The 68,093-nt window shown below is 56.7% G+C and overlaps 4 protein-coding genes and 1 long non-coding RNA gene across 9 annotated transcripts in view; 2 read left to right on the top strand and 3 right to left on the bottom strand.

Annotated features, from left to right (window-relative positions):
• The window catches only part of UTS2R (urotensin 2 receptor), a 4,064-nt gene extending 1,461 nt beyond the window's left edge, over positions 1-2,603 (bottom strand). Inside the window, exons 1-3 of the mRNA XM_033181693.1 lie at positions 2,519-2,603; positions 1,799-1,980; positions 1-3 (exon numbers count right to left, since the gene is read on the bottom strand). The exon at positions 1-3 is cut by the window's left edge and continues 1,461 nt beyond it. The gene's annotated coding sequence lies outside the window, so the exon portion shown is untranslated. The remainder of the gene's footprint in view (positions 4-1,798; positions 1,981-2,518) is intronic.
• An 8,786-nt stretch (positions 2,604-11,389) lies between these two features.
• TEX19 (testis expressed 19) lies at positions 11,390-13,301 on the bottom strand. The gene has a single exon (XM_033181692.1). The coding sequence runs from the start codon at positions 13,038-13,040 to the stop codon at positions 12,546-12,548; it is 495 nt and encodes a 164-aa protein (XP_033037583.1). The 5' UTR covers positions 13,041-13,301; the 3' UTR covers positions 11,390-12,545.
• A 26,609-nt stretch (positions 13,302-39,910) lies between these two features.
• LOC117066381 lies at positions 39,911-48,566 on the bottom strand. Of its 2 annotated transcripts, none has more exons than XR_004430310.1 (2): positions 48,469-48,566; positions 39,911-41,190 (listed from the first exon to the last, which is right to left on the bottom strand). It is a non-coding gene; the product is annotated as an uncharacterized LOC117066381 (long non-coding RNA). The 2 variants fall into 2 exon arrangements; XR_004430311.1 differs by having other exon boundaries at positions 48,439-48,545.
• Positions 48,518-61,848, top strand: SECTM1 (secreted and transmembrane 1). 3 transcript variants are annotated; one of them, XM_033181688.1, is made up of 5 exons: positions 48,518-48,810; positions 55,704-55,861; positions 58,246-58,554; positions 60,050-60,183; positions 60,724-61,848. In XM_033181688.1, the coding sequence occupies exons 2-5, from the start codon at positions 55,768-55,770 to the stop codon at positions 60,775-60,777; spliced, it is 591 nt and encodes a 196-aa protein (XP_033037579.1). In that variant the 5' UTR covers positions 48,518-48,810; positions 55,704-55,767; the 3' UTR covers positions 60,778-61,848. The 3 variants fall into 3 exon arrangements, with proteins under 3 accessions (XP_033037579.1, XP_033037581.1, XP_033037580.1); XM_033181690.1 differs by having other exon boundaries at positions 60,050-60,203; positions 60,740-61,848; XM_033181689.1 differs by lacking the exon at positions 48,518-48,810 and adding an exon at positions 55,321-55,473.
• A 2,602-nt stretch (positions 61,849-64,450) lies between these two features.
• On the top strand, positions 64,451-67,277 carry CD7 (CD7 molecule). 2 transcript variants are annotated; one of them, XR_004430309.1, is made up of 5 exons: positions 64,451-64,702; positions 65,112-65,426; positions 65,684-65,889; positions 66,667-66,848; positions 66,882-67,277. XR_004430309.1 is itself a non-coding variant. In XM_033181687.1 (4 exons), the coding sequence occupies exons 1-4, from the start codon at positions 64,621-64,623 to the stop codon at positions 66,775-66,777; spliced, it is 714 nt and encodes a 237-aa protein (XP_033037578.1). In that variant the 5' UTR covers positions 64,456-64,620; the 3' UTR covers positions 66,778-67,277. The 2 variants fall into 2 exon arrangements, 1 of the variants encoding a protein (XP_033037578.1); XM_033181687.1 differs by having other exon boundaries at positions 64,456-64,702; positions 66,667-67,277.
• Positions 67,278-68,093: the final 816 nt, after the last annotated feature.

Raw genomic sequence — 68,093 nt, 5'->3', positions numbered from 1 at the left:
AGCCTGTGGGGAAAGAAGCCTGTTAAAGATGCAAGTCAGGCAACCCCATCTGCTCCCACGAGGCCATTGTGACAGCCGTTCCCACAGAGTCACGTGGGCCCCCCACTGCCCTCCGACTCCTGAGGACTCTCTGGAAGTCACCAGCTCTGCAGGAGGACTCCAGTGCCACCAGACGAGCCGCCCCAACCCCCTCCCCCACCCCCACATGCCCCAGCAGGACCCCTGCCCCCGCCTCACTGTAGGTCCTGTGGCCTCTGGGATGGACTGGGCTTTTCTGAAAGCTGGAACACAGGAGGGCAGCCCCTGGGGCAGAGGTCGGCAGTGGACAGAGCTGGGAGTCCTGGGCTCTGCCTGCCCGCCCAGTGCACCCCCCAGGCCTCACTTTCTTATCTGTGCACAGGTGGGGCCCACTTACCCCTGAGTCCTTTCTCGTTTTTTATTTCACTTGTACATTTTAAAAAAGTTTTCTTCAGATTGCAAAACTAGTAGCTACTGACTTTAAAAGTGCAAATAGAAAAACATGTAAGGTAAGGAGAGGGAGGGCTCTGCAATCTCCATTTCTCATACAGGGAAATGAATTCGAGATGGATTGCAGGCCTAAGTGTGAAAGGTTAAATCAATCAGTCAAGGTTGTGGAAGAAAACGGGAATACTGGTATGACCTTGGATGGGAAAAGATTTCTTAAAAATGAACAAAAAATACCTGCAATAAAAGATTGAGCAAATGGGTTTCATTAAAATTAAGAACTTTACCAAGAAAGTGAAATCATAAGTCACAGGCTAGGAGATCTTCTGAAAACATATATCAGGCAGGTTGCAGTGGCTCACGCCTGTAATTCCAGCACTTTGGGAGGCCAAAGCAAGTGGATCACCTGAGGTCAGAAGTTCAAAGCCAGCCTGGTCAACATCTCGAAACCCCGTCTCTACTGAAAATACAATAATTAGTCGGGCATGGTGGCACATGCCTGTAATCCCAGCTACTTGGGAGGCTGAGGCAGAAGAATTGTTTGAACTCGAGAGGTGAAGGTTGCAGTGAGCCAAGATTGAGATTGCGCCACTGCACTCCAGCCTGGGCAACAAAGCGAGACTTTGTCTCAGAAAAAAAAAAAAAAAATAGACAAAAAGCTGGTAAGAAAAATATAGAGGGCCGGGCGCGGTGGCTCAAGCCTGTAATCCCAGCACTTTGGGAGGCCGAGACCGGCGGATCACGAGGTCAGGAGATCGAGACCATCCTGGCTAACCCGGTGAAACCCCGTCTCTACTCAAAAATAAAAAAATAAAAAACTAGCCGGGCGAGGTGGCAGGCGCCTGTAGTCCCAGCTACTCGGGAGGCTGAGGCAGGAGAATGGCATAAACCCGGGAGGCAGAGCTTGCAGTGAGCTGAGATCCCGCCACTGCACTCCAGCCTGGGCGACAGAGCGACACTCCGTCTCAAAAAAAAAAAAAAGAAAGAAAGAAAAATATAGGGAAGAACTGCAAATTAGTAAGGAAAAGACAACCCATCTGAAAAAAAGAGACCAAAACCGTGACTGAGGACTCCCTGAAAAGGACACCCACGCGGCCAACAAGCAGGGAAATGCCAGTCATGGCCACAGAAGCCCCTGCGTGCTGACAAGGATGAAGATGTGAAAAGGCAGACATCATTGTCAACAGGCATGTGGGCTGCGGGGGAGCTGGCCCCACCGTTTGCTGTTGCTGGGAACCTGGACTGCGCTGTCGCTTTGGAAAACCATCTGCAAGACTTGCAGAGTTGACCGCCTATACCTTCTCACCCAGCAATTCCACTCTTAGCTTTGTACCTTAGATAAAGGACTGCCAATGTCCAGAAAATGACAAGTGTGCGAAAGTTCACTGCAGCTTGACTCCTGAGAAGCTGGAAACAGCTGGAATGTCCCCAGTGGAGGGGGCAGGCAAACTGTGACATGAAGCCAGTGAAGAAGGAGTCACGCTGAGGTCAGCAGCCTGGAGGAAGCTCACAGAACTGTGGTGGGCAGAAGAAACACAGGAGGCTGCCTGATTCCACGAGCCACGCTGAATTTAGGCCGCACAGGGAGCAGTCTTGGCTGGAATGGGGCGGCATCAACAGGTGGGAGCGCTGGGGGCCTTCCAGGGCCTGGAAATGTGCCCTGCCCCCGCTTTCCCACTAGGCTGGGTAGCTCCCCTCCCAGCTCCATCTGTCCAGAGGACCCTCAACCCGTTGCTGCCCCCACCCGGGGCGTTTCCAGAGCCCTCACCCAGGGGATGGCGCAGAAGCCGAGGGGGCACCGGGCTCCCCAGTTATGCGCGAGCCCGAGTCACGGGCAGGGGGACAGTGGAGGCCAGGCCGCGCTCCAGGGTCGCCAGGAGGGAAGGGGAGGGGCCCAAAGTTCCCTGGCTCGGGAGAAGCCGCCTCGCTGGACCCCGCTCCCAGTGCCCAGGGTGGGTCCCACCGAGAAGCCCCGGCCCAGCCCCGCGGAGGGCCCCGGAGGGCACGGGCCCCGCAGTCCCCGCGCGCTTCCGGGCACCCACGGAGGACCCACCTGCCTCCGGTCACGGAGCCGCCAGACCTGCCCGCGGAGCCTGGGGTCGCGCGTCGGGGCGGCCGCTCCCGCAGCGGGGCCGCGGGGAGCTTTGAGAGGCGCGCTCCCCTGTCCCGGAGCAGAGGGGCCGCGAGGGGCTCCGCGGTGGCCTCGGCTCCCGGAGCGCACGGCAGGGGCGCCCGCCAGTCCCGCCACCAAAGCCGCTCCCCGAGCCCCGCGCCGGGTCCCTGCGCCGCCGCCACCTGCCCGCCGCCAGCTGGGAATGCGCCGCGGCCTCGCGCCAGCGCCCGGTATTAAAGTAACCCCGGCGGGCAGCAGGCGCGCGGGGAGGACGGCGCTGGGGCCCTGGGGGGCGGCGCTGCCCGCGCGGGGCGGGGAAGACGTGGGGGGCGCGGGGCGCAGCCGGGTCGGCGAAGGGTCCCAGGAGGGTCTCACGTCCGCGGCGCGAAGCTGCCTCCAGCCCCGCTGCCCCGAGGCCGACCCCGCAGCCCCTCTTGGGTTCTCCGCCTCCAGCCTTCGCCCCTGCGCCCCTCACGCCCGTGTTTTCAGGGCACGGAGCCCGGAATTCTCCGTGTCCGCCAAGCCCTGCACCCGCCCGCGCGCAGTGGGGGGCGGGAACACCCCTAAACCCCGAGAGGGTCATAGAAAGGAGGTAGGGGAGGGATGGAGTCACCCACGCAGGGGGGGACGGGCTCTTTGGGGGCCCCGACGACCCCCGCCCCCCTTGCGGGTCTCCCACAGATGCTCTTAAAAGCCCACGCAGGCCGGGCGCGGTGGCTCAAGCCTGTAATCCCAGCACTTTGGGAGGCCGAGACGGGCGGATCACGAGGTCAGGAGTTCGAGACCATCCTGGCTAACACGGTGAAACCCCGTCTCTACTAAAAAATACAAAAAACTAGCCGGGCGAGGTGGCGGGCGCCTGTAGTCCCAGCTACTCGGGAGGCTGAGGCAGGAGAATGGTGTAAACCCGGGAGGCGGAGCTTGCAGTGAGCTGAGATCCGGCCACTGCACTCCAGCCTGGGCAACAAGCGAGACTCCGTCTCAAAAAAAAAAAAAAAAAAAAAAAAAGCCCACGCAGCCTCTCCAGGCCCCGGCAGGGACTCGTGGCGGCCACATCCACGGAAGTGACACTGGGAGCTGCAGGGCCCCGCAGGGTAGGAGGAAGGACCCCACGGCCTCACCCTTGAGCCCCTGAGCTGGGTGCTGGCCCCAACTCGGTTTCACTCGCTGCTAGGAGGTAGGATGTGGGCCGCCACTCATGCCGGACCACTGAAAGAAAGACGCAGAACACTGATCAAATTAGACTAGAGGAGACGCTGGAGAGCTGTGAACACGGGTCTAAGGGACCCCCAGCCAGGAGCTGGCCTCGCCCACTCCACTCCGCCCGGGGCTCATCTGCTGCCTGAGGACGGGGACCGGCCCCTGCAGCTGAAGGGGTTCTGCTGGGGGAGAGGAGGTGGCCAAGTGTGAATGGCAGAGAGGCTCCTGCAATGAGCTGGATCCGGGGGAGCCCCAGATGCCCACCAGTCCCCTGCGTGGGATGTTTGCCACGTGCTGGGGAGGCGAGGCAGGGCTGGATAGGGGGGCAAAAGTCCCTCTGGTCTCCCAGCGTCCGCTGGGCAGAGCCAGGGTCAAGCAGTAAGAGTTGATTCTCTGTGGGCTGAAAACAGCTGAACCGAAACCAAGGACAGCTGCAGCTTCTGACCCGACGGGGGAGCAGCTCATCCTGCCTGTGCGCGGAGGAAAGGAGATGGAAGGCTGCCTCCGACGTGATGGTTCTGTGAGAGCTGATTACTAAGCTGGGGTCTAGGGGCTGGGGCTGGGGCTGGGGAAAAGCACTCAGGACCCACAATGCCTGCTCCAAGAATTAAATTTCCCACAAGCCAGCTGCCGAAATGATCTGCTGTCACCTCAACCAGTTCACCGAGTAGCTGCTGAAATGACCTGCCCTGACTCTAACGCCGGTTTTTTGTTTTATGTTTGTTTTTGTTTTTGTTTTTCTTAGATGGAGTCTCGCTCTTTCACCCAGGCTGGAGTCGCAGTGGTGTGATATTGGCTCACTGCAACCTCCACCTCCCAGGTTCAAGCGATTCTCCTGCTTCAGCCTCCCAAGCAGCTGGGATTACAGGCACCTGCCACCACACCCAGCTAATTTTTGTATTTTTAGTAGAGATGGAGTTTCATCATGTTGGCCAGGCTGGTCTCAAACTCCTGAGCTCAGGTGGTCTGCCCACCTCAGCCTCCCAAAGTGCTGGGATCACAGGCGTGAGCCACCGCGCCTGGCCTCCAGTGCTAGTTTTACCACCGAGGCCACTCGCCAGAGTTTGCGGGTTCCCCAGAACTACCAGGGCCAATGGGCTTTCTTTCAAAGCAATAGAAAACATTTCTCTTTCCAATAGAATTCCAATTTTCTTTTGTTCTTGAACATACCGAATTGAAGTTCTTCCTAAAATTAAACCTTAAAGATTTGTCTATATATTTTATTTTGACTTTGACAGTTGCTATGTATAAAATGCTTCAGCAAGGAAATAATAATCTAATTATTATTTATGTCACATCTCATGTCAGTAGAAGCAGGTCCATATGTGACACAAGTACTGGAATTAGCAGACCAGGAGTTTCTATTTTACAAAAACTATTATAAATATAGTAAAGCAAGCAGAAGAACCTGGGCGACATGGATGAAAAGATGGAAATTTTCACCAGAAAATGGGAGCCTATTTATTTATTTGAGACAGGGTCTTGCCCTAAAGTCTAGCCTAGGCTTGCCCAGGCTGGAGTGCGGTGGCATGATCATGGCTCACCACAGCTTTCTTTGACTTACTGTCCTCAAGCAATTCGCCTACCTCAGCCTCCCGAGTAGCTGGGACTACAGAGGTGCACTGCTACAGTACACTCAGCTAATTTTTGTATTTTTTGTAGAGACGAGTTTCACCATGTTGCCCAGCCACTATGCCCAACCCCATTTGACTGTTTTATTAGAAATTCCCAGGCTGGGCACTGTGGCTCACCCTGTAATCTCAGCATTTTTTTTTTTTTTTTTTTTTTTTGAGATGGAGTCTCACTCTGTCACCCAGGCTGGAGTGCAGTGGCATGATCTTGGCTCACTGCAACCTCCGCCTCCCGGGTTCAAGCAATTCTCTGCCTCAGCCTCCCGCGTAGCTGGGATTACAGGTGCGCGCCACCACACCTGACTAATTCTTTAATTTTTAGTAGAGATAGGCTTTCACTATCTTGGCCAGGCTGGTCTTGAACTACTGACCTTGTGATCTGCCCACCTCGGCCTCCCAAAGTGCTGGACTACAGGCATGAGCCACCAGGCCTGGCCAATCCTAGTACTTTTGAAAACTGAGGCAGGAGGATCGCTCGAGTCTAGAGGTTTGAGACCAGCCTGGGCAACAAAGTGAGACTCCCCATTTCTATTTATAAAGAAAAATTTTAAATGGTGAAGGAACTAATGTATACAGTGGTCCATTTCCAAGACAAAGTGCCTTGAATCGGCTTAGGTCAGCAAACTACAGAAGAACAGGATATACTAGGCCCCAGCTTGGATAGTGGATGCCTGCTTGTCGGCCTCACCCACTCCCCTCTTAAGCCCCTCTTAGTTGCCCTCACCCAAATCAAAGAAGTTTAAGGTGAAAGTTTACTAGCCTGCAAAATAGCTTGTTTGGTATGTTCTTATCAGCCTGCCCAGCTACTTGGGTCATAAGTCAGATACTTAAAGAGCCCCTGAGCTGACTAGGATTGCAATGCATTGTGGGCTGCAACAAAATGCAGCAGGACAACCCTAAAGAAAACACCTACAGCACCTGCCCAACAACCAGTAGGCACATCTGGGTGGATTGTGACCCCCCCCCCCAGAGTACCCAGCCTATGAGGAACCTGGGGAGGGACCTGCCCCTCCAGCCCCTGCCCAACAGCCAATAGGCGACAGGTGAGAAGACTGTGACCTCATAGTACTCAGCCTATGAGGAACCCGGGAGGGACCTGCCCCTACAGCCCCTACCCAACAACCAATCAGCGATGTCAGGGAAGACTGACCCCTGCAGTACTCAGCCTATGAGGAAACAGGGGAGGGATCTGCACACTAGGGGATAAATTGCTTGTTGAAACTTCTGGGTGTGCCTGCCCACCAGACACCCGATCTTGCAAGACCGTCATTAAAAGTCTCGCTTTCGCTGTTCTCCAGGTCCCTGAGTCCATTCTTTGGATTTGAATGGATGAGTTTGTTTCTCACACGGGTCAAATGGACATTTTATAACTTTAAAAGTATAGTATCTAAAATTCAGAAATCGCAGCAGAAGAAAGAATCAGTTAACTTAAAGGTAGGTCAATAGAAATTATCCAGATGAAGAAAGAGAAAAGAATGAAAAACAGAAAAGCATGTGGAACCACACCATCAAATGATCTGATCTACATGTCACTGGAGTCCCCAGAACAATGACAGAGGAAAACGGAGCAGGAGCAATATCTGAAAAGGCAGTGGCTGAAATTTTCAAAATTGATAAGCAGTGTCAACTTATAGACATTAGAATTTTAGTAAATCACAAGCAAGACAAAACTAAAAGCAAACCACTCCAGCACAGTACCGTAAAAAATTCTGAAAACCAAAGGAAAAAATTCTGAAACCAGAAACTGCAAAAATTATTGAGATTTTAAAAAAAAAGACAATACATTCAGGGAATGACAATAGGAGAGATGGCTAGATCTCCTCAGAAAACCATGGAAACCAGAAGAGAATGACCTCTTTAAAGTACCAAAATAAAGGATTTTAACCAACAATTTATGTACAATAAAATAAAGATATTTTCAGACAAAGCGAAGAGCGTTTGTGGCAGCACAAAAAATACTAAAGGAGCTCTCCAGGCTTTCCTTCTGCTGACAGAAAATGACTCCAGATAGAAACTCGGAGTGCGTGGAAAAATGAAGTGCACCAGGAAAGTAAATACGTTTGTAAATTAAAAATATGAGGACTGTCACTTTGGGAGGCTGAGGTGGGCGGATCACGCGGTCAGGAGATCGAGACCATCCTGGCTAACACGGTGAAAGCCCGTCTCTACTAAAAATACAAAAATATTAGCCAAGCGAGGTGGCGGGCGCCTGTAGTCCCAGCTACTCAGGAGGCTGAGGCAGGAGAATGGCATGAACCCGGGAAGCGGAGCTTGTAGTGAGCTGAGATTGTGCCACTGCACTCCAGCCTGGGTGACAGAACGAGACTCCGTCTCAAAAACAAACAAACAAAAAAATATGAGGACTGTGCAGCAACAGCTCTGGTGGCACACGATGATGATGACACGTGGAGATTAATATCCACGACAACAATAGCACCAGGTCTCTGGAGAAGGGTGAGTGAAATTACACAGTTGGAAAGTTCTTTGTTATTGTGTAAGGCCAGGTGTGGTGGCTCACACCTGTAATGCCAGCGCTTTAGTGTAAACTGGCTCTGCCTGCCTATGATTCACTTTATGGACCATTAAATCATAAATCATAATCATAAAGCTCCCATTTTCCGCAAATGTGACTTCTGAAGCTTTACTCTGCACTTAATGGGTTCATTATGTTTTGCAATGATAATTTTTCTGAAATAACTACTTTCCAACTGGATTACTAAATTCTGTAGAAAATGAGGTTCCGCAGACAGAGGTGGTTTCATGGCGCTCTTTTCAGGTGCCCATCCAGCCTGATGTTTGTGTTTTTCAGACTTGAAGAGGGTGCTTTGTTCAGAACCCACTCCACCTCCCAGGTGCTCAGAGACCAGAGGCCCATTCTGCCACAGACACTGGGGTGGAGATGCTTGATGAAAATGAGGGAACATGGCGGGGCGCAGTGGCTCATACCTGTAATCCTAACACTTTGGGAGGCTGAGGTGGGAGGATCACTTGAGCCCAGGAGTTTAAGGCCAGCCGAGCAACATAGTGAGACCCTGTCTCTATAAAAAGAAAATAAAAATAAAAATAAATAAGGGAATAAAAGTGAGGGTTGGGGGCAGCTAGGCTGAGTGCAGCCCAGATGGAGTTAGGGAACCTCATGAGGGGCAAAGACTGGGCCGTGCAGAAATGGCCAGGCCCTTAAAGCCCCAACTAGAGCTCAGCCATCGGCCATCAGCAACCTGGGATCCTGCCCAGGGGGCGTGGGCCCACTTCATTACCCAGAGCTGAGTACTCTTTCTTTTGGAAGGAGGTCCCAGGGGGACACCCCTGCAGGGCCTCCCACCTCTCCCAGAGCACCTCTGCAGTTGGTGGTTTCACTTTACTCTTCCAGGAGACACTTCCCTTGATGCTGCTGTTGGTATTTTCCCTTAATTTCGACCTCAGACACCACAATTTCCCCAATCTTGGTCTCAGACACCGCCAGATATAAGACACAGCTGGAGAGATGCTAACATAAATCAAACCAATTAGAACCTGCACGGGTCTCCAGCTGGTGGCGGCCCTATTAATTAGTGGAGAGCCTCAGACATCTGAGCAATCACAGGTGATGGAAGGGCTGAAGCTGGCAGGAGAAAATGTGGAACTCAGAGCCCTTCCCCTGACTTAAAATGTCCAAGCTCGGGAAAGCTCAAACGTAGGGAGAGTGAGAACCGTCCAGTGCACATAATAGTCTTTTCTCAGAATCAACTTTTGGGGGCCCCCTGGGGGTGCCAACCCTACAGCCTCCCTGGCCCCATGAGGCCACTTGAAAGCTGGCTGACCTTTGGGAAAAGGCTCCAGTTTAGGATTCAAGAAACCTCACGTCCTGAGTGAAGAGGCTGGATGCAGAGCTCTAGAAAGCCCTTCCAGGGATTCTAAAGGTTGGAGTCAAGGCTGGGGTGAGGGCAGAAACCCCAGGGGCCCCAGATTTTTCTTGCAAGCATACAACCAAAGGCACATTTGTGTACCACGCCATGGGGCCAAACTCCTAACCCCGTGTCATGTAACAGAGTGTGGGGGTTCCTCCCCTCTCAGCATGGTCATTCCCCTTCTTCCTGCCTTCCTGGCAGACAAGGAGGTCAGGAGTCCCACCTCCTTCTTGAAGGACTATCATCCCCATCCATGTCTGATAGCAGCAGAGGCCCCCAATGCTGAAACTATGGAGGGGCCTCAGCAGCAGCCGAATCCAAGAAGGCAGAGCCGTTTATCCTTCAGGTCTCTTCCTGTGGGCCTTTACCACCTTCACTATCTCCATCACCATCATCATCACCGCCACTAGAACCATCACCACCATCATAGCCATCATCATCGTTGGCATCATCTGTCTCCTGAACATTAGGAGACTTTTTTTTTTTTTTTTGAGATGGCGTCTCACTCTCTCACCTAGGCTGGAGTTCAATGGCACGATCTTGGCTCACTGCAACCTCTGCCTCCGGATTCAAGCGATTCTCCTGCCTCAGCCTCCCAAGTGGCTGGGATTACAGGTACGCACCACCACGCCTGGCTAATTTTTGTATTTTTAGTAGAGACGGGATTTCACCATGTTGACCAGGATGGTCTCAATTTCTGGACCTCATGATCCGCCCACCTCAGCCTCCCAAAGTGCTGGGATTACAGGTGTGAGCCACCACACCCGGCCAACATTAGCAACCTTTACACGTGGTTTGGTCTATAGACTTAAAAAAAATTTGGGGGCACATATCTATATTAAATTACATGTTTGACAACACACTCTTATTGTTCAAAACATGGTCCTTCTTTATTTTAAGTATATATTTTTATTTATTTTTATTTTATTTTATTTTATTTTTTATTTTATTTTTTTTTTTTTGAGACGGAGTCTCGCTCTGTCGCCCAGGCTGGAGTGCAGTGGCCGGATCTCAGCTCACTGCAAGCTCCGCCTCCCAGGTTCCCGCCATTCTCCTGCCTCAGCCTCCCAAGTAGCTGGGACGACAGGCGCCCGCCAACGCGCCTGGCTAGTTTTTTGTATTTTTTTAGTAGAGACGGGGTTTCACCGTATTAGCCAGGATGGTCTCGATCTCCTGACCTCGTGATCCGCCCGTCTCGGCCTCCCAAAGTGCTGGGATTACAGGCTTGAGCCACCGCGCCTGGCCTATTTTTTATTTTATTATTATTATTATTATTATTTTTGAGATGGAGCCTCGCTCTGTTGCCCAGGCTGGAGTGCAGTGGCACAATCTCAGCTCACTGCAAGCTCCGCCTCCCGGGTTCACTTCATTCTCCTGCCTCAGCCTCCTGAATAACTGGGACTACAGGCACCTGCCCCCACACCCGGCTAATTTTTTGTATTTTTGGTAGAGATGGGGTTTCACCGTGTTAGCCAGGATGGTCTCGATCTCCTGACCTTGTGATCTGCCTGCCTCGGCCTCCCAAAGTGCTGGAGTTACAGGCATGAGCCACTGTGCCTGGCCCTGTATTTATAAATAATGTGAGGCTGGGTGCGGTGGCTCACGCCTGTAATCCCAACACTTTGGGAGGCTGAGGCAGACGGATCAGGAAGTCAGGAGATCGAGACCATTCTGGCTAACACGGTGAAACTCCGTCTCTACTAAAGATACAAAAAATTAGCTGGGCGTGGTGGCAGGTGCCTGTAGTCCCAGCTACTCGGGCAGCTGAAGCAAGAGAATGGCATGAATCTGGGAGGCGGAGCTTGCAGTGAGCCGAGTGCACACCACTGCACTCCAGCCTGGGCAACAGAGCGAGACTCCATCTCAAAATAATAAATAAATAAATAAATAAATAAATAAAGTGAAACAAACTCCCATGATGAGCCTGAAAACCGACCAGAACCCTCATCTCTCCCGTGCTCCTCTTCCCTTCTGTCCTCTGTTCCCACTACCTAGTGGGATTTTAAGCCAGCAAAGGTGGCTTAGCCCAGATCCTGAGAGGACAAGGATAAGACCAATCAACAAAACGTGCTGAGGAATGACTTACACAGGAACTTGATTGAAAGCTTTTATGACTTTTTAAAATTAAAAACAACATATAGAGCAACAGGAATTAAATGGTTAAATTGCATCAATGGCCAATGTTTGAAACCAGCTCTCCCTCCACTGTAGACCGGAGACCCTAGTGCTGCTGATGGGGTCTTGTGGCACCCCGAGATTGTCCTGGCAAAGTCGAGAACACGTCCAGGTCACATAGATTCTGGCGTGTTCTGCAGAGCGTGTGTTTTACAAGAAATGTCCCTCCCCATGGCCAAGGTGAAATAGGCACAAGTTCTGTGCCCTGCGCCCCATGTCACAAGCAGCACAACAGCCATTCAGGCCAACACGTCCAGAACTATATGACAATCAACTGATAAGAACTTGTTTCCAGGTTATGAATATTTGTAATGCTTCCCTCTGAGGCCACAGCAGGCCCTATGTCCCAGCCCCTAAAGTTGCTCCCCTTGTTTCCACGGGCAAAGGGCCTATCCTTTGCCAACTGCTCCCCTGGCTGTAGTGGAAGAGCAATTGCTGGTCCTTCCCAGTCTCTGATGTCCTGGTGTACCCAGGACAATGGCAGCTACATGAGTCTTAGTCTCTCAGTTCTGGAGCGCTGGACTGAGGCTGGAAACAGGGCAGCTCCCCATGGCCGAGGCTCCTGCAACAGCCAGGCTTTCTTCAGGACCCCTGCTCTGTGTCTCAGGGGTGCTGAGGGTCTCAGGGTCCTATTCTTGGCTGGAGGACTGTGGCTTACAGGCCGAGTCCCCCTTCTTTCTCTCCCTGTTGGTCCAGGGTGAATAACAGACTATGATGAATCCTCTTCTGCAGGGCTGAGGCTGCAGGGGCCAGCTCTGCTCTGTGTCCTGTTGAGGATGTTTCTAGAAAGCTCAGTGTCCACCGGTACAGGTCCTGCTCTTGGGGAGCATCTTGGAGTCTCACCACCCACACTTCACCAGGCTCCAGCAGCAATTTCCAGTGCTGCCCTGGGGTCCTCAGGGCCCTGTCTGGGGTCATCTTCTGCAGGTAGGTGGCATCATAGCAGCCCACCATGGAGACAAGCTGCAGGGCCAGTAACCAGGCCTCATCCTCGGCAGGGTCCACTGCCCAGGTAATGCCCAGCCCCAATGCCATGGGCTCCCCTTGGGGCAGGTCCACTTTGAGAAATCCCTGCTATGAAGGAAAGAAGCTTGGCCAGTGTGAGCAGGTAAGAAGCCCCTCAAATCTCCAGGGCAGACCCTGGGTCCAGTCAGCATCCTCAAGGCCCAGGCCCAGGGGTACAGCCTCCTGAGGCCCTAGTTCAGTGGGCACAACGTGGGGGTCCAGACCTGCATCTTCCGACCCTTCTGGGGCTGATGCCAGGGTCCCTAGCCCCCATGCCTCAGAACCCTCCTGTGCAGGCTGTCCTGGACTCTGTCCCCAGCTCAGCTCCATCCCTGAGGACCCCTCCTGCTCCGACTCTGCGTCAGTGTGCTCCATCAGCTCAGGGTCCCAGTTGTCTTCTTCCCAGTCCTCTGACTCCAGCAAGTCTTTAAGGTCTAGAAAGGCAGCCTTGAAGCAAGTGAAGCAAATACTTAGCTGATCTCCATGTTGAAGCTGATACATCCAGGAGGCGTAGAGGTAGGACATGCCCTCTTCCTCATACCGCACGCTGACCGGAGGGCACATGGCTAGGCTGTCGGCCTCCTACTGGGGTGGACAGCAAGAGTCTGGCCTGCAGAGGATCTCAGACAGTCTGGCCTCAGGTGCTGGGGCCAGTAGGATGCTGGGGGGCAGGGATGAAGGGGACAAAGAGCAGGAGGAGAAAGGGGTTTCCTATCCAGGGATTTGGGGTGGGGTGGATGACCTGGGTCCCAGCTCAGTGGGGACCTGCAGAGGGTGGAAGCTTGAACTTCTGGAAATGTCTTCAGCTTCTGCAGTTGCTGTGGTCTCGGGGAGCTGGAAAGGCAAAGGAAGGGAGGTTAGGCACCCCCAGCAGGCAGAGCAGAGTGAACTGTGGGGACCAGCAGGGGCAGGGATGTCAGGGTTCAGACTGGCCCTTTAGTGGGGACCCTACTCAGTTTGAACAGCACCGGGGCTGGGAAGCCTTCAGTTCCTCCATCCGACCTCCTCGGGCTCATCATCCACCCCCTACACCTCAGGGACCCCAACACCCCGTCAGCCTTGCCTGACAGAACCTGGGGGAACCTGAGGGAAACTGGCAGAGCCTGAGGGGACCCCATGGAAATTGAGGGAACCTGAAGGAAACTGAGGGAACTTGAGGGAACCTGAGAGAACCTGTGGGAAACTAAGGGAAACTGAGGGAAACTGGGGGAACCTGAGGGAAACTGGCAGAGCTTGAGGCACCTGAAAGAAACTGAGGGAGGCCAGGTGCGGTGGCTCAAGCCTGTAATCCCAGCACTTTGGGAGGCTGAGACGGGCGGATCACGAGGTCAGGAGATCGAGACCATCCTGGCTAACACGGTGAAACCCCGTCTCTACTAAAAAAATACAAAAAACTAGCCGGGCGAGGTGGCGGGCGCCTGTAGTCCCAGCTACTCGGAGGCTGAGGCAGGAGAATGGCATAAACCCAGGAGGCGGAGCTTGCAGTGAGCTGAGAACCGGCCACGGCACTCCAGCCTGGGCGACAGAGCGAGACTGCATCTCAAAAAAAAAAAAAAAAAAGAAACTGAGGGAACCTGAGAGAAACTGAGGGAATCTGGGGGAACCTGAAGAAACCTGACACAAACTGGGGGAACCTGAGAGAACTGGGGGAAACTGAGGGAACTTGAGGGAACCTGAGGGAAACTGAGGGAAACTGGGGGAACCTAAGGGAAAGTGGCAGAGCTTGAGGGTACTTGAGGGAAACTGGGGGAACCTGAGAGAACCTGAAGGAAACTGGGGGAACCTGAAGAAACCTGACACAAACTGGGGGAACCCAGGGGAACCTGAGAGAAACTGGGGGAAGCTGGGGGAAACTGAGGGAAACTGGAGGAACCTGAGGGAAACTGAGGGAACCTGAGGGGAACCTGAGGGAAACTGGGGGAACATGAGGGAAACTGGGGGAAACTGAGGGAACTTGAGGGAAACTGGGGGAACCTGAAGGAAACTGAGAGAATCTGAGGAAAACTGAGGGAATCTGAGGGGAACTTGAAGGAAACTGAGGGAAACTGGGGGAACTGAGGGGAACTGAGGGAATCTGAGGGGAACTTGAAGGAAACTGAGGGAAACTGAAGGAAACTGGGGGAACCTGAGGGAACCTGAGGGAAACTGAGGGAAACTGAGGAAACCTGAGGGGAACTTGAGGGAAACTGGGGGAACCTGAGGGAAACTGAGGGAACCTGAGGGGAACTGGAGGAACCTGAGGGAACCTGAGGGAAACTGGGGGAACCTGAGGGGAACTGGGGGAACCTGAGGGGAATCTGAGGGAAACTGGGGGAACCTGAGGGGAACTAGGGGAACCTGAGGGGAACTTGAGGGAAACTGGGGGAACCTGAGGGAAACTGAGGGAACCTGAGGGGAACTTGAGGGAAACTGGGGGAAACTGAGGGGAACTGGAGGAACCTGAGGGGAACTGAGGGAACCAGAGGGGAACTGGGGGAACCTGAAGGAACTGAGGGAATCTGAGGGGAACTTGAAGGAAACTGAGGGAAACTGAGGGAAACTAGGGGAACCTGAGGGAAACTGGGGGAACCTGAGGGAAACTGAGGGAACCTGAGGGGAACTGGGGCAACTTGAGGGAAACTGAGGGAGCCTGAGGGGAACTTGAAGGAAACTGGGGGAACCTGAGGGAAACTGAGGGAACCTGAGGGGAACTTGAAGGAAACTAAGGGAAACTGAGGGAAACTGGGGGAACCTGAGGGAAACTGAGGAACCTGAGGGGAACTTGAGGGAAACTGGGGGAACCTAAGGAAAACTGAAGGAACCTGAGGGGAACTGGGGGAACCTGAAGGAAATTGAGGGAATCTGAGGGGAACTTGAAGGAAACTGAGGGGAACTGAGGAAACTGGGGGAACCTGAGGGAAACTGAGGGAACCTGAGGGGAACTGGAGGAACCTGAGGGAAACAGGGAACCTGAGGGGAACTGGGGGAACCTGAGGGAAACTGGGGGAACCTGAGGGAAACTGTGGGAACCTGAGGGAAACTGGGGAAACCTGAGGGAAACAGGGGAAACCTGAGGGAAACTGAGGGAATCTGAGGGAAACTGAGGGAATCTGAGGGGAACTTGAAGGAAACTGAGGGGAACTGAGGGAAACTGGGGGAACCTGAGGGAACCTGAGGGGAACTGGGGGAACTTGAGGGAACCTGAGGGGAACTGGGGGAACCTGAGGGGAACTTGAGGGAAACTGAGGGAACCTGAGGGGAACTGGGGGAACCTGAGGGAAACTGAAGGAACTTGAGGGAAACTGGGGGAACATGAGGGAAACTGAGGGAACCTGAGGGGAACTTGAGGGAAACTGGGGGAACCTGAGGGTACCTGAGGGGAACTGGAGGAACCTGAAGGAAACTGAGGGAATCTGAGGGAATCTGAGGGGAACTTGAAGGAAACTGAGGAGAACTAAGGGAAACTGAGGGAACCTGAGGGAACCTGAGGGGAACTGGGGGAAACTGAGGGGAACTTGAGGGAAACTAGGGGAACCTGAGGGAAACTGAGGGAACCTGAGGGGAACTGGGGGAACCTGAGGGAACCTGAGGGAACCTGAGGGGAACTGGAGGAACCTGAGGGAAACTGAGGGAACCTGAGGGAAACTGGGGGAACGTGAGGGAAACTGAGGGAACCTGAGGGGAATTGGAGAAACCTGAGGGAAACTGAGGGAACCTGAGGGAAACTGGGGGAACTTGAGGGAAACTAGGGGAACCTAAGGGAACCTGAGGGAACCTGAGGGGAACTGGAGGAACCTGAGGGAAACTGAGGGAACCTGAGGGAAACTGGGGGAACCTGAGGGAAACTGAGGGAACCTGAGGGGAACTAGGGGAACCTGAAGGAAACTGAGGGAATCTGAGGGGAACTTGAAGGAAACTGAGGGGAACTGAGGGAAACTAGGGGAACCTGAGGGAAACTGAGGGGAACTGGGGGAACTTGAGGGGAACTGAGGGGAACTGGGGGAACCTGGGGAACTGAGGGGAACTTGAGGGAAACTAGGGGAACCTGAGGGGAACTGAGGGGAACTGAGGGAAACTGGGGGAACCTGAGGGAAACTGAGGAACCTGAGGGGAACTGGAGGAACCTGAGGGAAACTGAGGGAACCTGAGGGAAACTGGGGGAACCTGAGGGGAACTGAGGGATCCTGAGGGAAACTGAGGGAACCTGAGGGGAACTGGGGGAACCTGAGGGAAACTGAGGGAACTTGAGGGGAACTGGGGGAACCTGAGGAAAACTGAGGGAACTTGAGGGAAACTAGGGGAACCTGAGGGAAACTGGGGAAACCTGAGGGAACCTGAGGGGAACTGGGGGAACCTGAAGGAAACTGAGGGAATCTGAGGGGAACTTGAAGGAAACCGAGGGGAACTGAGGGAAACTGGGGGAACCTGAGGGAAACTGAGGGAACCGGAGGGGAACTTGAGGGAAACTGGGGGAACCTGAGGGAAACTGAGGGAAACTGGGGGAACCTGAGGGAAACTGAGGGAACCTGAGGGGAACTGGAGGAACCTGAGGGAACCTGAGGGAAACTGGGGGAACCTGAGGGGAACTGGGGGAACCTGAGGGAACCTGAGGAAACTGGGGGAACTTGAGGGAAACTAGGGGAACCTAAGGAACCTGAGGGAACCTGAGGGGAACTGGAGGAACCTGAGGGAAACTGAGGGAACCTGAGGAAACTGGGGGAACCTGAGGGAAACTGAGGGAACCTGAGGGGAACTAGGGGAACCTGAAGGAAACTGAGGGAATCTGAGGGGAACTTGAAGGAAACTGAGGGGAACTGAGGGAAACTAGGGGAACCTGAGGGAAACTGGGGAAACTGGGGGAACTTGAGGGAACCTGAGGGGAACTGGGGGAACCTGGGGAACTGAGGGAACTTGAGGGAAACTAGGGGAACCTGAGGGAAACTGAGGGAACTTGAGGGAAACTGGGGGAACCTGAGGGAAACTGAGGGAACCTGAGGGGAACTGGAGGAACCTGAGGGAAACTGAGGGAACCTGAGGGAAACTGGGGGAACCTGAGGGGAACTGAGGGATCCTGAGGGAAACTGAGGGAACCTGAGGGGAACTGGGGGAACCTGAGGGAAACTGAGGGAACTTGAGGGGAACTGGGGGAACCTGAGGAAACTGAGGGAACTTGAGGGAAACTAGGGGAACCTGAGGGAAACTGGGGAAACCTGAGGGAACCTGAGGGGAACTGGGGGAACCTGAAGGAAACTGAGGGAATCTGAGGGGAACTTGAAGGAAACCGAGGGAAACTGAGGGAAACTGGGGAACCTGAGGAAACTGAGGGAAACGGAGGGAACTTGAGGGAAACTGGGGGAACCTGAGGGAAATGAGGGAAACTGGGGGAACCTGAGGGAAACTGAGGGAACCTGAGGGGAACTGGAGGAACCTGAGGGAACCTGAGGGAAACTGGGGGAACCTGAGGGGAACTGGGGGAACCTGAGGGAACCTGAGGGAAACTGGGGGACCTGAGGGAAACTGAGGGAAACGGAGGGAACTTGAGGGAAACTGGGGGAACCTGAGGGAAACTGAGGGAACCTGAGGGGAACTGGAGGAACCTGAGGGAAACTGGGGGAACCTGAGGGGAACTGGGGGAACCTGAGGGAACCTGAGGGGAACTGGGGGAACCTGAGGGGAACTGGGGGAACCTGAGGGAACCTGAGGGGAACTTGAGGAAACTGGGGGAACTGAGGGAAACTGAGGGAACCGGAGGGGAACTTGAGGGAAACTGGGGGAACCTGAGGGGAACTGCGGGAACCTGAGGGGAACTGAGGGAACCTGAGGGGAACTGGGGGAACCTGAAGGAAACTGAGGGAATCTGAGGGGAACTTGAAGGAAACTGAGGGGAACTGAGGGAAACTAGGGGAACCTGAGGGAAACTGGGGGAAACTGAGGGAACCTGAGGGGAACTGGGGCAACCTGAGGGAAACTGAGGGAGCCTGAGGGGAACTTGAAGGAAACTGGGGGAACTTGAGGGAAACTGAGGGAACCTGAGGGAAACTGGGGGAACCTGAGGGAAACTGAGGGAACCTGAGGGGAACTGGGGGAACCTTAAGGAAATTGAGGGAATCTGAGGGGAACTGAGGGAAACTGGGGTAACCTGAGGGGAACTGGAGGAACCTGAGGGAAACTGAGGGAACCTGAGGGAAACTGTGGGAACCTGAGGGGAACTGCGGGAACCTGAGGGGAACTGAGGGAACTTGAGGGGAACTGGGGGAACCTGAAGGAAACTGAGGGAATCTGAGGGGAACTTGAAGGAACTGAGGGGAACTGAGGGAAACTGGGGAACCTGGGGAACCTGAGGGGAACTGGGGGAACTTGAGGGAACCTGAGGGGAACTGGGGAACCTGAGGGAAACTGAGGAACTTGAGGGAAACTGGGGGAACATGAGGGAAACTGAGGGAACCTGAGGGGAACTTGAGGGAAACTGGGGGAACCTGAGGGGAACTGAGGGAACCTGAAGGAAACTGAGGGAATCTGAGGGAATCTGAGGGAATCTGAGGGGAACTTGAAGGAAACTGAGGGAACCTGAGGGAACCTGAGGGGAACTGGGGGAACCTGAGGGGAACTTGAGGGAAACTAGGGGAACCTGAGGGAAACTGAGGGAACCTGAGGGGAACTGGGGGAACCTGAGGGAACCTGAGGGAACCTGAGGGGAACTGGAGGAACCTGAGGGAAACTGAGGGAACCTGAGGGAAACTGGGGGAACCTGAGGGAAACTGAGGGAACCTGAGGGAAACTGAGGGAACCTGAGGGAAACTGGGGGAACCTGAGGGAAACTGAGGGAACCTGAGGGGAACTAGGGGAACCTGAAGGAAACTGAGGGAATCTGAGGGGAACTTGAAGGAAACTGAGGGGAACTGAGGGAAACTAGGGGAACCTGAGGGAAACTGAGGGGAACTGCGGGAACTTGAGGGAACCTGAGGGGAACTGGGGGAACCTGGGGGAACTGAGGGGAACTTGAGGGAAACTAGGGGAACCTGAGGGAAACTGAGGGAACTTGAGGGAAACTGGGGGAACCTAAGGGAACCTGAGGGATCCTGAGGGGAACTGGAGGAACCTGAGGGAAACTGAGGGAACCTGAGGGAAACTGGGGGAACCTGAGGGAAACTGAGGGAACCTGAGGGGAACTAGGGGAACCTGAAGGAAACTGAGGGGAACTGAGGGAACTTGAAGGAAACTGAGGGGAACTGAGGGAAACTAGGGGAACCTGAGGGAAACTGAGGGGAACTGCGGGAACTTGAGGGGAACTGAGGGGAACTGGGGGAACCTGGGGGAACTGAGGGAACTTGAGGGAAACTAGGGGAACCTGAGGGAAACTGAGGGAACTTGAGGGAAACTGGGGGAACCTAAGGGAACTGAGGGATCCTGAGGGGAACTGGAGGAACCTGGGGGAACTGAGGGAACCTGAGGGAAACTGGGGGAACCTGAGGGAAACTGAGGGAACCTGAGGGAACTGGAGGAACTGAGGGAAACTGAGGGAACCTGAGGGAAACTGGGGGAACCTGAGGGGAACTGAGGGATCCTGAGGGAAACTGAGGGAACCTGAGGGGAACTGGGGAACCTGAGGGAAACTGAGGGAACTTGAGGGGAACTGGGGGAACCTGAGGGAAACTGAGGGAACTTGAGGGAAACTCGGGGAACATGAGGGAAACTGAGGGAACCTGAGGGAACCTGAGGGAAACTAGGGGAACCTGAGGGAAACTGGGGAAACCTGAGGGAACTTGAGGGGAACTGGGGGAACCTGAAGGAAACTGAGGGAACCTGAGGGGAACTTGAGGGAAACTGGGGAAACTGAGGGGAACTGAGGGAACCTGAGGGGAACTGGAGGAACCTGAGGAACCTGAGGGAAACTGGGGCAACCTGAGGGGAACTGGGGAAACCTGAGGGAACCTGAGGGGAACTGGGGGAACCTGAGGGGAACTTGAGGGAAACTGGGGGAACCTGAGGGAAACTGATGGAACCGGAGGGGAACTTGAGGGAAACTGGGGGAACCTGAGGGAAACTGAGGGAACCTGAGGGGAACTGGAGGAACCTGAGGGAAACTGAGGGAACCTGAGGGAAACTGGGGGAACCTGAGGGGAACTGAGGGATCCTGAGGGAAACTGAGGGAACCTGAGGGGAACTGGGGGAACCTGAGGGGAACTGGGGGATCCTGAGGGAAACTGAGGGAACCTGAGGGGAACTGGGGGAACCTGAGGGAAACTGAGGGGAACTGAGGGGAACTGGGGGAACCTGAGGGAAACTGAGGGAACTTGAGGGAAACTCGGGGAACATGAGGGAAACTGAGGGAACCTGAGGGGAACCTGAGGGAAACTAGGGGAACCTGAGGGAAACTGGGGAAACCTGAGGGGAACTGGGGGAACCTGAAGGAAACTGAGGGAATCTGAGGGAATCTGAGGGGAACTTGAAGGAAACTGAGGGGAACTGAGGGAAACTGGGGGAACCTGAGGGAAACTGAGGGAACCTGAGGGGAACTTGAGGGAAACTGGGGGAAACTGAGGGAAACTGAGGGAACCGGAGGGGAACTTGAGGGAAACTGGGGGAACCTGAGGGAAACTGAGGGAACCTGAGGGGAACTGGAGGAACCTGAGGGAACCTGAGGGAAACTGGGGGAACCTGAGGGGAACTGGGGGAACCTGAGGGAACCTGAGGGAAACTGGGGGAACCTGAGGGGAACGGGGGAACCTGAGGGGAACTGAGGGAACCTGAGGGGAACTGGGGGAACCTGAGGAAACTGAGGTATCTTGAGGGAAACTGGGGGAACCTGAGGGGAACTGAGGGATCCTGAGGGAAACTGAGGGAACCTGAGGGGAACTGGGGGAACCTGAGGGAAACTGAGGGAACTTGAGGGGAACTGGGGGAACCTGAGGGAAACTGAGGGAACTTGAGGGAAACTCGGGGAACATGAGGGAAACTGAGGGAACCTGAGGGGAACCTGAGGGAAACTAGGGGAACCTGAGGGAAACTGGGGAAACCTGAGGGAACCTGAGGGGAACTGGGGAAACCTGAAGGAAACTGAGGGAATCTGAGGGGAACTTGAAGGAAACTGAGGGGAACTGAGGGAAACTGGGGGAACCTGAGGGAAACTGAGGGAACCTGAGGGGAACTTGAGGGAAACTGGGGGAAACTGAGGGAAACTGAGGGAACCGGAGGGGAACTTGAGGAAACTGGGGGAACCTGAGGGAAACTGAGGGAACCTGAGGGGAACTGGAGGAACCTGAGGGAACCTGAGGGAAACTGGGGAACCTGAGGGGAACTGGGGGAACCTGAGGGAACCTGAGGGAAACTGGGGGAACCTGAGGGGAACGGGGGAACCTGAGGGGAACTTGAGGGAAACTGGGGGAACCTGAGGGAAACTGAGGGAACCGGAGAGGAACTTGAGGGAAACTGGGGAACCTGAGGGAAACTGAGGGAACCTGAGGGGAACTGGAGGAACCTGAGGGAACCTGAGGAAACTGGGGAACCTGAGGGGAACTGGGGGAACCTGAGGGAACCTGAGGGAAACTGGGGAACCTGAGGGGAACTGGGGGAACCTGAGGAACCTGAGGGGAACTTGAGGGGAACTGGGGGAACCTGAGGGAAACTGAGGAACCGGAGGGGAACTTGAGGGAAACTGGGGGAACCTGAGGGAAACTGAGGGAACCTGAGGGGAACTGGAGGAACCTGAGGGAAACTGAGGAACCTGAGGGAAACTGGGGGAACCTGAGGGAACTGAGGGATCCTGAGGGAACTGAGGGAACCTGAGGGGAACTGGGGGAACCTGAGGGAAACTGAGGGAACTTGAGGGGAACTGGGGGAACCTGAGGGAAACTGAGGGGACTTGAGGGAAACTGGGGGAACCTGAGGGAAACTGAGGGAACCTGAGGGGAACTGGAGGAACCTGAGGGAACCTGAGGGAACTGGGGAACCTGAGGGGAACTGGGGAACCTGAGGGAACCTGAGGGAAACTGGGGAACCTGAGGGGAACGGGGGAACCTGAGGGGAACTTGAGGGAAACTGGGGAACCTGAGGGAAACTGAGGGAACCGGAGGAACTTGAGGGAAACTGGGGGAACCTGAGGGAAACTGAGGGAACCTGAGGGGAACTGGAGGAACCTGAGGGAACCTGAGGGAAACTGGGGGAACCTGAGGGGAACTGGGGGAACCTGAGGGAACCTGAGGGAAACTAGGGGCACCTGAGGGGAACTGGGGGAACCTGAGGGAACCTGAGGGGAACTTGAGGGAAACTGGGGGAACCTGAGGGAAACTGAGGGAACCTGAGGGGAACTGGAGGAACCTGAGGGAAACTGAGGGAACCTGAGGGAAACTGGGGGAACCTGAGGGGAACTGAGGGATCCTGAGGGAAACTGAGGGAACCTGAGGGGAACTGGGGGAACCTGAGGGAACCTGAGGGAAACTGGGGGAACCTGAGGGGAACTGGGGGAACCTGAGGGAACCTGAGGGGAACTTGAGGGAAACTGGGGGAACCTGAGGGAAACTGAGGGAACCGGAGGGGAACTTGAGGGAAACTGGTGGAACCTGAGGGAAACTGAGGGAACCTGAGGGAACTGGAGGAACCTGAGGGAACCTGAGGGAAACTGGGGGAACCTGAGGGGAACTGGGGGAACCTGAGGAACCTGAGGGAAACTGGGGAAACCTGAGGGGAACTGGGGGAACCTGAGGGAACCTGAGGGGAACTTGAGGAAACTGGGGAACCTGAGGGAAACTGAGGGAACCGGAGGGGAACTTGAAGGAAACTGGGGGAACCTGAGGGAAACTGAGGGAACCTGAGGGGAACTGCAGGAACCTGAGGGGAACTGGGGGAACCTGAGGGGAACTGAGGGAATCTGAGGGGAACTTGAAGGAAACTGAGGGGAACTGAGGGAAACTAGGGGAACCTGAGGGAAACTGGGGGAAACTGAGGGAACCTGAGGGGAACTGGGGGAGTCTGAGGGAAACTGGGGGAACCTGAGGGGAACTGGGGGAACCTTAAGGAAATTGAGGGAATCTGAGGGGAACTGAGGGAAACTGGGGTAACCTGAGGGAAACTGAGGGAACCTGAGGGGAACTTGAGGGAAACTGGGGGAACCTGAGGGAAACTGAGGGAACCTGAGGGGAACTGGGGGAACCTGAGGGAAACTGGGGAAACCTGAGGGAAACTTGGGGAACCTGAGGGAAACTGAGGGAACCTGAGGGAAACTGGGGGAACCTGAGGGAAACTGAGGGAACCTGAGGGAACTGGGGGAACCTTAAGGAAATTGAGGGAATCTGAGGGGAACTGAGGGAAACTGGGGTAACCTGAGGGGACTGGAGGAACCTGAGGGAAACTGAGGGAACCTGAGGGGAACTAGGGGAACCTGAGGGGAACTGCAGGAACCTGAGGAAACTGGGGGAGCCTGAGGGAAACTGAGGGAACCTGAGGGGAACTAGGGGAACCTGAGGGAAACTGGGGAAACCTGAGGGAAACTGGGGGAACCTGAGGGAAACTGAGGGAACCTGAGGGGAACTGGGGGAACCTGAGGGAAACTGGGGAAACCTGAGGGAAACTGGGGGAACCTGAGGGAAACTGAGGGAACCTGAGGGAAACTGGGGGAATCTGAGGGAAACTGAGGGAACCTGAGGGGAACTGGGGGAACCTGAAGGAAACTGAGGGAATCTGAGGGGAACTTGAAGGAAACTGAGGGGAACTGAGGGAAACTGGGGGAACCTGAGGGAAACTGAGGGAACCTGAGGGGAACTTGAGGGAAACTGGGGGAACCTAAGGGAAACTGAGGGAACCTGAGGGAAACTGGGGAAACCTGAGGGAAACTGGGGAAACCTGAGGGAAATTGAGGGAATCTGAGGGGAACTTGAAGGAAACTGAGGGGAACTGAGGGAAACTGGGGGAACCTGAGGGGAACTGGGGGAACTTGAGGGAACCTGAGGGGAACTGGGGGAACCTGAGGGAAACTGGGGGAACCTGAGGGAACCTGAGGGGAACTTGTGGGAAACTAGGGGAACATGAGGGAACCTGAGGGAACCTGAGGGGAACTGGGGGAACCTGAGGGAAACTGAGGGAACTTGAGGGAAACTGAGGGGAACTGGGGGAACCTGAGGGAACCTGAGGGGAACTTGAGGGAAACTGGGGGAACCTGAGGGAAACTGGGGGAACCTGAGGGGAACTTGAGGGAAACTGGGGGAACCTGAGGGGAACTGGAGGAACCTGAAGGAAACTGAGGGAATCTGAGGGGAACCTGAAGGAAACTGACGGGAACTGAGGGAAACTGGGGGAACCTGAGGGGAACTGGGGGAACTTGAGGGAACCTGAGGGGAACTGGGGGAACCTGAGGGGAACTTGAGGGAAACTAGGGGAACCTGAGGGAAACTGAGGGAACCTGAGGGGAACTGGGGGAACCTGAGGGAAACTGAGGGCACTTGAGGGAAACTGGGGGAACCTGAGGGAACCTGAGGGGAACTTGAGGGAAACTGGGGGAACCTGAAGGAAACTGGGGGAACCTGAGGGGAACTTGAGGGAAACTGGGGGAACCTGAGGGAACCTGAGGGGAACTTGAAGGAAACTGAGGGAAACTGAGGGAACCTGAGGTATCCTGGCCCCTCTTCAGCCTCCCAACCCCTCACCCAGCACCAGGCCGTGTCTCCAAGACCCTCCTCGGGACACCTCACTGTCCTGGTGTCTCCACTCATGTGGGCACCCAGGGAAAGGAGGAGGCAGAGCCCATCTGGGTATATAAAGGGCCATTTCCCATGGTGCTCTGGGTTCATCTGCATATCTCCCATGAGCCTCAGTTTCCAGGAAATGAAAATGCTGAGTCACTAGCTCCCCCTAAGGAGGGCCATGTGCAGCCCCTGGGCGCCTGCAGGAAGGCCCTGAGGAGGCAGCTCCTCTGTGGGCTGGAGGTCGGGGTGGGTGCTCTCCGTCCACACACTGGCATGGGGTGAGCATCCAGCCTGTGGTTGCTGTCCCGTTGTGGGCACGATGTCCTGGTCCTGTCGTGTTTGTAAAACGTGATCCCTGCTTTGCTGTCTCTTTTTTTTTTTTTTTTTTTTTTTTGAGACAGAGTCTCGCTCTGTCGCCCAGGCTGGAGCGCAGTGGCCGGATCTCCGCTCACTGCAAGCTCCGCCTCTCCGGTTCACGCCATTCTCCTGCCTCAGCCTCTTGAGTAGCTGGGACTACAGAGGCCGTCACCTCGCCGGGCTAGTGTTTTGTATTTTTTTTAGTAGAGACGGGGTTTCTCCGTGTTAGCCAGGATGGTCTCGATCTCCTGACCTCGTGATCCGCCCGTCTTGGCCTCCCAAAGTGCTGGGATTACAGGCTTGAGCACCACGCCCGGCCTGCTGTCTCTTTCTTAAAAGTTCTCTGAATTTTAGGAACGAGCCAATTATCAATTAGTTATTGTTTAAACACATTTTCCCCTTTGTGGTTCATCTCTTCGCTCTTTAAACAGAGACACTTGTAAATTAACACTTGTTGTTTCAATAGATTTTATTTTTTACAGTAGTTTTAGGTTCATAGCAAAATTGAGCCAAAAGCATGGAGCTCTCCCACCATGGAGCTCCTGTAGGTGCAAGGCCTTCCCCAGTCCCACCGTCCCAGCCATTTGTTATACATTGTTATTATTGTCATCACCCTCTGCGGTTTCCATTAGGCTTTCCTCTGGTGCTGTGCATTCTGTAGATTTGGACACACATATAATCATGCAGACCCACCAGTCTAATATCGTACAGACAGGTTTCTCCACCCCAAGATTCACCTGCGTTCTGCATTTTCATCACTCCCTCTCCCAGCCCCTGGCCACCAGGGATCTTTTGACTGTCTCCTGAATTTTGCCTTTTCCAAATGTCATAGAGCTGGACTCACACATTACGTAGTCTTTTCAACTTCTTTTTTAGTAATATGCACTTTGGTTCTTCCATGTCTTTTGTGGTTTGATAGTTCACTTCTCTTTTTTTTTTTTTTTTGAGACAGAGTCTTGCTCTGTCACCCAGGCTGGAATGTGGTGGCAAAATCACAGTTACTGCAGCCTCAACCTCCTGGGCTCATGCAATCTTCTCACCTCAGCCTCCCAAATAGCTGGGACTACAGGTGCGTACCAGCATGCCCCGATAAGTTTTGTATTTTTTGTGAGACAGGATCTCGCCATGTTGCCCACACTGGTCTCGAACACTTGGGCTCAAGTGATCCGCCTGCCTCTGCCTCCCAAAGTGCTGGGATTACAGATGGGAGCCACTTTGCCTGGCCAGCTCGCTTATTTTTTTAACACTGAATGATATTCCATTGTCTGGATGTACTATGCTTTATTTATCCTTTCATCTATGATGGAAGGACATCTTGGTTGCTCCCAGGTTTGGGCAATTATGAATAAAGCCACTACACATATTCGTGTGCAGATTTCTGTAGCCGTAAGTTTTCAACTCATTTTGATAAACTCTGAGGAGCGGGATTGCTGGATGCTGCAGTCAGAGTGTGTTTTGTTTTGTAAGAAAGTGACAAATTGTCTCCCACTGTGGCCCTGCAGGAGGAGCCCCCAAACCCTTTCCCTACATCCCCATGACCTCTGCTCCTCCCCACCTGGGGGCTGTCTGTGCCTGGCTCGGGTCATCCACGCACCTGGGGCTGCCTGCCACCCCCGCCAGGTTAGGGCTCGGATCAGGGCTACCCCTCACCCTGGGGCTTCCTCATCCCAGCCCTGGGGTAGGGGCAGGTGTGGAGCTTTGGCTGCCAGGTGTCCTGCTGTGGGTGGAGAGGGCGGTGAGCTCATTCCCCAAAGACTCAGGTGCCTGAGCCGCCTGGCTGGTCCCCTCAGGCGAGAGGAAAGTATTAGTTGGGGGACCCCACAGAGAAGCCTGTTAATGGGTCTGGTGGTCAGAGGCTCCCGGAAGGAGCCTCCAGGTCCTGGTTTTCTCTGAAAAGGCCACTCAAGGCCTCGGGGCTGAGCTGTGGCTGCCCTGGCCAGGAGGGGGCCAGAGGGGGCATTGCACCTGTCATGAACACTGAGGGCTGGGCCGGCGGGCATCTGGAGGATGAGGACCCTCCCACCTGACCCCTCCCAGCCCTAGTTCGCATGCCCAGCCGGCCACTGGCAGAGTCACTGCCTAAAGGAGGTTTTGACGGGAGCGGCAGAGTCTTTTGAGGGCCCCTGTGGCAAGCAGGCTCCTTGCTGGTTTGCGTGGCTTTTTCACACAGTAGTTGCATCGAGAATTTAATATGCTGTGACCTCGTTGCCCAGCAGGAGCGGTGCGGGACTGGCAAGTTGATGGGGAAGTGTTGGTGGGTGCATGGCAACGTCCTCTCTGGGAAGCTGTGGCCAGCGCGTCCTGGCCAACCAGGGCCTGGGCAGGGACTTGCCTCTGGGGCCCCAGCCTCACCCTGGTCTGAGAGTGTAGGGCCCTCTCAAGGTCCTCAGTCACCTCAGCAACCTGGGACAGAAACTTTGGATCGCTCCCTGGGCAGCTGGGTACAGGAGAGGCCACTCGAGGCAGAAGCTGGGATGGACAGCTGGATTTGGGGCCCAGAGGGAAACCGTGGCAAGACTTGGTGGGTGGATGGTACCAGAGGAACAGGACATGGCCATCATCGGGGAATCCAGCACTCCTGTATCTCCAGAAGGACCAGGCATTTCCCCAGCTGCAGAGACCACCAATGGAGCAACACAGCCATTGTTGGACCAAGGCCATGACCCAGAGCCACTGGGGCCCTGAGCCTGACACCCAGATTGCCCACAAGCCAAGACTCCATCCCCACCATCCTCGGGTGCACAAGCTCTCGTTAGGAACAAGTGAACAGGCGGAGCCCAGGAAACTGAACGCAACCCAGAGGGGGTGGGCGAGCAGGGACAAGGCTGCCAGATGGGCCTGGCCAAGCTCAGGGGCCCCCAGCTACCTTGTGGGTGCAGATGCCAGCTGAGCCCTGCAGCAGAATGGGGTGAGGCCACATCACGCCCTTCAAGCGCCGGCTTTCGAGCAAGGGGCTTTGTCTCTGTCTCACCCACAATGCCTCGCACAGGTCCGGGGCCCAGAGAACATTCCAGAGATGCTTGTGGAGTGGAGCGGCTTTAATGTCTTATGACACATTCTTGCTTCTCTGTTGGCTTCTTACCTGTGTCCTTGGGATGGCTGCCAAGGCGCTACCAACCTGCTGCCTCCCTGGCCGAGGCTCGGAGCCTCCTGGGCTGGTGCCTTCCCAGACACAGGATCTCCAGCAAGTCCAGGAATCTGACCTGAGCTCATCAATCGTGCCCAGGGAAACCAGCCAGCCCCCAAAGCCTCCAAGACCCAAGTGGGCTTGGTTCTGTTGGCAGAGGACCCAGCTGGAGTCAAACCCTAACAAGAAAGAAAAGTGTGTTTAGATAATCAGGTGACTCACCAAATAGAACTTTCTTGAAAACTGTTTTAATAATCAAGACCAGGAAAGGATTATGGAATATTCTAGCAAAGTCCAAGTACTTGGATTTTAAAGTCAACATTTATCTTCTTGCTCTTATATTACAAAGTTCCACCCTCACCTCCAGTCTCAACGTTTGCACAAAGCATTTCAGCAGCACATGCAATGGCGTTGATTGGCTTTTCCCTCTCACTCCTCTGCACAGACACTAAAGAAGGAGAGGAGCAGTTTTCTTTGTTTCTTGCATGAATTGACTAGGGAGGCTCATCAGAGATGCCTGTGGGAGTGATGCACGGCCTCTGCTTCCACGGAGAAAAGCCACACGGTGGTGGCCGGGGTGGGACGCGCCTGTGGACGTGGAGGACAGATGTGTTCTGAGAAGCTGCCTGTTTCTTTCTTTTGTTTGTTTTTGAGATGGAGTTTCACTTTTGTTGCCCAGGCTGGAGTGCAATGGCACGATCTTGGTTCACTCCAACCTCCACCTCCCGGGTTCCAGCGATTCTCCTGCCTCAGCCTCCCAAGTAGCTGAGATTACAGGCACCCGTCACCACGCCCAGCTAATTTTTGTATTTTTAGTAGAGACGGGGTTTCACCATGTTGGCCAGGATGGTCTCGATCTCTTGACCTCATGATCCGCCCTTTGTCTCCCAAAGTGCTGGGATTACAGACGTGAGCCACCGCACCCACCTGAGTGGCTTCCTTACAACAGACTCTGTCCAGGGGACCACAGTCACCTCCCCTCACTCCCAGCCCACCCTTCCTCCTCATTTGCTTTGTCCTCCATGACCCGCTGGTGGCCTCCGTCCTCCTGAAGGACCAAGAAGCCACTGCCGTGTGGAAGCACCTCTATGTGCCCTGCCCAGGTCTGTCGCCAGTGCTGTGGGAGGATCAGAACACCCTCGATCACCCTGGGCCATCATCCAAATTGTAATCATGGACTTAGAGGCTGTACTTTTAAAAATAACTTTTGGTATTGTTTGCTTATTTCAAAGTAAACAAATTCATTGTCAAACATTTAGAAAAGAGGCAAGCAAATAAGAGGAAAGAACACCACCGGTCCCCGTTCTCCAGAGAGTGCAAAAAAGCAAGGTCTCTGCATCTTACTCTCAAGTAGGAAGAACGGTTGCAGGAGAGGAAGGAAGGAGAGAGGGCCTAGGCGCTGTACCCAGCTGTGGCCATCTGTGTCCTGAACCCTCCTGGGGTCTGTCTTGAACCCTCCTGGGGTGGGATTTCCATTATTATCTTCCCTGGGCTGGGCCAGAGCCTGGTTGGGGCCTGGGGCCCCATCCTGAGTCCAGAGTCTGTGACTCCTCCATAGGCCCCAGGGCCTGTGCAGTGACAGTCTCTGAGCAGCAAAAGAGCAAATGAGTGCTGGGAATTGTGGGCCCTTCCCTAAAAAGGCAGGGTGGTGATCCCGCCGAGCCTAGTGTCTTCGAAACCACAGGTATATCCTTGCTGTTCTGTCAGACACAGCTGTGGGTAACTTGAGTCCATCTAGGGGTGGGTTTCCAGGCAGCTGGGGACCAAGTGAGGGGGTGGAGGTGGCCACGTGAGACCCCAGGAAGCAGAGCCCCCACCACCCCAGGGGATTTCTCCATCCACAATGGCAAGGGTGGGGGCTGCCCTGAGAGGTCAGCAAAGACCACCACTGGGGAAGGCCTTGGACATGACTCTGAGCGGTCCCACAGGGAAAGGGGACTGGTGTCTCCTGGGGGGAGGTGCTGGAAGAAGGCCAGAGAGGAAGGGTGGCCAGGAGTCCCCGTTTCCATACCCCAGACCTGTGGAAACACTGCCCCTGGGCAGCTCTGTGCCCTGCCAACCTCCCGGCCTGATGCAGCTTAGAAAGAAGCTGCCCGTGAAGGAGGCACCCCCACCTCCGTCCGTCCATTGCCAGGCTTTTCTGGAAGTCCGGGTGCCTTCAGGTTTGAGGATACAGAAATATCCCCCCAACATCCCAGGGCTCCGGGCCTTTGAACACCCACGCGGGACGAGGCAGCGGGGGTCACGTTCCCTCAGACTCTCCCCTCTTGGCTTCCCCCCATCACCCAGGGCCAGGGAGGCCGGGGCAGGTGCAAACCCAATCCTGGCAATTGGCAGCGGCTTCCAGGCGCCTGCATGACCCTGTCTGTAGCCTGCAGGAGCAGGTGCTGCCTGTGAGGTGGGCCCTGGGTTCCAGCAGATGCAGGAGGGTATGAGAGTGCAGCCACCCTCCTACCCCCTCTCTCCCTGAGGCCTCCATAGTAGATTTAGGGTTCATGCTTCTGGGTGAGATGGAGTTGAGGGCCCACGATTCTAAAGGTCTGGGTCACACCTGGGCAATGGAGGGCCAGGCTCCATGGCTATGGGGCCCTGTTAGCCATAGACTCCTTCATCAAATAAACCAAATGTAGAAGACGTATACCGGGGGTCCTGGTGCTCGATTTTGTTTTTTGCTCTCATCACCCTACAAAATGGCATCTCCATAAAGACATTAAATAGCTGGGCACGGTGGCTGGCGCCTGTAATCCCAGCACTTTGGGGAGAAGAAGGCAGGGGGATCACCAGAGGTCAGGAGTTCGAGACCATCCTGGCTAACATGGTGAAACCACTTCTCTACTAAAAACACAAAAATTAACTGGGCGTGGTGGCAGGTGCCTGTAATCCCAGCTACTCCAGAGGCTGAGGCAGGAGAATTGCTTGAACCCGGGAGGTGGAGGTTGCAGTTAGCCAAGATCGCACCACTGCACTCTAGCCTAGGCAACAGAGTGAGACTCTGTCTTTAAAAAAAAAAAAAAAAAAGCCAGGTGCGGTGGTTCACACCTGTAATCCCAGCACTTTGGGAGGCCGAGGCGGGCGGATCACGAGGTCAGGAGTTCGAGACCATCCTGGCTAACACGGTGAAACCCCGTCTCTACTAAAAATACAAAAAATGAGCTGGGCGTGGTGGCGGGCGCCTGTAGTCCCAGCTACTTGGGAGGCTGAGGCAGGAGAATGGCGGGAACCCGGGAGGCGGAGCTTGCAGTGAGCCGAGATTGCGCCACTGCACTCCAGCCTGGGCGACAGAGCGAGACTCCGTCTCAAAAAAAAAAAGACATTAAACGAAAACTAAGGAGAAAAATGGCACGTATTAAACATTCCGGGTAAATCAGAGCCATGTCATGCTGACCTCACCCTTAGCCACCAGCTGCCTGCCCCGTGGAGCCAGGCTCATCACTGTCTGTCATCTGAGCGAGGGCACCGAGCATGATGAATAACACATTTTTGTTTTTTTGGTTAAAAACAGCTTGATATATTACTTCAGTTTAATCTGTTCATTTTTTTTTTTTTTTTTTTTTTTGAGACGGAGTCTTGCTCTGTCGCCCAGGCTGGAGTGCAGTGGCCGGATCTCAGCTCACTGCAAGCTCCGCCTCCCGGGTTCACGCTATTCTCCTGCCTCAGCCTCCGGAGTAGCTGGGACTACAGGCGCCCGCCACCTCGCCCGGCTAGTTTTTTTGTATTTTTTAGTAGAGACGGGGTTTCACCGTGTTAGCCAGGATGGTCGCGATCTCCTGACCTCGTGATCCGCCCGTCTCGGCCTCCCAAAGTGCTGGGATTACAGGCTTGAGCCACCGCGCCCGGCCAATCTGTTCATTTTTAAACCAGAGCAAAACCAAAGTTGTGCAGAGAAAGTGAGCTGGGAGGTTAGGGGGCCTCAATCCTACTTCACAGGACCCTGTCCACATGTGGCTCAATCCTGCTCCATAAAGACCCTGGCCACAGGCCGTGGCCCACCCCACATGGCCTAAAAACACAGAACAACCCTCAAATCAGCCCAGAAGCTCCTGGTACTGGGTGTGCCCCCCGCAGCCGTTGGCACCACCATAAACCCCACTTGGAGATACAATGGGGACCACCGCCAGGCACACAAATGGTCCCAAAGGAGCATGGCCTCCCCCTCCTCTGCCCTCTGGTCTGGATCCCACCACCCAGGGGTGGGCACCGGGGGTTCTGTCCAAGGGAGGGGGCACAGCGCCCACACACAAGAAGCGGTGTGGCAGCGACAGCCCCTGGGTGTGAGGTCCCCCATGCCCCTGGTGTCCTGCTGAGATCTCAGACTGGAGAAGCAGGTACTGGAAGCGGACTTAGCCAGCCCACACACCTCCCGGCAGGGAGGGAAGATTATGGAAATTGGGGCCTTCCGGGTGCACCTGTGCCACCCCCACGCAGCTTGGGGTAGGCTCCTGGCATCCCTGGGCACCTCTCGGTGCGGGAAAGCAGCCCAAAGGCAGCAGGATCAATTTCTAGGCCCTGGATTTGGGCGCCAACTTGCTGTGTGCCAATAGCACCCCCTGGTGATCACTTCAGTCTGCACAGACGCTCGTGCTTTTGTGCCACCAGATTAGCCAGGCCGGCAAAGGGGCCCAGCCATTGGCCTGGTCTCTGGACTGGTTTCTGGGAAGAACTGAGAACCCATGGCTGGCCCTTTAGCGATTCCTGAGACCTCCTGACCCGCCTCCTCCAACCTGCTCTGCCTTCATCTTCAGATCTGTGAAGCTGGGATGTTGCACATGGTGTCCGAACGGCAACCCACGTCCTCTTTCAGCCGAGAGTCTGGCAGGTGGGCTGAGGCCGGGCCAGGGGCTGTACCTGGGCCACCCCCGCAAGCTCCCTCCCTCCCTCAGTCCAGCTTCACGGCCGGCCCCAGCCCTGGAGGCCCATTGTGAGTGTACATGTTTGTGTGTGAGAGCATGTATTCACGCGTGTGCAGGGGTGTGTGGGGGTGTGGTATGTGCATGCACAGGTGTGTCTGTGTGTATGTGGGAGTGGGCGGGTGCACATAAGTGCACCTGTGGGCAGGAGTGACCTCAGAGACTCCTTCCAGGACGTGCCTTGGTCACAGGGTCCCAGCCCGGCGTGGTTGCTGCTCTATACACATCTGCTGGATTGAAGTAAACAGGAAGAGTCCGTTAATAATAGAACTTGGGGTGTGGAGCAGCTGGCCCCAAAGGCAGGAGCTACAAAGTGAGAGGACCTAAAAGCAGATGCTGACTGAAGTCGGGTTTGGGGTGGATAACAGGGGACAGGTCATTCATGTTCTCTGCTTGCCTGTGTTTTCCACAGCTTCTAAAATGAACTTGAGTCACCTGGAAATAAGAAGCTCAACAACCGTAACGTTCTCGGGCTGCCAGTAACTCCGGCCTGGACTGAGCCCTGGAGAAGCCTCGAGGGTGGGCCGAGGAGGTCGCCCGTCCGGTCCTCCTGGGCAGGCCCAGTGGCTGGGGCAGAGACGTCTGAGGTGCCGGGTGTGCTGGGCCCCATGACGGTGCACCTGCCACCAGCGCCAGTGAGATGGGCATCACCCAGGGAGGTGCAGAGAAGCGGGCAGGGCCCAGGCAGTGCAGCCAGGACTGACACACAGCCCCGACACCTGGCCCTCATCAGGAACTGTCAGCCTACTTGACCTCTTTTTGTGACAAATAAGATCCTCCCCCAAGAACAGATCAGTGCCTGGAGGCATCGACCCCCACAGACACCCCTGCTGGTGGGCAGGTGACCTTGCCACCGTGGGGCCCCAAGTCAGGCGGCAAGTCTCTGTAACAAACAGCTCCAGGGGCAGTCACGCTAGTGTGGGGCTCAGTCTGTGCAGGGCCTGGGACCTGGGTAAACTCGAGGTGCAGCATCAGAGTCCAGGGGCCCCTGCACCCCAGGCCAAAGGTCGCCCTTGTCCCACAGACGGTTCAGGCCCCGAGGGCGGCTGGCTCGCAGCTGGGCATCTTGCCCTGAAAACCACAGGCTCTGTGCAGAGGGGAACCCGAGAGAGGCCTGTAGACACCACACATGATGCTGGTGTCACATTGAAATAGTTTCGGCAGAAGGCAGTGGCGCACACCTGTAATCCCGGCACTTACGGGGGGCCGAGGCGGACAGATCACCTGAGGCTAGGAGTTCGAGACCAGCCTGGCCAACATGGTGAAACCCCGTCTCTACTAAAAATATAAAAATTAGCTGGACGTGGTGGCAGGTGCCTGTAATCCCAGCTACTCCAGAGGCTGAGGCAGAAGAATCGCTTGAGCACGGGAGGTGGAGGTTGCAGTGAGCCGGGATCGCGCCACTGCACTCCAGCCTGGGTGAAGAGCGAGACTCTGTCTCAAAAACAAAAAAAGACAGAAATAGTTTGACCCCAGAGTCATTCTGGCACAACCTAAAAAGCCGACTCTTTAACATTTGAGCTTTTAAAAATACCAAGTAACGTGGGAAAGTGACATGCTGTCCCTGTGGTCCTGGGGCCGTGTGGAGGGCAACGCGTCCTGCACAGATGCCATGTGTGCGGCCCTCACTGAAGCTGCAGAGTCTGCTCCCGCTCAAAGCTCTGGGCTGCAGACGTCTGCCTCTCGGGACACTTGGGACAGCTCCAGACAACCCAGGAAACCTGAAGGTGACATCAACACCGTTCGTTCTCTCAGTAACGCATATAATTAATAAAGTAAGAACTCCTTTAAAGCGAGGCTTTGGGGAAACGGAACTGTTGTGTCTCAGAAGGCGTTAACCAAGTTCCAATCATTTTACAATTGGGAAACCTTCTAAGAAAAGTATCTACACATCTGCTTACAAATCAAAGCCAGAGTGTTTTCCACTGTCAGGAAACCGAGAGAGGGTCAGGAAGGAGGGGGAGGCAGTCACGAAATCGCTAATTAAAAGCAGCGCTTTCCCACCCTTCTGGCTGGGAGGGGTGGAGGAAGACAGAGGAAGTGGAAGAGGCCAGGAGTAGGCAGCAATTGAATGGATTATTGTCCCGGTCTCCTCCTTTGTGTTTATGTTTGTACTTTTCCAATGATAACAGCTTTGTTTTGAACATCAGCCTACCTCGGGCTGTGCAGAGCTCTGCGGTCCTGGCTGCCCCAGCGGCTCCAGCGGCCAACAGGGTTGACTCTACTCACCTGAGCAGGCGAGCCTCCCCTGAGTCACCTGGCATCGCTCTGGCGGGTGTGAAAGGGGGGTCAGGATCCCAGGACATGCACCAGAGCTGGGGTCACGGGGGCAACTGAGGCACCCCTCACGGACATTTTTAAATTCTAAAATCAGAGGCTTTTGTTTAGTTGTTCAGCGTGAGGCTTCCATGCCCCTGAACGTGCGTCTCCAGTTCAGAATGTATGCTCCACTAGGAGTTCCCCGGGGCTCCACGCAGAAATCAGTGGAAGAATTGGCTCAGGTCAACCTCAAGTCCTGAGGAGCGATATTTCAGGGACGGCTGGTTTATTTCATGTATTATCATTCTCGTTTACTATTCAATTCCAACACAGCAGGTTTCCAAATGTGAGAAGAAAACATTTACATCGTGGCGACTGTGGCTCTAAGTTCACCGCTATGGCAGGTTTCTCTTTGAAAAATACAAGCATTGGTTGAATCATTGACAAGGAAGATAGATTTAGAAATGTGTGTCAGATGTGGAGCTGGGTGAGTTTGTGAAGGAGGGAGAGGTGAAGGAAAGCGATGAGGTGAGTAGCAGGGCAGGGTGGCAGCTGGCCAGCCCAGGGGGTCTCGTGGGTGTTTACGCCGGGGCCTTGGCCCAGGGCCCCGCCTGGCAGCCTCTCCTCCCCAGCAGGGCCAGCCCCCTGCAGCCCCAGGCCCTGGGGGGCAGCCTTGGAGGGGCTCTGGCTCTGATGTCTTCCCTCCTTCCAATGCTGGGCCCCAGCACTCAAATGGAAACTCAAATCCTGTTTTCTGCGGGTAGAGACAGGATGACAAGAGGCCTCCCTTCTAGAAAGGAAAATGAGAGATCAGAAAAATCGGAAAGCATTGGCTGGGTGCAGTGGCTCACGCTTGTAATCCCAGAACTTTGGGAAGTCGAGATGGGCGGATCACCTGAGGTCAGGAGTTTAAGAGTAGCCTCACCAACACAGCAACACAGCGAAACCTTGTCCCTACTAAAATTCAAAAATTAGCCGGGCATGGTGGCAGGCACCTGTAATCCCAACTACTCAGGAGGCTGAGTCAGGAGAATCACCTGAGCCTGGGAGGCGGAGGTTGCAGTGAGCTAAGATCGCGCCATTGCACTCCAGCCTGGGTGACAAGAGCAAAACCCCATCTCAAAAGACCAGACAAGAAAATCAGAAGGTCTCAGCTCTGATGGACGAGCCCGCAGAGAGGGCGTTCAGGCTGGGGACCCCTCAGTCCCTGTCTCCAGTTGGAGAGAGGGCGTTCTGCTGGGCGTCCTGTTGTAGCAGGACAAGCCGCAGACAAAACTCCTCAGACACTGAATTAAAGAAGGAAGAGGTTTTTTATTTGGCCGGGAGCGTTGGCAGACTCGCATCTTTTTTTTTTTTTTTTTTTTGTTGAGACGGAGTTTCGCTCTGTCGCCCAGGCTGGAGTGCAGTGGCCGGATCTCAGCTCACTGCAAGCTCCGCCTCCCGGGTTTACGCCATTCTCCTGCCTCAGCCTCCCGAGTAGCTGGGACTACAGGCGCCCGCCACCTCGCCCGGCTAGTTTTCTGTATTTTTTTTTAGTAGAGACGGGGTTTCACCGTGTTAGCCAGGGTGGTCTTGATCTCCTGACCTCGTGATCCGCCCGTCTCGGCCTCCCAAAGTGCTGGGATTACAGGCTTGAGCCACCGCGCCCGGCCCAGACTCGCATCTTAAGAGCCGAGCTCCCCGAGAAAGAAATACTTGGCCTTTTTAAAGGTTTACAACTTTAAGGGGTCCACGTGAAAGGGTCGTGATAAATCGAGCAAGCGTGGGAAACGTGACTGGGGGCTACATACATCAGCTAACGGAACAAAAAGTTTTACAATGCTTTTTTCATACAGTGTCTGGAATCTACAGATAACATAAGTAGTTTAGGCCAGGGGTTGATGTTATTATGATTACTTTGTTTAACTCCTAGGACCGGGTGGTGGTGCCAAGGTTGTCTGGCTATTTATCTTATTTTTGTTTCTTTCTCTTTACTCCTGTCTTGTGAACTAGGCAAGGTGGGGGGACGAGGGCAGCAGGAGGAGTAGTGGTCTCCGTCCTGACTGTGCAAACAGGAAGCCCAGGTGCCTGAGGGTCCTTGGCACAAGCAGGGCAGGGACTGGGTCGGGGTCGCCCACATGGGCGCTATCCTGAAATCTTGTGCCCTCTCATGTGTTTGCAGAGTGGTTCTTCCAACCCCACTGTGGTGACTACTTTATTTTGTTAAGTTCTGCATCTTTAAACCTGAACCTGCCGCTGAGCAGGCAGAGGTTTGCAGCTTCACACTGGAGTGTGCAGGAAACAGCTTCTTGACTTCTCCTTTGGAGCCCTCCTGGGGAGGGGCAGCCCCTCCTCGACTGCTGCTCCCTCAGACACACGCTCCCTTCTGTCAAGCCTCTGAACCGAAGCTCGGCCATTGTGACCCCTGTGACCTGCACATATATGTCCAGATGACCTGCAAGAGCCAAGAAGTCTGGGGCAACCCAAATCTACAAAAGAAGTGAAACAGCCAGCTCCTGTCTTAACTGATGGACCGACCTCAGGACATTCCATTATGACTTGTTCCTGCCCTGCCTCCACCTGATTGATTGACCTCGTGACATCCTTCTTCTGGACAATGAGGCTTATGATCTCCCCACTGTGTACCTTGTGCCCCCCTCTGCTGACAACAGGTAACCACCTTTAACTGTAACTTTCCCGTGTTTACCTCATTGCTATAAAAAGGCCCCACCCCTACCTCCCTCTGCTGACTCTCGTCTCGGACTCAGCCCACGTGCACCCACTTGTTGCTCACACAAAGCCTGTTGGTGTCTCTTCACACGGAGGCACGTGGCACACAGTGCTGGGTTTACAGGCGTGAGCCGCCACGCCCGGCCCTCTTTGCTGTTTCGTGTGAACTTTAGAACCAGTTTTTCCAATTTTATAAACAATTATCTGAGGAACGGCACTGGATTATACTCATTTCAGAAAAACGTTATCTTGGGGTCCCACCTACACGCAGGGAGTGGGAAACAGTCACGCGGCGTGTGCGGCACAGAACACAGAGACCAGGCACCGGCCGGCGGCCCTGCCAAGCAAGGCTTCGTCCCGGAGACTCAGCGTGTGGTCTCCGCGTCACAGAGACGGTCTTCGTAGCTGTTTGAGGTCACACCAACGAGACTTCACTTGTGTTAGCAGAACTCTGGGGACAATGTGACCCTGCACAACAGCCGGGAGCCAGATGTGGGGAGAGCGGCGAGCTGGCAGCCTGGACAGAAAGGCGGACGGAGCTGTGGCCATGACGAGGAGCAGCAGCAGGTCCTGGGATGAGAGGGAGCCCCCGTTCCTGGACCAAACTGAGGGTCGGGCCCCATAACAAGGCGCAGTTGAACTGGGGAGGAACCATGTGTTTATTTCCCCAACTGGTCACAGGAAGAAGGCCTGGACATTATCTCCAGACCAACTCAGAATGACAAAGTCCTCCAGAGCTTATCTACCCTCTAAGCTCTATGTCCACGTGTAAGAGTGTCATCTAAAGACGTAAGTGATGAACTTCTCATCTGTGACTGAGGTCTGAGTCCTGAAGCCCTTCCTCTGGGCCTTCAGTACATTTACTTCCGCTAGATGGGTCCAGGTGCTGGGGTCATGACCTTATCTTGTCTCCTGCTAAGTCTCGAGGTTGGAGAAGTTCCTTCCCGCCCCCAGTAAGCTTGTTTGTGGAGGCCTGGGGAGTTTCTTCAGACCGGCAATAAAACGTGTGTAATCCTAAATGGGTCCTATTAAGAATTCCTTTGTTATTTTTTCATGCTTTAAAGCCCAGGAGAGGGCTAGGCAAAACTCTTGGTGGGCTTTTGTTACATTCCAGCCGTGGTATAAGGGTGCTGGCTTTTAACTCCCTCAGTACTGAAACTGGTCATGGAGGCCCGCATGACAGGAAAGGGCAGTAACGTCTGGGGGTTGCCATGGCAATGGTAAAGCGTCACAAACTCCCAGACCTGTAGGTGCCAGGGGGCTGCAGGTGGCTGTGCTGACAGAACTGGAACCCGCTCACCTGGCTAACCCTTGTCACCCAATAGGTCATTCAAGGAGAGCCTGAACCAAAATTTGGGTAAAGCAATCTCTGTGGCAGTTTGGTTTTAAAAAACAAGACAAAACGAAACAAAAAAAAAATTGTTTTGTCCTCTTTCTCTTTAATTTCAAATGAGTTTCCAACGTTTACATTCTAGTTAGACCACAAATAATGAGTCTTCACACCAGCAGCTTCGTAACAGCTGGTTTAAAGCAGAAAAGAAAAGAGAGGACGAGAGAGTACCTTAGAAGACTGTACTTAACTACAGTGCAGGTTCACCGTTGGAGGTCTGAATTTTTCTCACTGTCATTTGCCCATCAGCTTAAAACATGCACACAAATGGGCTGTCATATGTAACCAGCTGGAGTCCCTAAGAGGACGACAAAATCCGGGGCCAGGATGTTGGAAACTGTCTTTCCCTTTTTGGGCCAGACCCCTGGATTGAACAGGAAAATAGCAAAAAAAGGAAAGTGGAGGAGAAAGGTTTGCAGGAGGGAAGAGGAACGAGAAAGGAAGGAGGGGGGCCAGGGAGCCTCCAGCCACCGCATGGTGCAGAGCCAGCACCCCTCACCCTCAATCATCTCCCATCAGGGAGAGCCTCAGCACCCCAGACCTGTGCGGTGTGGGACGAATCCCTCCCACCTCTGCAGGTTGCCTGTCAAGGTCAACCGTTTGTAGCCACAGGGAGCTAAGGGTGCTTTTGACCAAGAGGAATAAGGCTTTGGTGGCGGACAGGAGGAGGACATTGGAGGAAGGAGAGAGAGGTCAGGGTGCACAGATTCACGCGCACAAACCAACAGCTGTGTCCAAACAAATCCCCTTCAAGGGGTTTGGTCGAGTCCCACATCCCTGGCCTCAGTTTCAAACGGCCCCTCGGGCGACTGAGCCCTCGCTGAGCAGAGCCCTGAGGGTGCCACAAACACAAACACATCAAATGCATCAAATGCCCAACTGGTGTCACTCACAGCCAAGTCTAAACAGAGCAGGGCCCCAGCTACATCCCAGAGAGGCAGAGGGTCCCTAGGTAACTCCGACTAATGCACCCAGTTCCAAAGTTCCCAAGTTCCAAAGTTTATTAACTTCTCCAAAGATCACTTCCTTTGTACCAGCAAAGCATTGAAGGTAGCAGGACGAGAAAGACAGGATTCCCGGACGAAAGCATCTCAGCGGCTGCAGGGCAGCTCCTCCCGTTCCAGCCACAGGCTCAGCGGCCACGAGCAGCTGGAACTCACAGGTGACGCTACGCCCTGTCCAACAGAAACCAGATGGGTGGGCTTGGGCCCCCCAAAGCACACAAGTTCCCACATGGGCCACCAAAATTGTAACCAAACACAAGTTCCGTTCCTCACCACTTGCAGAGTCCAGTGATCAAGAGGGAGGCCTGGTGGAAAGAAAGTGACTTTATTAACCAAAACTAGTCATGGGTAAGGGGCCGCACTCCCATCCAAAACAACCACTTCAAATTCCTAGGGAGAAGGCAGGGGCTTGTAAAGGGCAAGCTGGCATGGGAGGCAGGTGCTGTGCTGGGTACAAGGTCTGTGTGTCTGTCCGCAGTGGCCATCTTGGGTCCCAGTCCACCTGGAGCGTGGGCTGGGATCATCTAATTAATGACTGGGTGGCTGACTCGCTGCCTGGGGGAAACCTCTGGAATTTTGCCACTGAGTTTCCAGGGTTGGTCTGTTTATCTCAAGATTAGGCCCTGGAACTTTTTTGAGACAGTCTCGCCCCGTTGCACAGCCTGGAGTGCAGTGGAACAGTCACAGCTCACTGCAGCCTCCTGGGTTGAAGTGATTCTCCTGCCTCAGTTTTCTGAGTAGCTGGGATTACAGGTGTGCACCACCATACCTGGTTAATTTTTGTATTTTTAGTAGAGATGGGGTTTTACCATGTTGGCCAGGCTGGTCTTGAACTCCTGATTTCAAGTGATCTGCCCTCCTTGGCCTCCCAAAGTGCTGGGATTACAGATGGGAGCCACCGTGCCTGGCCTTTTTGTTTTTGTTTTTGTTTTTCTTTTCTTTTCTTTTTTTTTTTTGGAGTAGAGGAAAAACTTACAGGACTCACAAAGAACTGAAATGTTCACGAATGTCAAGCAAAACAAGAGTTGACTAAATGGACGGCACTCAGACAGCAGCAACCTTTTTGACTTTTGCTTGGAATATTGCTGATCCTTGTCTTGTTTTTCAGAGTCAAGGAAACTTGAACTATTCACGGCCTTTAATAATTGAGCAAAGCAAACTCCTGTGAACGAAATTTGGAGCATGTTTATTTCTCTGCCGGGTTCCTCTAGAATTTGGAAACTATCTGTGAGTACTCTGATGGCAATACAGTTGTCTGCATCAGTGCAATAAGAATCCATTTTTCTTTTTAACAGGATGCAGTTGGAGAAACTGGTTATTTTATCAAGGCTTTGACTGGAAAAGTATTGACTGGAAGCCCTTTAAGGACTCAGTCTTGACTTGCAGAGCCAATAAAAGCCCCGTGGTGAGAACTGGCCTCATACCTGTCTACACAGTCCCTGTACAGGGTTCCTAACCTGTGGTCAGTAAAGAATGTCACTTTCAGGCCGGGCGCGGTGGCTCAAGCCTGTAATCCCAGCACTTTGGGAGGCCAAGACGGGTGGATCACGAGGTCAGGAGATTGAGACCATCCTGGCTAACACGGTGAAACCCCGTCTCTACTAAAAAAAAATACAAAAAACTAGCCGGGCGACGTGGCGGGCGCCTGTAGTCCCAGCTACTCGGGGGGCTGAGGCAGGAGAATGGTGTAAACCCGGGAGGCGGGGCTTGCAGTGAGCTGAGATCTGGCCACAGTACTCCAGCCTGGGCGGCAGAGCGAGATTCTGTCTCAAAAAAAAAAAAAAAAAAAAAAAAAAAGACTAAAGCTTATTCTACAAACAACATGGTCCTATCATAATTTGTTTTTACCAAAAATGAGGACTGGAGAGAGAAATTGTGCCCAAAACTTATTTGCCATTAAATCCTAGTCTCATGAATTGTTTTTCAGCTTTTTGCCGACATTTTAGATGAGCCCTGCTTACTCCCGTGAACCAAGTGGTGACCTCCTGCAGCTTGGAAGAAACAGAAAGGGATGGGTGACGTAAAAACCGGGATCGGTATGCTAGTTCCGGGCAATTCTCCTGCAAATTCTGCCAGGTAAGGAAAGTGAGTAGGGTACCCATAACCCAGGGGTTTCTCTGTTTGGAAAAATAAAACCACAGAACTTCAGGGCCGGGCGCGGTGGCTCACACCTGTCATCCCAGCACTTTGGGAGGCCGAGGCGGGTGGATCACAAGGTCAGGAGATGGAGACCATGCTGGCTAACATGGTAAAACGCCGTTTGTACTAAAAATACAAAAATATTAGCCAGGCATGGTGGCGGGTGCCTGTAGTCCCAGCTACTCACTCAGGAGGCTGAGGGAGGAGAATGGCGTGAACCTGGCAGGTGGAGCTTGCAGTGAACCGAGATAGCGCCACTGCCCTCCAGCCTGGGTGACAGAGCGAGACTCCATCTCAAAAAAATAAATAAATAAATAAAAATAAAACCAAGGAACTCCATAGACCCCCCAAAGGGAAATGCTATGTCTTGGCCAGTCAGATTTTAGACGGAAATAATCCACTACATCACCCTTGCAGGAATTGCTACAGTCGCTCTACTATTCACAGTAGGGTTTTGCATGTGGTGGCTCATGCCTGTAATCCCAGCACTTTGGGAGGCCGACGTGGGCAGATTGCGAAGTCAGGAGATCAAGACCATCCTGGCTAACACGGTGAAACCCCGTCTCCACTAAAAATACAAAAAATAAGCCAGGCGTGGTGGCAGACGCCTGTAGTCTCAGCTAGTCGGGAGGCTGAGGCAGGAGAATGGCGTGAACCTGGGAGGCAGAGCTTGCAGTGAGCCGAGATAGCACCATTGCCCTCCGCCTGGGTGACAGAGCAAGACTCCATCTCAAAAAAAAAAAAGTATTTTCTCTCTCTCTCTCTCTGTCTCTGAGACAGGATCTCGCTCTGTTGCTCAGGCTGCAGTGCAGTGACCTGATCTCGGTTCAATGCTGCCTCGACCTCCCAGGCTCAAGAGATCCTCCTACCTCAGTCTCCCAAGTAGCTGGGGCTACAGGCACGGCCACCACGCCCAGCTCATTATTTTATTTTTGTGAAGATGGGTCTCGCTGTGTTGTCCAAGCTGGTCTCAAATTCCTGGCCTCAAGGGATTCTCTCACTTCAACCTCCCAGAGTGCTAGGATTACAGGCATGAGCCACCACACCCAGCCCTAAAAATGCCATTCTTTCTAAAATTAAGCTATAATGTCTGGGCATCGTGGCTCACGCCTGTAATCCCAGCACTTTGAGAGGCCAAGGTGGGTAGATCATGAGGTCAGGAGTTAGAGACCAGCGTGGCAAACATGGCGAAATCCTGTCTCTACTAAAAATACAAAAATTAGCCAGGTGTGGTGGTGCGTGCCTGTCATCCCAGCTACTAGGGAGGCTGATGCAGGAGAATCACTTGAACCTGGGAGGCGGAGGTTGCAATGAGGTGAGATCATGCCACTGCATTCCAGCCTGGGCAATATAGTGAGACTCCATCCCCAGAAAATAAATAAATAAATAGAATTAAAATAAAGTTAAGCTATAAAGACAGTAAAATCCCAACAGAAATACCAAGAAGATTGGCAAGTGAGAGGGGGCTCAGGGCAACATAACTGGATGTTCGAGGAGCACAGCCTTTTCAGGTGGAAAATAACAAGCTGATTTGTGGATTCCATCAAAAGCAGAAACACATGCTGGGTAAGAATTTAAAATTAGCCTCACATTTTACAACTTCCAAATATTATAAAATAGATAGAATTAGGTTAGCACAAGACAAGAACAAGAGGAACAAAATGACAAAGACCCAAGCAAACATTTGAGATAAGATTTTTTATCTGTGGTGTCTGCCTGTGGTCCCAGCTACTCAGAAAGCTGAGGCCGGAGGATTGCTTGAGCCCAGGAGGTCAAGGCATACTAAGCTACGATCCTGCCAGTGAACAGCCACTGCAAGCCAGCCTGGTCAACTACAGGAGACCCCATCTCTTAAAAAAAAAAAAAAGCCTCCAAATATATGATTAAAAATTCCTAGAACAGGCCGGGCGCAGTGGTTCATGCCTGTAATTCCAGCACTTTGGGAGGCCCAGGTGGGCGGATCACAAGGTCAGGAGATCAAGACCATCCTGGCTAACATGGTGAAACCCCATCTCTACTAAAAATACAAAAAATTAACCAGGCACGGTGGTGGGCGCCTGTAGTCCCAGCTACTCAGGAGGCTGAGGCAGGAGAATGGCGTGAACCCGGGAGGCGGAGCTTGCAGTGAGCCGAGATGGCGCCACTGCACTCCATCCAGCCTGGGCGACAGAGTGGGACTCTGTCTCAAAAAAAAAAAAAAAATGACAAGTATATAAAAGATCTAACCTACCCCACTGACGCCTTGACAGCAGGGACACCTGCAGAGACCCCTGCTCTCAACAGTCAGAGAATATTACATGTCGCAAGGACCCGTGAGACCCTTCCAGTCAGTGAGCAGTGGGTATGACTGAGTCATGCACAAAACTGCAGGGCTGGTTGGCTCCTCTCCCAGGAGGCTGTGAGTCTGCGCGTGGGCCGAGGGCTGGAGAGGCGGCCCCCAGGTGGCCAGGGGTGCGCGGGCAGAATGAGCGGGACAGCGGGAGGGTCAGAGACCCTTCCATAAAAGCGCTCAGAGCAGAGGAGCGATCCCCCTAGATCCCCTGCAGAGGGTCCTGCACCTGTGGCCCAGGCCTTCAGGCATCCTGTGGCCCCTGCGGAGGTGCTGGCCTGGCCAGTCTGGGAGGAGGGGCCCAGCCTGTTGGGGCAGGAGATGGGGTGCGGGTGGAAGGCTCCAAGATGCATCTGGGCTGGGAACGCACAGATATCCCAGGTGGGTTGGAGGTGGGTCGAGGAGGCCTGGAGGACCCGGTGCCTGGGTGGGTGGCAGGTGGGCCACGTCCTCCACTAGAACCCGAGGTGGTGGCAGGGTCAAGGATGAGGAGGTATCTTCGGGACATTAGGAGGAGGCCCCACAGGCTGCAGTCATGTGGGCAAGCAAGGTTGAAAGGCAGGGAACCCAGAGAATCAAGTTACAAGTTGATAACACAAAGAAAAGCAAACGTGGCCTGCGGGGTGGCTCACGCCTCTAATCCCAGCACTTTGGGAGGTTGAGGCGGGCGGATTGCCTGAGTTCAGGAGTTCAAGAGCAGCCTGGCCAACATAGTGAAACCAGTCTCTACCAAAAATACAAAAAAAAAAAAAAAATTAGTCGGGCGTGGCGGCAGGCGCCTGTAGTCCCAACTACTCAGGCGACTGAGGTAGGAGAAACATTTGAACTAGGGAGGCAGAGGTTGCAGTGAGCACTACTGCACTCCAGCCTGGGCGACAGAGCAAGACTCCGTCTCCAAAAAAAAGGAAAGCAAATGCTCCAGGACCTTGGGGATTTTAATTATATGCTGCTGAATAATTTGGAGAGTTAAATAGGAAATCACAACTGAAATCTACAAATTCCTAGAACAGGAAATGAAACTCCACATGTCACCTGGCACAGCAGAGGCTGTGATTCAAGGCCAGGCCAAGGGTGAAGGAATGAGCCACGTACCTACCCTAAGATGCCTGATCCCAGCATTGTATAGAAATGGAAAGATATGGCCTGGCGCGGTGGCTCACGCCTGTAATCCCAGCACTTTGGGAGGCCAAGACAGGTGGATCATGAGGTCAGGAGATCGAGACCATCCTGGCTAACACGGTGAAACCACATCTCTACTTAAAATACAGAACAATTAGCCGGGTGTGGTGGTGGGTGCCTGTAGTCCCAGCTACTCAGGAGGCTGAGGCAGGAGAATGGCGCGAACCTGGGAGGCGGAGCTTGCGGTGAGCCGAGATCACGCAACTGCACTCCAGCCTGGGTGACAGAGCGAGACTCTGTCTCAAAAAAAAAAAAAAAGAAAGAAAGATACTGCCCAGACGTAGTGGCTCACACCTGTAACCCCAGCACTTTGGGAGGCCAAGGCAGGTGGATCACCTGAGGTCAGGAGTTCGAGACCAGCCTGGCCAACATGGTGAAACCCCATTTCTACTAAAACTACAAAAATTAGCCGGGCGTGGTGACACATGCCTGCAGTCCCAACTACTCAGAAGGCTGAGGCGGGAGAATCAGTTGAACCCAAGAGTTGGAGGTTGCAGTGATCAAGATCACAGCACTGCACTCCAGCCTGGGCAACAGAGCGAGACTGTCTAAAAAAAAAAAAGAAAGAAATGAAGAAACATGAGTGGATGACTGTGCTGTTTGTATGGACCAGGAAAACTTCTAGAAGGATAAGTGAGGCAGTGTCCATAACTCAGCCCTGGGAATTGAAGCCAGGGTGGGGAGGAAAAGGCAACAGTTGGTTTCATTCTATTTTGTTCCTGTGCCTGTATTACTTTCGACGTAAACAAAATAAACTAGTTTCACTTTCACAACATGATTGCTTTATCAGGATATGCATTTTCCTCCAACTCGCAAAGGTGTCCCATCACGGGACAAAAGTCTGCCAGCCTTCAGCTGCCCTCCAGGGCCTCACGGTGCAGGTGCTCCTACATAGTTCCTCGGGGCAGCCGAAACCCCTGCCCCGAGGAACTGGAGCCCCCTTTGAGTTTAGAGACCTAGCGGGCAGGAAAAGAGGAGAAGGAAGCTGTGCAGAGGATGTGGGCAGGTGGGATTTCAGCCCCTTCTCCAGCATCTCACTGGCAGCCAGGGTGGCTGGGGGTTCCCCGAGGGCGGGAGCTGGGGAATCTGACCTCTGTGCCCCGGCCATGGTGCCATCTTGCTGGGAGGATGACAGGCTCTGTTTCACCTGCCAATTTGGTGACAGTTTCTCTTTTGAACACCCTGGGGGACTTTGTTGGGTGCTATCCACCTCTGGACCCTGGGTCTGATGGCCGGGCTGCAGGCCCCAAGGTTCAGCGTCCAGTTTGGCCCTGCTCTGTCCATTCCCCAGATGTGAGGGTTTCACAGAATTTGGTTCTGCTTCTTCCTCTCTTCCACGAAACTGGGGGCATTGCCCACACCCCGGTGTCCCCCACCATCTCTCGGGTGGGGCCTTGCCCGCTCACGTGACTGCAGCCTGTGGGGCCTCCTCCTAGTGTCCTGAAGATACCTCCTCATCCTTGACCCCGCCCGCACCTGCGCGCATGCCCCCTTGGGTTCTAGTGGAGGACGTGGCCCACCTGCCACCCCGCCAGGCACCGGGTCCTCCAGGCCTCCTCGACCCACCTTCAACCCACCTGGGATGTCTGTGCGTTCCCAGCCCAGGTGCATCTTGGAGCCTTCCACCCGCACCCCATCTCCTGCCCCAACAGGCTGGGCCCCTCCTCCTGGACTGGCCAGGCCAGCACCTCGGCAGGGGCCTCAGGACGCGCGAAGGCCGGGGCCGCAGGTGCAGGACCCTCTGCGCGGGAGCTGGGGGGATCGCTCCTCTGCTCCGCGCGCTTTTATGAAAGGGCCTCTGACCCTCCCGCTGCCCCGCTCACTCTGCCCGCGCACCCCGGCCATCTGGGGGCAGCCCCGCAGCCCCGCAGCGGCCTCCTGGACCCGCCCAGCTCGCCCCGCGCACAGACTCGCGGCAGCTGCGAGCGGAGCCAACCTGCGCCGCGGGGAACGCGCGCCGCGCGCGAGCTGGACCCGCCCAGGCGCGAACTCTCCTGGAGAAACGCCCCGGCCGTTTTCCTGCTGCCTTTAGCGTGAACCGCGGGTGCAGTGCCTCGCGTGAAAACAATAAATTCCCTGTCACGCTTGCTGCGAACGCGGGGTGTTCCCGAAACTCGGCGGCTTCCCGTAAACCCCGCTCCTTCCTCATCGGGGAGGTGGGTCCGGCGCGGGTCCGCCGCCTCCTCCCCGGCCCCTCCCTCCCGCCTGTTTCATTTTCCTGAGGCTCCGGGGCGCGGAGAAGCTGCATCCCGGAGGAGCGCGTCCAGCAGCGGACCCGGTGAGGCGCGGAGAGGGACGGGCCGGGGAACCAGAGCGGCGGGCGCGGAGTGGGCTCGGTGCTGGGGACTCGGTGCTGAGGACTTGGTGCTGAGGACCCGGTGCTGGGGGCTCGGTGCTGGGTGCTCTGTGCTGAGGACTCGGTGCTGAGGACTCGGTGCTGGGGGCTCGGTGCTGGGGACTCGGTGCTGGGTGCTCGGTGCTGGGTGCTCGGTGCTGGGAGCTCTGTGCTGAGGACTCGGTGCTGAGGACTCGGTGCTGGGGGCTCGGTGCTGGGTGCTCTGTGCTGAGGACTCGGTGCTGAGGACTCGGTGCTGGGTGCTCTGTGCTGAGGACCCCGTGCTGGGGGCTCGGTGCTGGGCGCTCTGTGTTAGGGCCTCTCGGTGCACTGGGGTCGCCGGTCCGCGCAGGGATGGGGACTCTGGGGCTGCAGCGCCTCTGCCTCGGGGACCGTCACCCCCGCTGGCGCTCAGGCCAGGCGGGCGGGGGCGCAGCGGGCGCGCTCCGGGAGGGGCGGGAACGAGCTGCAGGCCGTGTGGGGACCCGCGTCTCTGCCCTGCGCCCCGGGCTCGAGTCTTGAAGGGACAGAGGCGGCATCTCGGACCCGGGGTTCCCCTAAGTCCAGTGGGTCGGAGCGCCCTCCGCCTTTCCTGGTCCTCAGCCTCACCCGGGGTTCCCTGCGCCGTCGCTGCGACCAAGGTGGGAGCAAAACGCACTCGTTCACACGAGTGCACACGAGCTGGTGGACACACGCACACATGAGCACACGCAGGCACGCGTGGACTGTTGCACACTCCACAGCCACAGCTTCATGTGCACTCACAGCAAACTCATGAAACAGGAACCGTGAGGCTCCCCTCACCCAGGCAGGCCCTCAGCTGCCCCTTCTCGCGCTGGTTTTGCTGACTCGGCAGTAATCTCCACATTCAGTTCCTTGCCCACTACTGGTCATTCACCTGCAGCTTGAGAAGCACATTTTCTGCGCGTCGTTGGCAGAGGATCCTTGGCTTCTGGGAGGCCCAGGGTGACTGGCTGCGGGTGCCAGAGCAGGAGGCCTGTCTCCAGCAGGGCAGGGGGTGGTGGCAGGGCCTCTCCAGGGGGCCGCTGCTGAGCCCAGAGCAGGAAGACAGGAGGCCACCAACAGAGGGGACAGGTGAGCAAATGCTGAGGAGGAAGGGTTAGCCCGATCTAGCCCCCAGGCCTGAGGGGACTTTGCTGACCACCTGGGGTCCCCTCTGGGCCTGCCCCAGCAGAGACCAGGTCAGAGACGTCCACACCGTGGGCCTGGGTGGGCTCCATGGCCTCTGCAGGCTGCAGCTGTTTTCTGAGAGGTGTTGGTGTGCTCATTCTCTGTAGAGACGTGGGGTCACCTGTGTTCCCTGAGCCCCTGCAGCAGCTGGGAAAGCACTGTCAGCCACCCTTCAGGTGCTGTGGGGGTAGAGTCTGCTGATCACACAGGAGGATGCCAGTGAACCCAGCCCGAGGGGACCTGAGCTTCCACACACCCAGCACCTGTGGGAGCCGGGACAGGCCGGCGCCCAGGGCACCAAGGAGCGGGATTAGGCGCGCACAGGCGTGCTGGGTGGTGCATGAACTTTCCTAGGCGTGTCACTGGGAACGACTCCAAGCCTGTGCGTCAATCCTGGTCCGGGAGCTTTCAGACCCTACTGTGTCTGGTGCCAGCTCCTCAGATGCCGACCCCTGTTTTCGTGGTTTGAGAGAATTCTGATTGCTGCCTCCATCTTTTCCCACTCCAGAAGTTTGTTTTTTGTTTTTGTTTTATTTGTTTGTTTGTTTTTTGAGACAGAGTTTCGCTCTTGTTACCCAAGCTGGAGTGCAGTGGCACGATCTCAGCTCACCACAACTTCCGCCTCCTGGGTTCAAGCAATTCTTCTGCCTCAGCCTCCCATGTAGCTGGGATTACAGGCACACACCACCTGGCCTGGCTAATTTTTTTGTATTTTTAGTAGAGACTTGGTTTCACCATGTTGTCCAGGCTGGTCTCAAACTCCCGACCTCAGGTGATCCACCTGCCTCAGTCTCCCAAAGTGCTGGGATTACAAGCGTGAGCCACTGCGCCTGACCCACTCTAGAAGTTTTGAGGCTCCGTGCGCCTAGTCTCCCTGAGCCTGGTCTCCTTGTACCATAAATGGAGCTGCTGGGCCGGTCTCCGCCTACCTGGCCACTTTCCCTGTGGCTGCACCCTGCCGCTTGCGCTGTCTCTGATTTTTAGCCACTGCACAGTTTTCAACTCGAGCCCATGCCTCTGGTCAGGAGGACGGCAGGAGAGGACTCAGGCAGACAGGGGCAGAGTGACAGGGCTGACACAGGATACCCAGCAACATCTGAGTTTGAGATCATTAATCGTGTTTTAATATAAGTGTGTCCCAAGTGTCCCACGGGACAAGCTTTTACCAGGACATCGTTGGTTGTTTATCTGAGACTCAGATGTGACCAGATGTGCAGGTACACTGATGCCTGATGACCTGAGCGGGGCCTGTGTCGCCAGGGTGCGTTTTCTTCTATTAAACGGAGCAAATTCCCTGCAGCAACCCAATGTCACTGACACCTGCTGTCCAGACAGAGCTGGGGCCACGCACAGTCCGCAGCCTGAAGCCTCAGAGTAGAGCCAGATTGCCACTCTCCATCCTGTCTCCCCTCAACTCCCTTCCCCCTGAGCCCTTCAAAGTCATTCTCAAGCCAAACAGGGGTCTTCCAGGCCTGGGGCACCCCTCCACGGCTGACTCATTCCACACCTTTCCCGCCACCTGCCGGGTGTGGACCGATGGGGAGGGCACCACCACCTGCTCCTAGTACCCTCCAGCCCAGCCCTTCTGCCCTTCACCCCTGGCTGGGCAAGGGTCAGGGCTGCCAACATCGGAGGGCGCTCAGTGGGGAGCTGGTGAAGGTGCTGGGAGGAAGGGAGGACCCGGGAGAGGCAGTGAGAGGATCCACGTGTGAGAAGCAGCAGCCACCACCACAGCTGGGCTGAAGGGACTTGGCGGGGAGGCAGCATCTCCAGAACAGTGCAGTCCAGGCCGCCAGGGGCTGAGACCATGGAGGGGATGAGGCCAGAAAGAGGGACAGTGCCAGCTTCTCACTCCCACCCCCCTCTCCCCATCGAGGGCAGCCCAGGACCCTGGGTCTTCGGGAAGCAATCAGGCAGGGAGGCTGGGAGATGGAGCTGCAGGGTCCACCCGCGGCGGCAGAGGCATCTAGGAGCCGCTGTAGCCCCCGAGAGCAGAGGTTCCACCGCACTGCTGGCCCCATGGAATGCAGAGCGGGCAGACTTGGGACACTCAGGGAGGAGGGGAGGCAGACACAGCCACTGCTAGGCGGGAGGAGCTTGGCATGAAGCCAGGTGCGTGCAGCTGTCCCTCGGGGGCCTTCAGGACCCAGCTGCTGAGGTCTGGCTCAGGGTGCAGCTCTTTTCTGAGTCAAGGCTGACTCAGGACACAGGTGGCAGAGCTAGCACCTGGGCGGGCAGGTGGGGTGGATGCAGCACTCTCAGGGCTCTGGGGATCTGTGACCTTTGGCTGTGTGCCCAGAGTTCCCACCCTTAGCACAGTGGCAGGAGTAGTCCCTGGAAGCATTTATGAAACAGACTCAGATGGCCTCCGGGCTCTAGGTGAGGACAGGACCCCCCAGAGCAGCCTGGGGAGAACAGCAGGGCACCCCTCCCGGACACGGTCAACGGGGTGGTGCGAAGAGCAGTGGGAGAGCCCCCAGCAGCCCCAACCCTCCCTGCTGTCCATCTGTGTGGCTCCAAGGTGGGCCGGCTGGGCTGGCATCGTGGAGCATGGGGTGAGGGGAGCCGGACCCAAGCCCAACTGCGGTCTCCTTGTGTGAATCTCACCTCCATGCGGGGATCTCCAGGTGGCCTGGGTCTCCCACTGCATTGGGGATGGGGGTTCTGTGGTCGGCTGTCAGTCCCCAAGGATGTCATGTCCTCATCCCAGAACCTGACATGGCAAAGGGACTGTGCAGATGGGATGAAGTCTTGGGTGCTGACCTGGGGCGTGTGTCCTGAGTCACCCAGGGGGGCCCTTGATGCCACCACAGGGTCTCCAGGAGAGGGAGGGAGGAGGGGGAGTCAGGGAGACAAGGAAAGCAGCTGGGGGGCGGTGGTGGGGAGGTGGCAGAGGGGCCGTGAGCCGAGGGATGCGGATGCCTCTGGGCGCTGGAGACTGAGAGGGACAGATTCTGCCTGGAGCCTACAGAAGGGACCACCCTGGCCCACCCCTTGATTTTAGCCCAGAGAGACCCCATCGGGCTTCCAGCTAATCCAGAATGCTGGATGCATGATGGGAGATGGGGCCCTAGCCTGTCTCCAAGCCCATCTGAGCAGCCCTGAGGGGTCACAGCAGGAAAGGGGGTGTTAGTGAGAGGCCACAAAAGGTCTCAGGTATGGGTTCCCTCCCCTCGAACCCAGGCCCTGGCAGGGTGGGGTGGGGTTTCTGACAGAAGGGACTGGACTCATCCTGAGCGCAGTAGCTGCCTGGGGTGGGGAACCCAGACCTCGGGACACCCCTACCCTGCGCCAACGTGGGACCATCCCTGAGCCTCAGCAGCACCTCGGGGTTGGTGACATGCCCACCTGCAGGGACAGTGTCCGCACACCTGCACTCCGCGGCTGGCAGGGGTTTCCGTGTGGAGGCAGGACCACAGTGAGAGTGTGGGAATGACGGGCGGCTGCCTGTGGCTGTGCAGGGCCCAGAGATGACTAGAGGTAGGCTCAGAGGGGGCAGGGACACTTGGGGCAATGGGACAAGAAGGCCGGAGCCCATCTGCAAGCCTGGTCCTTAGCAGGCCCAGACTCCAGCCTCTGGGAGGACCCCGGTGACATGGGGTCCCCGGGGTTGGTGACGTGTCCTGCTGTGACACTTTCTGGTGGTTTGTTTGTTTGGAGAAACGCACATCTAAAAACTATAGACATCTATAAATAGCTCGTCTGAAGGTCGCTTTACACAGTTCCCTCATGGGAATTCCCTGCAGGTCACCTGCACTCTGGTGTGGGGGGTTCACTGGGAGCTGGGAGAGGCAGGGCTGCAGTCACCACCCTACTGAGGGACTTTTCCCAGCAGAGGTGCAGGGACCCGAGAGGCAGGGCAGCCTGGCCAGGAACCCTTGCCCCAGCCTCCTTTGAGGCGGTGTTCTCTTGGCTGAAGGGCAAGTCCTGCCAGGGCTCCTGCTGGGCCTTGCCCGCTGCCCTGCCTGGAACAGACCCAGGCTGCCTCCCCTCATTTTCCCTTCCCTGGTGCCTTTCAAAGTCCAGCAGGCATGTCAGCAGGTTCATGCAAAAGCACGTCACCTGGTCCAGGTGAGGGCCTGACCTTTGACCCGCGCGGGCATCGGCCCAGACCCCACCAGAGGGACTGATTGAGTTAGGGTTAGGGCACTTTCCTATGCAAAGCTGAGCTCCTGCGTGGGGGCAGGTGGGGCTTTGTGGAGCGTCCACACAGGGACCTTCATCCCCCAGCTGCTCTCAGGGGACCCAGATCCACATATATCCAGCACCTACTGTATGCAGGGCTTGAGTGGGGCCCCATGGGAAGCACAGAAGCTGGGACCTCGCTGGGGCCCTTGAGAGGCTCATCCCTGCCTCTCTGACCCTGCCCCTGGCGTGTGTGCACTGCAGCTGCCTCTGCCTGGCAGGAGAGGAGACACACAGCTAGGCGGCCCCTAGCCTTTGCAGGCCCAAGGCAAGATAGCAAAAGGAGGCTCGCATGCTGGAAGCTGCCCAGCAGCCTGCCTTGCCAGTGAGAGCAGCAGAGGTAAAGCTGACTTGTGTGTTAGGAACGCACAGAGGTGTAAACGATGGATTCGAAAGGAACGCAACTGAGCGTTGCCCCGGGAGGGGAGCCGGTGGACGGGCGGGGGGTGGGGTGCCCGTGGACTGGCAGGGGGGGCCAGTGGATGGGCGGGGAGCCGGTGGATAGGCAGGGGGTGCTGGTGGACGGGGAGGGGGGCCAGTGGACAAGCAGGGGGGCGGTGGATGGGCAGGGGGCCGGTGAACAGGCGGGGGGGGCCAGTGGACAGGCAGGGGGCCAGTGGACAGGCAGGGGGCCAGTGGACAGGCAGCGGGGCCAGTGGACAGGCAGGGGGGACCGGTAGATGGGCTGGGGGGTGCTGACTACAGGCTGTGGCCAGCGATGGGCTTGGCTGGGAGAGGCGGACGGTGGGTGCTGGTCATGTGAGGCTCTCTGTGAGTGACTGGAGGTCTGGACAACACCAAAGAGGAGACAGACACCAGAGGATTGTAATGACGAAGCTCTGTGCCCTGGGCGTGCAGCGATATCACACACGTGCTCCTAAGTAGAAGGATAAGTAGACGGAGGAGCATTGGTGAGGGGCTGGGGTTGTGCCCTGGGCGTGCGAGTGATGTTACACACGTGCTCCAAAGTAGACGGAGAATCGATTTCGTGCTTCGCGTTGGTGAGGGGCTGGGGCTGGAAGCTGGTCTTCGTACGGTGTTAGGTAGAGGCGGCTACCAAAGCTTCCACCTGTCCTGACCCATTTCTACAGGAAACACCCTCAGGCACAGTCATGAGTAATTTATTGTAAAACAAAAGGACTGACCCACAAGTCAGATGTCCCCGTTGTGCTTGGGGCGACTCTGTCTCCTGCCCCCAGCTCCCAGTGCACCCCACACACCAGAGTGCAGGTGACCTGCAGGGAACTCCCATGAGGGAACTGTGTTTTCGCGCGCAGCCAGCATCGCACACCCTCTACAGTCACAGGGAAGGAGGGTGGAGGCTCTGGCATCCCAGGCACAGCCGCTCAGGAAAGAAGTGGGGACCCCCAGCCTCCCAGCCCCCGCCAGGCGACAGCCGCTCCCACTGTCCCCTTTGGCAGCCACAGAGGGCTCTGACCCACGGGCTTTCCTTCCTCCAGGGAGTGTCCCGAGAGCCAGTGACAAGGACCAGGGGCCCCTGAGGCTGCCGAAGTCCCGCCAGCCATGCAGACCTGCCCCCTGGTGTTCCCTGGCCCCATTTCCTGGCCCTTTGGGGCCCTCCTGCTCCTGGCTGCCTCCTTGAGTGCTCAGAATGAAGGTAAGTCTCAGGGTCCTGCCTCTCTGCTGGGGAAAGGGGAGCCCGGTGGGGACGTGGCAGGGGTGGGAGGGTTGCACTGAGGTTGGGTCCAGATGCCACCAGGCCCCTGATAATGACTGACTCTGCAGACCCAGGGTCCAACCATGCGGAGCTGGGCTGCTCCAGGCGGTGGTGAGCGGGCCGTGTCCGGCCATGGATGGAGGGCAGTGGTGGGTGGGCTGTGTCTTGCCATGGATGACGGGAGGCGGTGGCCACTGTGGTACCTGGTGGTCACTGTCAGAGCAATTGTGGGGAAGGACCAAGATCACGACCAGTTTCTAAGCGAGAGGGTCTGGGTCAGTTACGACCTGTGCTGTGGCCGGGAAATGGACAGCAGCCCTGGCCTGGGGGTTCCTTAGGCGCATCTCAGGCCTGCCAGGAGTGGATCGGCATTTGAACAAGGTCCCCCAGTGAGATCCTCCCCAGCTCTCTAGACCCCCAACCTGTGCAGCAAAGTCACCTGAGGGGCTTTTCTTTTCTTTATTTTTGAGACAGGGTCTACCTCTATCACCCAGGCTGGACACCCAGGCTGGGGTGCGGTGGTACAATCATGGCTCATTGCGGCCTTGACCTCCTGGGCTCAGGTGATCCTCCCACCTCAGCCTCCCGAGTAGCTGGGACCACAGATATGCACACCCTACCTGGCTAAATTGTGTATTTTTTGCAGAGACAGGGTTTTGCCACATTGCTCAGGCTGGTGTCAAACTCCTGAGCTCAAGTGATCCTCCCACTCGGCCTCCCAAAATGCTAGGATTACAGGCGTGAGCCACTGAGCCACCCGAGGGGCTTTTAAAAGGTGTCAGAGCTCAGCCACATCCCAAACCACATCCCAAAGCAGTTTAGTCAGAATCCTAAGAACAAACAAAAAACAAAACAAAACTGAAACAGAGGAATCCCAGATGGAGGAACCCAGGTTTCGGGAGATTCTGGCCCCACCCCGCAAGAGTGGCTCCAAAGTGCAACTGGCTGACTGGCTGGGGCCCCCCCGACAGCCGCACGCTGCCCTCTGGACAGTGCGAATTTTTGCAATGGCCTGTAGAGGCCCTGCAGTCCCTGAACACTCAGAGCACCCAGACAGGCAGCCAGCCTGCTCGTCCGAGGAAACTCAGTCCAGCCTGAAGGCCAGGTGCCCCTGAAGCCCACCCCCTCCCATGGGCACCAAGGCCCCTGGCACTTGCCAGCATGTGGCACCTGCCATGTGGTTTTGTATTTAGTGACATGTGGCCAAATGGTGGCTCCACCCAGCATGCTGTGTGCTCCCCAAGAGCTCACCCTGCTGTCCATCCGTCCGTCCGTGTCCAGTCACAGTGGATGCTGGTGCAGCAGGGACAGTGGCAGCACCAAGACCCCAGGCTGGTACCATGCTCAGGGCCACACAACCTGAATCTCAGGCATCTTTGAGCTGGCTGCTGGGGCAAAGGCCCTGGACCTCTGAGGGAAGCAGCTGCACGGGTTGCTATTGGGCAGGGTGCACCCAAGAGGCGGGAGAGAGAGACTGACACACTGGCTTGTTACAAGAACTTGACCTCCCAGGACTGTGGAGCTGTGTGTGGAGCTGGCCCAGCCGCCTGGAGCTGAGTGGGCGCCCGAGAGGGGAAAGGGGATGTTGGGGATGGCGCAGGCTGGGTCCCACAAGGACAGACTGGAACCTGTGTCTGCTCTGCTGGCCTCTGAGGCTGGCCTGTGGGTGTCTGCAGAAGTCCTGCCCTTTCTCACACAGCCAAGCACCTGCACCTGGCCTAGGCCTTGGAGAAACTGAGGGAGGAGCTGAGGGAGGTGGGGCTTGGCCACTACTTCCCATGAAGAGGGTGATCCGGCAGGTCAGCAGCAGCACTCCTGCCACAGCGCAGTCGCCCGGCACACCCCGGAGGGTCTGGCTTCACCCACCCCAGTGGAAATGTACAGGGGAGGGAGTTGATAGGAAATGTCTTCATCCAAGCTGACACACCCCAAGGAACAGACATGGGTATGAGTGCACACACAAACACACACGCACACACACACACACACACGCACACACACACACACGCGCACACACACACACGCGCACACACACAAACACGCGCGTGCACACACACACATACGCGCACACACACACGGACACACACACGCACACACGCGCGCACACACACACACAAACACAGAGAGCCACTCTTCTTTTTTGCTGCGATTTTATTCTTCCCACACAAGACATATGTGCTGATTGGGTCGGATGGATGTATACATAGTTCATCGTGTCCCTTAGAGGCCCTGTCTCCTGCCCCGGCCCTGGCCCTGGGCACAGCAGCCAGCCAGTGCCCTGAGGCCCAGCCCTGATCTGTGCGTGCCCCTATCCGGCCCCACAGGTTGGGACAGCCCTGTCTGCACAGAGGGGGTGGTCTCTGTGTCTCGGGGCGAGAACGCCATCATGTCCTGCAACATCTCCAATGCCTTCTCCCGTGTCAACATCAAGCTGCGTGCCCACGGGCAGGAGAGCACCATCTTCAATGAGGTGGCCCCAGGCTACTTCTCCCGGGACGGCTGGCAGCTCCAAGTTCAGGGAGGTGTGGCCCAGCTGGTGATCAAAGGCACCCGGGACTCCCACGCTGGGCTGTACACCTGGCACCTCGTGGGACGCCAGAGAAATAACAGACAAGTCACGCTGGAGGTTTCAGGTGAGGGGAGGCTCGGGGAAGCAAGGGGGAGGGGAGTGAGAGGGGACACAGGGAGGGGAGGGGGCCTGGGCAGGGGGAGGGCTGAGACTGAGAGGGAAGGAGGAGGAGGAAGAGCAGGCATAAGCAGGGCTGCCAGGAGACGGGGTGCCGGGGTGGAGAGTCGGGGTGGAGGCCTCTTGACCTCCTGGGACAGTTCTCCCTTTGGGAGGGGCAGGAGTCAGGCCGGAGGCTCAGGGGGCACAGACCCACAAAGGGCAGCCAGAGCCCCACCAACAACACAGAACACAAAGCCTCTGCTCCTCAAAGGAGCCTGTCAGGGGTGAGGGCTGCACCCTGCAGCCAGGAAGCCCAGGAACCCCTCGCCTCCCCATCACTCCTATCCCGGCTGTGTGGGGAAGCTGCACCCCAAATGCCTGTGCTCTGAGAGGCCCTCCAGACCCACAGCGCCCGGCTTTGAGGCACCTGCCCTCCCTTTACTGGGGTCACCCAGAGGTGCTCAAGATCACCCGCCCACCACCCTTGTGACCATGAACAGGGGCCTCCCAGGCTGCCACAGTCCTGCCCTGCATCTCCCACTCCCATGCTGTCCACCTCAAAAGCGCCTAGACCACACCTGCCCTCGCCCCTCCTGTCTTCAGGGCTGGGACCATCCCCACCCTTCCCTGTCCCCACCCCTCTCCTCCTGCCCTCAGGGGATGCTGACTGCCCCACTCTCTGCCTCAGCTCCCCCGACACAGGCATGACCACCCCCCACCCATGTCCCCGCTCGCCCAGCCCACTGCTCCCTCTGCCTCTTCTCCCCCAACTCAGGGCCCACAGCCACCACCACCAGCTACTTATTTGGTTCAACCAGAAAGCAGTGATGGCCAGCAGAGCACCCTCCGGCCTCCGTGCTGCCCTCCAAGCCCCTCCCACCTGCTCCCTAGGCCCCGAGCAGCCACACCACTGTGCAGGACCACAGACCCCCCAGTCCCCAGACCCACTCCCAACCCTCCCCTTCCTTTCCTGCAAAGTTCAGGAGCCTCCATGGCCCCTCCCAGCCCTCCCACCTTCACCACACCCGGCTCTGACTCACCCGGGTCACCCAAATTGGGTTCTGCTTTGCTCCCCACCCCCAGGGCATCTGGTGAGCCCTTCCTGGACTCAGGTATGGGGCTTCTCCGATACCTGGCCCTGTGGGGGCTGCATCAGGGCAGGCCCTTCACCTGCTCTTGCATCTCTTCCCCAGAGCCCCAAGGCCTAAAGGACGAGGCCAGCGCACGTCCAGGGGTAGATGTTTCCCTCCCTGCCCCGAGGCACCTGTGCCCCGGGTGTCCTCCCACCTCTGTGGTCCTGCGCCCCCTCTCCTCCTGGCTCCCTCCCACTCCTGTACCTCCTGGGCAAGGGCGGTGCAGTCCTCCGGGGCTCATTCTCACCCCCGGGGGTGTGCAGGAGGAGGAGGTTGGGGGTGGGGGATGCCCAACCCACCTGTCCACCGCTGAATTGCCTCCTTCAGGTGCAGAACCCCAGTCCGCCCCTGACGCTGGGTCCTGGACTGTGCCTGTGGTGGTCACTGCTATCTTCATCCTCTTGGCTCTTACGGTCATGTTCGCCTGGTACAGGTGCCACTGTTCCCAGCAACGCCGGGAGGTAGGAGGCCCTGCACCCCAGTATGTGCGGGTGGGGAGTCTTGGGTGGGGCTGCCCCAGGTTGAGCTCAGTCTTACTGTCCTGCACCTGCCAGGGCTCCAGGAGAGGGTGGGGGGAGCACCAGTCCCAGAGAGCCCGTCCCCGCCAGGGGCCCAGCCAGCTGTGGTCAAGAATACAGAGCCAGGTTTCCCAGACCCGCCCTGCCCTCCCTGCAAGCCCTCGCTGTCCCCAGGACTCCCTGGAGGGCAGCATGGCAGGGCATGTGGTCTCCATCAGGAACAGAACCTGGAGTTTCTGAGCCAAGGGAACCTCTTGCTTAGGGTGCTGTGGGAAGTGGGTTCGACCTCCAGCAGGCTCAAAACCAAAGTGAGGGCTGGGGGTGTGTGGAAGGGGTGTGTGTTGTGAGGGCACATGGTGTACCTGGGGGTGGGAGTGTGCATGTGCATGCAAGCATGCCCACGAGTGTGAGCGCACGCCTGAGGGCAGAGCTGTGGGCACAGGGGATGCAGCTCACACAGGCACCTCCTTCCTCCCCCCGCAGATGAAGGTCTTCCTAGAACCCCAGCCCTCAGACTGGGAGTACAGCAGGGCCTGAGCAGAGCCTCCCCTGGCCTGTGGACCCCAGACCCCAAGCCTACTCCGAGGCCGCCGGCACTGGTGGTCAAATCCTCAGCACTTGGAGCCCTGGAGCTGCTGTCTCCCGAACCCTTGTTTCCAGATGCCGTAGACCCATAACTACCTATAAGGCAGAGAGGACACAGGAGAGCCGGCTCTGAGTGCCGACCTTGGGGGGCAGGGCCTGGGTCTCTAGTCCCACCCAGAGGGCACAGACACCGGCTTGCTTGGGAGGGTCTGGGACAGCTGGTGCAGGCTGGGCCTCTGTGTCACCCACTCCAGGGCAGGTGCAGACCCTTCCCCTCCACCCCCCCAGGTCTTCCAAGCTCTGCTTCCTCAGTTTCCAAAATGGGAACACCTCACCTCTGCAGCATGCGACCTACCAGGACCCATGCCCCTCCCTCCGCCCTCATCAAACCCAGAGACCCAGGCTCCCTTTCTGCCACCCCAGCCTGAGTCCAGCCCTAGGTATGGGGTCTGCTCTCTCCACTCCCGGGACTCCACACCCAAGTGAGGGGGCCGCTGCTGGAACCTCAGACACACTCCATTTCAGGGCTGTAGGGGCCTTGGCCGCATACGCCTATGACCAATGGCAGGCTTTGGGGGCCCCTCTGCGGGAGCCCCGGGTGCCAAGGCGGGGTGCAGGGGTTAGAGGCTGGGATGGCTCCTGGCCCCACTGCCAGGGGGCAGCGCAGGCCGGGCCAGGAGGAGGCGGTGGCCGCTGGGGCTGGGGGTCAGGTGGACGCTGCCCTCTGGGGCTTGACATGCATCCCTCAGTCTCTTGGTCGCCCGGGAATCACTCCCTCGTGCCCACCCCACCTGCCAGGCCTCCTTGGACCCAGATCTGTTCCTGCTTTTGTCTTCGTCACTGCGGCGGAGCCCTCTAACGTCTTGATATGTATCGGGTGAAAAAATAACTTCGGGAATCCCCCTTCAGTTCTTTGAAAAAGTTCCATGACTTGAATCTCTGAAATGAAGAAAACAAACTGACTCACAAACCTGCAAGTAGCTGGGAAATGCAATTTTTAAAATGAAAAACAAAAATCTGAAAGAAACGTCTTCAGTGGCTTTAAGCCCCCAAACGTCCCTAAGGTGTCCTCAAGATGAAGACACGGGGAGCCCCCAGCCAGCTGGAGACCCCGCAGGGACACCGCGTCGCCCGGTGACCGAGACCTCGCGGAGCCAGCCGCCCGGAGGGTCAGGGCTGTAGCCAGGGTCCAGAAGGTGCACGTTTGTGTCTCAGGTTAAAATAAGGTTCCCGGCCGGGCGCGGTGGCTCAAGCCTGTAATCCTAGCACTTTGGGAGGCCGAGACGGGCGGATCACGAGGTCAGGAGATCGAGACCATCCTGACTAACACGGTGAAACCCCGTCTCTACTAAAAACTACAAAAAACTAGCCGGGCGAGGTGGCGGCGCCTGTAGTCCCAGCTACTCGGGAGGCTGAGGCAGGAGAATGGCGTGAACCCGGGAGGCGGAGCTTGCAGTGAGCTGAGATCCGGCCACAGCACTCCAGCCTGGGTGACAGCACGAGATTCCGTCTCAAAAAAAAAATAAAAATAAAAATAAAAAATAAAATAAGGTTCCCATCCGCGTGCTGGGTCGGGACTCTGCTGGGTCAGATCATGTCCTGTGGGCACAGTGCCCGGGATCCCCGTGCGGCAGGGACCCCCGTGCACCTGGGACCCCCGTACGGGGATCACACCTGCCTACACAGGCTGAAGAGCATTGGCGTGTCTTCAGGTCAAAGTTTTCTTTCTCTTTTTTCTTTTTTTTTTGGAGATAGGGTCTAGATCTGCTGCCTAGGCTGGAGTGCAGGGGCGTGATCACGGCTCGACCTCCTGGGGTCAAGCGATTCTCCAACTCTGGCCTCCCAGAGTGTTGGGATTATAGGCATGAGCCCCTGTGCCCGGCCTCAAGGTCATTTTGAAATTGGTAGTCTGGGTGGGGCACACGGTGGTCGCCATGTCCCCTGCACACCCAGGCAGGAAACCCAGGAGGAGAGCCTGGGGCTGGAGTCCCTGAGGATCTTCATCTTTTCCTGGTGGCTTATCTCTGTGTCTGTTTTCCCTACTGGGATTTACTGCTGGTCCTCACGCTGCCTTCCCCCGCGGTGTGTGGGGGTCTGTGTCTCCCTCTGCACCCCCCAAACCTACCCGGCCCCATGCTGTCCTCAGACACCGGGCACGTTCTGGCCTCAGGGATTCTGCTGATCCCTCTGCCTGGAATGCTGTTCTCCAGGGCCCCAGTTGGTTTCACCCACGACCCCTTCTTGGCTTGGCCTTGGAGGGCCACACCCATGTCCCGTGTCCTGCTGGCTGTCCACCTGGCCTCCCTGAGGTCAGCTCCAGGCGGGAGGGCCCCTGGTCCACACTGTCCCCTGCTCCTGGCACAGAGGCTGGCATAAAGACGCTCGGTGAACGTTGGTGACCCAATGCATGCATGGAGCAGACGCCAGAGGAGGGGCTGCTCTGTAAAGCGCAGTTACCCACCGCCTCGCGCCACCGCCTCACGCCACCGCCTCGCGCCACCGCCTCGCGCCACCGCCTCGCTAGGGTGCTCCAGGGCCTCTGGGCAAGATTCTGCCCCCCAAATCCTCTGTCTCTTGTTTATGGAGAGCCTGGGGGTGGGAAACCGGCTCCTGCAGGACCCTCAGCCCAGCAGAAAACCTGCACCACCCCGCAGCCCCACCAGTGTCTCCACACCGACTGCTGTGGCTAGGACCTCCGGGGAAGCAGCTCAGGGCTGCAAGTCCATGTGTGAGTCATGGGCACATGTCTGCACACATGCGTGAGTCACGCATACCCGTCTCTGCACACACACGTGTCCACACGCACCCATCTGCACATATGCGTGGAGTCACGTGCACCCGTCTCTGCACACACACGTGTCCACATGCACCCGTCTCTGCACACACACGTGTCGACATGCACCCGTCTCTGCACACACGTGTCCACACGCTCCCGTCTCTGCACACACGTGTGTCCACACGCACCCGTCTCTGCACACACGCGTGTCCACACGCTCCTGCTCATGTGCTGCACCTGCTGGCTTGGGCACCGACGTCAATGCTTTGTCATTGAGGCTGTCAGGACAGAAGTGCCCCGTCCCAGAGGACTCAGTCCCCTTGGGGTTAGAGGCCAGGCACAGGTCTCCCTCAGCCCCTGAAGCTGGGCACTGTGGCCTGATACACTCCTCCCAGGGAGGTGGGGGAACCTCAGGCCTGGACCACGGCTCAGCCCTCTCGTCCCCAGGACATGGAACACAGAGCCACGGTTGGCTGGTCGGCTGCAGTGTTGGGCACGGGCACAGGCCCAGCCTCCTTCCCCACGGCCAAACCGGGGGGTGCTAATTCTGGCCTACCCTGCACTCCTGTGCACTGTGTGGGTGACTCATGGGTGACTCCAGATTTCTGGGCATAAATTGGGTTCCAGCAGAAAGTACCCCAGAGGACCAGGCAGGCTGAGGGGGGGCAGCCCTGCCCCTCACCTCCAGACCCTGTCGCCCGTCCCCAGCCAGGGGGTCCCTTCTCTGTCCTCTCGTCTGCCCAGCCCCAGGCCTTGACCTCCTCCCTGTGGATTTGCAGGGGCGGGGAGGGACAGGGACACCCTGATCTCAGGGCAGTTCTCGGGGAAGCAGTGCTGGGGAGGGGTAGGTGAGGCCGCCCCTCCCACCGGGCCCACATCACTACCCTGGTCTGAGGCACCGCCTCCAGGAAGCCCTCTCTGAGCTCTGAGCGCCTGCGGTCTCCTGTGTGCTGCTCTCTGTGGGGTCCTGCAGACCCAGAGCTACACTCATCAGGCTGGGAGAGCTGGGTGTGGGGAACATGGCCAGGCCCCCGAGGCTCCTGCTGCTGCCCCTCCTCCTGGCACTGGCTCATGGCCTGCCTGGGGCCCTGGTCGCCCAAGGTAAGAGCTTCCCAGACCCTCCATGGCCACAGCTCCGGAGCGTGAGCTCAGCGCCCCCAACCTAGGCCACAGCACAGCCCCCCAGGAAGCGGGTGGGGTGCCAAGCGGCCTCCAGTGTCTGGGGACTCGTTTAAGAGAAGGAAAAAGGGTGGACCCCGTTGGGGAGTGGCCGGGGCTGTCCAGGCAGGGCTGCTGCTTTGGGAGGAAGAAACCTCTCAGTGCCTGAGCACAACACCGCTGCGGGTGCCCAGGTCTGCTCCACGCCCCTGAAAGGCACTGACCGTGTCTGGGGCGACATGTCATCCCTGGGCTGTCCCAGGGCCCCACCGTCCCCACCACTGTCCCCTGCAGGAAGGACATTCTCTGTCCTTCTGGCCAGACTGGTGGTGACAGCCCAGGTCCTCCCTAGAGGTGCGGCAGTCTCCCCGCTGCACGATTGCCCCCGCGGGAGGCTCCGTTAACATCACCTGCTCCACCAGCGGGGACCTGCACGGGATCTACCTGAAGCAACTCGGGCCGCAGCCCCAAGACATCATTTACTACGAGGACAGGGTGGTGCCCACTACGGACAAACGGTTCCGGGGCCGCATTGACTTATCGGGGTCCCAGGACAACCTGACTATTACCATGCACCGCCTGCAGCCGTCGGACACTGGCATCTACACCTGCCAGGCCATCACGGAGGTCAATATCTACGGCTCCGGTACCCTGGTCCTGGTGACAGGTAGGGAATGCGCCTATCCCAGACCATCCCCCCCAACCCAGGCTGCTGGCCAGGCTCTGCTCCCCCAGCCCTTGTCGGGGGACCCTCCCTCCTACACGTGCCTGAACTGTTCCAGCTCCCAGCCCACCGCCCCCAGCCGCCTCCTAGATAGCTGCCCTTCCTCTGCTCCACAGCTTTCCCTGCCCTGAACCCCAAACCCCGGGGGCTCTAACAGGTTCTCCATTGGGAGGATCCCTTCCTTCCTTCTTCCTTCCCAGAGGAACAGTCCCAAGGATTGCACAGATGCTCGGACGCCCCGTCGACAGGCTCTGCCCTGCCGACAGCCTCTGCCTTCCCTGCCCTGCCGACAGCCTCTGCCCTCCCTGCCCTGCCGACAGCCTGTGCCCTCCCTGTGGCCCTGGCGGTGATCTGCTTCCTCCTCGGGCTGGGCCTGGGGGTGGCATGTGTGCTGGCGAGGAAGCAGGTCAGTGTGAGCCCCAGCTGCCACTGCACCCCCACAGATGGTTCCCTCTCCTGAGAGCAGGGTGGAGGGCGCCAAAGCCCCAGAGGAAAGCCCCAGTACCCGCTGCCTCCTTTGCAGGCCCTGGAGCTCTCAGGGTGGAAGTGGCCTTGGCAGGGAGGGAGGGAAACCAGCACCAAAGCGACCCGAGGGGGAGGGAGAGGCCCAGGTGCTGGTCCCGCATGTGCACGTGTGCGCATGTGCCGGTGTGAGTGTGGCGGGGGGTTCTCTGAGGACTGTGTGTGCTTGTTGGAGTGCGTGGGCGGAGGAGGGAGCGCCCAGGCTCTGGGCCCACACGTGCACGTGTGCGCATACGCAGGTGTGAGTGTGTGGGGGCTGGTCTCTGAGGACTGTGTGTGCATGCTGGAGTGTGCGGGCATGCTGTGTGGCTGTGGGAAGGGAAGGGAAGGGAGCCTCAGACAGACACAGAGTCTAGGCCGTGGCCCCTGCCCTCGGTCCCTGCTGTTCGTCTGGGGCTGGAGTAGGGGCCCCGCTTGGCCTGGGCTGCGGGGGCCAGTCCAAGCCGCTTCCACTCTCCTTCTTCAGAGGCGCCCTGGGGTCTGATCCAGCCCTGTCCGGGGAAGGCTCTTCTGGGAAGCCCTGGGGCTCAGGAAACCTGGGGGCCGGCCCAGGGGAGTCCCATGGGGGTCTCGCGTTAAAATGAGAAAGCTGACCGGAGTGGGGTGGGGTCCAGGACACCACGCTGGCCACTGGTTGGAAACAGCAGGTCCTGTCTTTCAGATGAAGAAACTGTGCTCGTCGCGGGATAAGAATTCGGCGGCGTGTGTGGTGTACGAGGACATGTCCCACAGCCGCCGCAACACGCTGTCCTCCCCCAACCAGTACCAGTGACCCAGTGGGCCCGGCCACGCCCCACCCATGGTTCCCCAGCATCTTCACTGCCCCACCATGCCCCCCACCCCACCGCGCCCCCCACCCCACCACACCCCCACCCAGCCACACCCCTTACCCCGCCGCGCCCCCAACCCCGCTGTCCTCCCATGGCTGCAGCAGAGTTTGAAGGGCCCAGCCCTGCCCAGCTCTGAGCAGACACACAGGCAGTGGCCGGGCCCCACAGTGCTTCTCAGTGGACAATGACACCTCCTCCGGGAAGCCTTCCCTGCCCAGCCCCGCTGTCACGAGAAGGAAGCCTGACTGTCCTTTGGCTGCATCTCCCAGCCATGGCCAAGGAGGGCTTCTCTGTGGGATGGGCCTGGGCACGCAGCCCTCTCCTGTCAGTGCCGGCCCACCCACCAACAGGCCCCCAAGCCCCGGCAGCCCGGCAGAGGACTGGAGAGCAGTCCGCCACCCAGCCGTACCAGAAATAAAGGCTTCTATGCTTCCTTTTCTGACTTCTGCATTTATTTCTTATCCAGCAGGAGCCAGGGAGGGCAGGTGGCTGAGACTGCAGACCCTCCCCAGGCCTCCGCCTGGGGCTCTGCAGCTGCAGCCTTGAAGGTGGGGAAGGGAGCACTTTCCCACCCCAGCCCTGAAAGGAGCCCCGGGGGCCCCTGACCCTTGAGAAGAAGCACATCCACCAGTCCAGGTGGAGGCCGGCCCCAGGGGCCCTTCAGGAGCCTCAGAACAGCCTCCCCATCCCCCCATCCCCCCCACCTCCACTCCAGCGACACAGCCTCTGAGGCCGACCCCAGGGCACACTGGGACCAGCAAGCTGAACACAAGGCCTGCCTCACTGGAGCAGCCTGGTCGCTTCCCCTCTCTGCCCCGAGGTGCAAGGTGTCTCCTCCTCGTTCTCAGAGGCATGGGGGAGATGCAGCCCGACTCTCCAGACCTTCCCTGGCCAGCGCAGCTCCCATGCTGCACGTGGGGACGGGAGCCACCATTCGCCCATTCCCGGCGGAGACAGAAGCACTGGCCCTCAGCCACTGCCAGGGGAGCTGCTAGGGCCCCAAACACTGCACTTCACTGCCGCCTGTGACACAGGCGGAGAGCAAAGGTGGGGCCTTTGTGCAGGCCCCTCACCCACCCCTAACACCTGCCCCTCACCCACCCCACACCCACCCCTCACACCTGCCCCTCACCCACCTCTCACCCACCCCTCACACCTGCCCCTCACCCACCCCTCACACCTGCCCCCATCCACCCTCACACTTGCCCCTCACCCACCCCACACCCACCCCTCACACCTGCCCCTCACCCACCCCACA

Source organism: Trachypithecus francoisi, unplaced genomic scaffold (assembly GCF_009764315.1).
Source record: "Trachypithecus francoisi isolate TF-2019V2 unplaced genomic scaffold, Tfra_2.0 Lachesis_group20, whole genome shotgun sequence".
NCBI lineage: Eukaryota > Metazoa > Chordata > Mammalia > Primates > Cercopithecidae > Trachypithecus > Trachypithecus francoisi.
This window is presented reverse-complemented; position numbering and strand designations above follow the sequence as displayed.

Bases quoted from the DNA above. Each gene is read 5' to 3' on its own strand.
- TEX19 (XM_033181692.1), bottom strand. From the start codon at position 13,040: ATGTGCCCTCCGGTCAGCGTGCGGTATGAGGAAGAGGGCATGTCCTAC.
- SECTM1 (XM_033181690.1), top strand. From the start codon at position 55,768: ATGCAGACCTGCCCCCTGGTGTTCCCTGGCCCCATTTCCTGGCCCTTT. The intron at 55,862-58,245 runs GTAAGTCTCAGG...CCGGCCCCACAG, and splicing joins CTTGAGTGCTCAGAATGAAG to GTTGGGACAGCCCTGTCTGC. The intron at 60,204-60,739 runs GTATGTGCGGGT...AGGTCTTCCTAG, and splicing joins GTAGGAGGCCCTGCACCCCA to AACCCCAGCCCTCAGACTGG.
- CD7 (XM_033181687.1), top strand. From the start codon at position 64,621: ATGGCCAGGCCCCCGAGGCTCCTGCTGCTGCCCCTCCTCCTGGCACTG. The intron at 65,427-65,683 runs GTAGGGAATGCG...CTTCCTTCCCAG, and splicing joins TACCCTGGTCCTGGTGACAG to AGGAACAGTCCCAAGGATTG. The intron at 65,890-66,666 runs GTCAGTGTGAGC...CCTGTCTTTCAG, and splicing joins GTGTGCTGGCGAGGAAGCAG to ATGAAGAAACTGTGCTCGTC.